Genomic DNA, 72089 nt, shown 5'->3' on the forward strand with positions numbered 1-72089 from the left:
CCATTGGACTGCATACATCAAAATGTATCACTTCCAACAAGTTACTATCTTGTTTCATCTTAATGAAAACAAGGCCTTGCTCATGTGGTATGATTTGCATGTCACTAGTGATTCAAAATCAAGTGAGTATAAAGATCCATCAGCATGGAGCCACTTCATGCAATTTATACCAACATGACTCAAGCGGCAGTGCCACAAGTAAGTGGTACTATCATCATTACCTCGTATCTTTTGGCACCAATATCATGAACATGTGTGACACTACGATCGAGATTCAATAAACCATTGAAGGTGATCATTCAAGTAAATAGAGTAACCATTATTCTCTTTAAATGAATAATCGTATTGCAATAAACATGATCCAATCATGTTCATGCTTAACACAAGCACCAAATAACAATTATTTCGGTTTAACACCAATCCCGATGGTAGAGGGAGCGTGCGACGTTTTGATCATATCAATCTTGGAAACACTTCCAACACGTATCGTCACCTCGCCTTTAGCTAGTCTCCGTTTACGCCGTAGCTATCATTTCATGTTACTAATCACTTAGCAACCGAACCGGTATCCAATACCCTCATGCTACTAGGAGTACCAGTAAAGTACACATCATGTATATCAAATATACATCTTTCGACTTTTGCCAGCCTTCTTATCTACCAAGTATCTAGAGTGCTCCGCCTTAGTGACTGTTCCCCTCATTACAGAAGCACTTAGTCTCGGGTTTGGGTTTAATCTTGGGTCTCTTCATTAGTGCAACAACTGTTTTGCCGTTTCACGAAGTATCCCTTCTAGCCCTTGCCTTTCTTGAAACTTAGTGGTTTTACAAACCATCAACTATTGATGCTCCTTCTTGATTTCTACTTTCGCAGTGTCAAACATCGCGAATCGCTCAAGGATCATTGTATCTATCCTTGATATGTTATAGTTCATCACGAAGCTCTCACAGCTTGGTGGCAGTGACTTTGGAGAACCATCACTATCTCATCTGGAAGATTAACTCCCACTTGATTCAAGCGATTGTCGTACTCAGACAATCTGAGCACATGCTCAACGATTGAGCTTTTCTCATTTACTTTGTGGACAAAGAATCTTGTCGGAGGTCTCGTACCTCTTAACAAGGGCACAAGCATGAAATCACAATTTCATCTCTTTAGAACATCACTTATGTTCCGTGACGTTTTAAAACGTTTTCGACGCCTTGCTTCTAAGCCATTAAGTACTTTGTACTGAACTATCGTGTAGTCATCAGAAACGTGTATGTCGGATGTTCACAGCATCCACAGACGACGCTCGAGGTGCAGCACACCGAGTGGTGCATTAAGGACATAAGCCTTCTACGCAGCAACGAGGACAATCCTCGGTTTTACAGACTCAGTCTGCAAAGTTTGCTACTATCAACTTTCAACTAAATTTTCTCTAGGAACATATAAAAACAGTAGAGCTATAGCGCAAGCTACATCGTAATTCGCAAAGACCATTAGACTATGTTCATGACAATTAGTTCAATTAATCATATTACTTAAGAACTCCCACTCAAAAAGTACACCTCTCTAGTCATTTGAGTGGTACATGATCCAAATCCACTATCTCAAGTCCGATCATCACGAGTCGAGAATAGTTTCAGTGGTAAGCATCTCTATGCTAATCATATCAACTATACGATTCATGCTCGACCTTTCGGTCTCATGTGTTCCGAGGCCATGTCTGCACATGCTAGGCTCGTCAAGCTTAACCCGAGTGTTCCGCGTGTAAAACTGTTTTGCACCCGTTGTATGTGAACGTTGAGTCTATCACACCCGATCATCACGTGGTGTCTTGAAACGAAGAACTGTCGCAACGGTGCACAGTCGGGGAGAACACAATTTTGTCTTGAAATTTTAGTGAGAGATCACCTCATAATGCTACCGTCGTTCTAAGCAAAATAAGGTGCATAAAAGGATTAACATCACATGCAATTCATAAGTGACATGATATGGCCATCATCATGTGCTTCTTGATCTCCATCACCAAAGCACCGGCACGATCTTCTTGTCACCGGCGTCACACCATGATCTCCATCAACGTGTCGCCATCGGGGTTGTCGTGCTACTCATGCTATTACTACTAAAGCTACATCCTAGCAAAATAGTAAACGCATCTGCAAGCACAAATGTTAGTTTAAAGACAACCCTATGGCTCCTGCCGGTTGCCGTACCATCGACGTGCAAGTCGATAGTAACTATTACAACATGATCATCTCATACATCCAATATATCACATCACATCGTTGGCCATATCACATCACAAGCATACCCTGCAAAAACAAGTTAGACGTCCTCTAATTTTGTTGTTGCATGTTTTACGTGGTGACCATGGGTATCTAGTAGGATCGCATCTTACTTAAGCAAACACCACAACGGAGATCTATGAGTTGCTATTTAACCTCATCCAAGGACCTCCTTGGTCAATTCCGATTCAACTAAAGTTGGAGAAACCGACACCCGCCAATCATCTTTGAGCAACGGAGTTACTCGTAGCGATGAAACCAGTCTCTCGCAAGCGTACGAGTAATGTCAGTCCGAGCCGCTTCGATCCAACAATACCGCAGAATCAAGAAAAGACTAAGGAGGGCAGCAAAACGCACATCACCGCCCACAAAAACTTTTGTGTTCTACTCGAGAAGACATCTACGCATGAACCTAGCTCATGATGCCACTGTTGGGGAACGTCGCATGGGAAACAAAAAATTTCCTACGCGCACGAAGACCTATCATGGTGATGTCCATCTACGAGAGGGGATGGTTGATCTACGTACCCTTGTAGACCGTACAACAGAAGCGTTAGTGAACGTGGTTGATGTAGTGGAACGTCCTCACATCCCTCGATCCGCCCCGCGAACCGTCCCGCGATCAGTCCCACGATCTAGTGCCGAACGGACGGCACCTCCGCGTTCAGCACACGTAGAGCTCGACGATGATCTCGGCCTTCTTGATCCAGCAAGAGAGACGGAGAGGTAGAAGAGTTCTCCGGAAGCGTGACGGCACTCCGGAGGTTGGTGATGATCTCGTCTCAGCAGGGCTCCGCCCGGAGCTCCGCAGAAACGCGATCTAGAGGTAAAACCGTGGAGATATGTGGTCGGGCTGCCATGGCAAAGTTATCTCAAATCAGCCCTAAAACCTCCATATATATAGGGGGAGGAGAGGGGAGCCTTGCCTTGGGGTCCAAGGACTCCCAAGGGGGTCGGCCGAACCTAAGGGGGAACCCTCCCCTTCCAAACTGAGTCCAACTAGGTTTGGAAGGAGGAGTCCTTCCCCCTTTTCCCACCTCCTTTTTTTCTTTCTCTTTGATTTTTCTTCCTATGGCGCATAGGGCTCTCTTGGGCTGTCCCACCAGCCCACTAAGGGCTGGTGCGCCACCCCCAATGCCTATGGGCTTCCCCGGGGTGGGTTCCCCCCCCCCCCCGGTGAACTCCCGGAACCCATTCGTCATTCCCGGTAAATCCGAAAACCTTCCGGCAATCAAATGAGGTCATCCTATATATCAATCTTCGTTTATGGACCATTCCGGAAACCCTCGTAACGTCCTGATCTCATCCGGGACTCCGAACAACATTCGGTAACCAACCATATAACTCAAATACGCATAAAACAACGTCGAACCTTAAGTGTGCAGACCCTGCGGGTTCGAGAACTATGTAGACATGGCCCGAGAGACTCCTCGGTCAATATCCAATAGCGGGACCTGGATGCCGATATTGGATCCTACATATTCTACGAAGATCTTATCGTTTGAACCTCAGTGCCAAGGATTCATATAATCCCGTATGTCATTCCCTTTGTCCTTCGGTATGTTACTTGCCCGAGATTCGATCGTCAGTATCCGCATACCTATTTCAATCTCGTTTACGGGCAAGTCTCTTTACTCGTTCCGTAATACAAGATCCCGCAACTTACACTAAGTCAAATTGCTTGCAAGGCTTGTGTGTGATGTTGTATTACCGAGTGGGCCCCGAGATACCTCTCCGTCACACGGAGTGACAAATCCCAGTGTTGATCCATACTAACTCAACGAACACCTTCGGAGATACCTGTAGAGCATCTTTATAGTCACCCAGTTACGTTGCAACGTTTGATACACGCAAAGCATTCCTCCGGTGTCCGTGAGTTATATGATCTCATGGTCATAGGAACAAATACTTGACACGCAGAAAACAGTAGCAACAAAATGACACGATCAACATGCTACGTCTATTAGTTTGGGTCTAGTCCATCACATGATTCTCCTAATGATGTGATCCCATTATCAAGTGACAACACTTGCCTATGGCCAGGAAACCTTGACCATCTTTGATCAACGAGCTAGTCAACTAGAGGCTTACTAGGGACAATGGTTTGTCTATGTATCCACACAAGTATTGTGTTTCCAACCAATACAATTATAGCATGGATAATAAACGATTATCATGAACTAAGAAATATAATAATAACTAATTTATTATTGCCTCTAGGGCATATTTCCAACAGGCCCCAGGGTGCCCACAAGCTCCCACCACGCCACCAGGGGAGGCAGCGGTGGGCAAGCTTGTGGCCACCCTGGTCGCCCCCTGACCTAGATCTTGCGCCTATATATTCCCAAATATTCCGCAAAAAATCAGGGGAGCCTCGAAAATACTTCTCCGCCGCCGCAAGCTTCTGTTTCCGCGAGATCTCATCTGGAGACCCTTCCCGGCACCCTGCCGGAGGGGACTTTGGAGGTGGAGGGCTTCGTCATCATCATCATCGCCCTCCAATGACTCGTGAGTAGTTCACTTCTGACCTACGGGTCCATAGTTAGTAGCTAGATGGCTTCTTCTCTCTCTTGGATCTTCAATACAAAGTTCTCCACGATCTTCATGGAGATCTATCCGATGTAATCTTCTTTGGCGGTGTGTTTGTCGAGATACGATGAATTGTGGACTTGTGATCAGATTATCTATGATATATATTCGAGTCTTTGCTGATTTCTTATATGCATGATTTGATATCCTTGTAAGTCTCTCCGAGTCTTGGGTTTTGTTTGGCCAACTAGATCTATGATTCTTGCAATGGGAGAAGTGCTTGGTTTTGGGTTCTGCCATGTGGTGACCTTTCCCAGTGACAGTAGGGGCAGCAAGGCACACATCAAGCAGTTGCCATCAAGGGTAAAAAGATGGGTGTTTTATCATTGGTTTGAGATTATCCCTCTACATCATGTCATCTTGCTTAAGGCGTTACTCTATTCTTATGGACTTAATACACTAGATGCATGCTGGATAGTGGTCGACGTGTGGAGTAATAGTAGTAGATGCAGAAAGTATCAGTATATTTGTTTCGGACGTGATGCCTATAGAAATAATCATTGCATAGATATCATCACGACTCTGCATAGTTATGTCAATTGCTCGACAGTAATTTGTTCACCCACCGTCTACTTGCTTTCATGAGAGAAGCCACTAGTAAACACTACGGCCCCCGGGTCTATTCACATCCATCGTTTACATCTCCGCTTTTACTTTGCTTTGTTACTTTGTTGCTTTCAGTTCTCACTTGGCAAACAATCTATAAGGGATTGACAACCCCTTCATAGCGTTGGGTGCAAGCTTTTGTGTTTGTGCAGGATCTTGAAATACTCTTCCGCCGGATTGATACCTTGGTTCTCAAACTGAGGGAAATACTTACCATCGTTGTGCTACATCACCCTTTCCGCTTCGAGGGAACACCAACGCAAGGCTCCAAGGCCACGGGGGAAATCCTTTGCATACTTGCCTAGGAAGTCCCTTAAGGCGTAGCTGTAGCTGAAGGATTCCTGGTGCCATCGACACAACTACTTCCTGGCGCCGTTGCAAGGGATACACAATAGAACAATCAGAAGTATTTTCGGCACCTTTGTCGGGGATCTTTTTGAGGTAGCAGAAGTATTTCTGGCACCGTTGCCAGGGAGGAGGATCATCAAGAATATTCTCCCGACAACGTGCCTATTTCTGGCGTTGTTGCCAGGGAGGAGAAATCAAGATCTATCCAAGTAGGTCTCGCAAACTCTTCTCTTGCATTTACTTTTGTTGTCAATTGCCTCTCGTTTTCCTCTCTCCCACTTCACATTTGCCGTTTTCATTTTCCTTTCTCCTTTGCCTTTTTCGTTCGCCCTTTTCTCTCGCTTGCTTTCTGTTCGCTTGTGTGCCATGTGCCCTCAATATGCTTGCATCTTCGCTTGCTGAAAATCTAGTGATATGGATCCTCATCCACTTGCTAGTCTCTTTAAGAGACCCACTCGTGTGGAACAAATTGCTAGTGAGTTGAGGGCAATTGACTATTTCTTTGGAGTTTTGCGTAAGATGCGTGAATTTGAAAATTGTGAGGAAGAAATTCATGAAGTGATTCACGAGGGCTCTTTGGCTGAAAAGCATGATTGCAATGGCTTCACTATAAATTCTATTAGTGACAATCATGCTAAAAATATGCAAAACCCTAAGCTTGGGGATGCTAGCTTTGCTTTGTCCACTACTTGTTGCAATAATCATGATTGGGGTGATGATATTTCTTATGATCTTGAAAATTTGTTCAAACCTCATGACGAATATGATATTTGCAATAATATTGAAAGTGGGTTTGGAGACATCATGACTTTAGTTGATGATAATCCCACTATTTTTGAAGAGCGTCAACTTTGCATGCATGTGGATCATGAAAAGAATATCCTATGGCATAGCTATATTGTTGAATTTGAATATGATCCCACATGTAATTGCTATGAGAGAGGAAAATATTGTGGTAGAAACTCTCATGTTACCAAATTACCTCTCGTTAGGTTGAGATTGCTATTGTCTCTTTCTTCTTCCTTGCATATGGCAGCTATTGGTTGTCTTGACAATTTGTTTTCCTATAAAATGCCTATGCATAGGAAGTATGTTAGACTTAGATGTGATTTTCACATGCTTTAGGATGCTCTCGTTGTGCTTCAATTCTTGTCTTTTGGGAGAGCATCATTGAATGCCTAGCTAAGGGCGTTAAACAAAAGCGCTTGTTGGGAGGCAACCCAATGAATCTATCCTTTTTCTTTATGTTTTGTGTTTTCCACACTTTCATAATTCTGTTATGATTGTGTTTTTTGTGTTTCTTTTTGCGTTTGTGCCAAGCAAAACCGTTATGATTAGTCTTGAGGATGATCGTTTGGTCACGCTGGAAAAGACAGAAACTTTCTGCTCACGAAAAGAATTTTCATTTTTTTATGTAAGAGCTTTTGAGTTGATTCTTTTTTATGCTGATTGATATGAAAATTCTTCAGATTGTCGTAATTTTTCCGAATTTTTGAAGTAACAGAGGTATACGAAACATACAGATTGCTACAGACTGGTCTGCTGTTAACAGATTCTGTTTTTGTTATGTTGGTTGCTTATTTTGATGAAACTATGAATAGTATTGGGGGGTATTAGCCATGGAAGATTGAAAGTACAGTAACCCAACATCAACACAAGTAGAATTTGAGTTTTCTACAGTACCTAAGGAAGTGGTGGTTTGCTTTCTTGTACTAATGTTATCACGAGTTTCTGTTTAAGTTTCGTGTTGTGAAGTTTTCAAGTTTTGGGTGAAGTTTTTATGGACAAAGAGATAAAAGAGTGGCAAGAGCTCAAGCTTGGGGATGCCCAAGGCACCCCAAGAGATTCAAGGATGCCGTAAAAGCCTAAGCTTGGGGATGCCCCGGGAAGGCATCCCCTCTCTCGTCTTCAATCCATCGGTAACGTTACTTGGGGCTATATTTCTATTCACCACATGTTATGTGTTTTTGCTTGGAGCGTCTTGTATCGTAGGAGTCTTTTATTTTTGTGTCACAATCATCCTTGCTGCACACCTAGAGAGAGAGACATGCACACACCGTGATTTTGTCGAGCTTCACTTATATCTTTTGGTAGACAATTCAGCTCACATGTGCTTCACTTATATCTTTTGAGCTAGATACTTTTGCTCTATGTGCTTCACTTATATCTTTTAGAGCACAGCGGTGCATGGCTTGGTAGTTGATCTATGCTTTGAAAGTAGTCTCAAAAGGGGTAGTTATCCAAAGGGATACGAAAACTTCCACCTTCATGTGCATTGAATAGTTAGAGAAGTTTGATTCATCTCAATAAGTTTTGAGTTGTGGTTATGGTAATATTGAAGTCATGCTAGTAAGGTGTTGTGGATCTAGAAATACTCGTGTTGAAGTTAGTGATTCCCGTAGCATGCACGTATAGTGAACCGCTATGTGATGAAATCTGAGCATGATTAGTATATTGATTGTCATCCTTTGCGTGGCGGTCGGGATCGCGCGATGGTTTATACCTACCAACCCTTCCCCTAGGAGTATGCGTTGAATGCTTTGTTTCGATTGCTAATAAAACTTTTGCAACAAGTATATGAGTTCTTCATGACTAATGTTGAGTCCATGGTTTAGATGCACTTTCACCTTCCACCATCACTATCTTCTTAGTGCCGTGCAACTTTCGCCAGTGCACAAAACCTACCATTAGCCTCCCTCAAAACAGCCACCATACCTACCTACTATGGCTTTTTCAAAGTCATTCCGAGATATATTGCCACGCAACTACCACCATGATATGTGCCACCAGGTCTACATTGCCTTTGCATGATCATAAGATAGCTAGCATGATGTTTCCATTGATGTCTATGCCATGCTAGATCGTTGCCACGGTACACTACCGAAGGCATTCCATATAGAGTCATAATTGCTCTAAGTTTTGAGTTGAAAGTGTGATCATCATTATTGGAACATTGTCCCATGTGAGGAAATAAAAGAGGCCAAAGAATCCCATAAAAAAAGAGGCCAAAGAGCCCACCAAAATAAAAAAAATGAGAGAAAAAGAGAGAAGGGACAATGCTACCACTTTTTCCACACTTGTGCATATTGAGCACCATGATCTTCATGATTGAGAGTCTCTCGTTTTGTCACCACCATATAGCTAGTGGGAAATTCTCATTATATAACTTGGCTTTTATATTCCAATGATAGGCTTCCTCAAAATTGCCTTAGGTCTTCGTGAGCAAGCAAGTTGGATGCACACCCACTAGTTTTCTTTAAGAGCTTTCACATACTTGTAGCTCTAGTGCATCATTTGTATGGCAATCCCTACTCATTCACATTGATATCTATTGATGAGCATCTCCACAGCTCATTGATATGCCTAGTTAATGTGACTATCTTCTCCTTTTTGTCTTGCAACCCCCACCACATTCCACACCATCTATAGTGTTATAACCATGGCTCACGCTCATGTATTGCGTGAGAGTTGAAAATGTTTGAGAAAGTAAAGGTGTGAAACAATTACTTGGCCAATACCGGGGTTGTGCATGATTTAAATTCGTTGTGCAATGATGATAGAGCATAGCCAGACTATATGCTTTTGTAGGGATAACTTTCTTTTGGCCTTGTTATTTTGAAAGTTCATGATTACTTTGCTAGTTTGCTTGAATTATTATTGTTTCCACATCAATAGGAAACTATTGTTTTGAATCTAATGGATCTGAACATTCACGCCACATAAGAGGAATTACAAAGGACACCTATGCTAGGTAGCATAAAAGCATCAAAGATTCATTCTTATCACTTCCCTACTCGAGGACGAGGAGGAGTTAAGCTTGGGGATGCTTGATACGTCTCAAACGTATCTATAATTTTTGATGGTTTCACGTTGTTATCTTGCCTTCTTTGTATGTCTTATGTACCTTTTTATATATTTTTGGGACTAACTTATTAATTTGGTGCCAAGTGCCAGTTCCTGTTTTTTCCGTGTTTTTGACTCTTTTTAGATCTGATTTTGGAACGGAGTCCAAACGGAATAAAAACCCCGATATGATTTTTTCCCGAACGAAAGAAGACCAGGGAGCCTTTGGGCCAAGCCAGGTGGGCCCCAGGGAGCCCACAAGATCCCACCACACCACCAGGGGGGAGGCGGCGGTGGGCAAGCTTGTGGCCACCCTGGCCGCCCCCTGACCTAGATCTTGCGCCTATATATTCCCAAATATTCCGCAAAAAATCAGGGGAGCCTCGAAAATACTTCTCCGCCGCCGCAAGCTTCTGTTTCCGCGAGATCTCATCTGGAGACCCTTCCCGGCACCCTGCCGGAGGGGACTTTGGAGGTGGAGGGCTTCTTCATCATCATCATCGCCCTCCAATGACTCGTGAGTAGTTCACTTCTGACCTACGGGTCCGTAGTTAGTAGCTAGATGGCTTCTTCTCTCTCTTGGATCTTCAATACAAAGTTCTCCACGATCTTCATGGAGATCTATCCGATGTAATCTTCTTTGGCGGTGTGTTTGTCGAGATACGATGAATTGTGGACTTGTGATCAGATTATCTATGATATATATTCGAGTCTTTGCTGATTTCTTATATGCATGATTTGATATCCTTGTAAGTCTCTCCGAGTCTTGGGTTTTGTTTGGCCAACTAGATCTATGATTCTTGCAATGGGAGAAGTGCTTGGTTTTGGGTTCTGCCATGTGGTGACCTTTCCCAGTGACAGTAGGGGCAGCAAGGCACACATCAAGCAGTTGCCATCAAGGGTAAAAAGATGGGGTTTTTATCATTGGTTTGAGATTATCCCTCTACATCATGTCATCTTGCTTAAGGCGTTACTATGTTCTTATGGACTTAATACACTAGATGCATGCTGGATAGCGGTCGACGTGTGGAGTAATAGTAGTAGATGCAGAAAGTATCGGTCTACTTGTTTCGGACGTGATGCCTATAGAAATAATCATTGCATAGATACCGTCACGACTCTGCACAGTTCTGTCAATTGCTCGACAGTAATTTGTTCACCCACCGTCTACTTGCTTTCATGAGAGAAGCCACTAGTAAACACTACGGTCCCCGGGTCTATTCACATCCATCGTTTACATCTCCGCTTTTACTTTGCTTTGTTACTTTGTTGCTTTCAGTTCTCACTTGGCAAACAATCTATAAGGGATTGACAACCCCTTCATAGCGTTGGGTGCAAGCTTTTGTGTTTGTGCAGGATCTTGAGATACTCTTCCGCCGGATTGATACCTTGGTTCTCAAACTGAGGGAAATACTTACCATCGTTGTGCTACATCACCCTTTCCGCTTCGAGAGAACACCAACGCAAGGCTCCAAGGCCACGGGGAAAATCCTTTGCATACTTGCCTAGGAAGTCCCTTAAGGCGTAGCCGTAGCTAAAGATTCCTGATGTCGTCGACACAACTACTTCCTAACGGCGTTGCAAGGGATACACAACAGAACAATCAGAAGTATTTCCATCACCTTTGCCGGGGATCTTTTTGAGGTAGCAGCTCGCTTCGAGGTTCGGGTTGTGGAGTTGCCCGAGGCAGCATTTGCGAACTCGGTCACCCGAGAGGATCGAAATAAGGCCATGTACACCTTTAGATCCTCAGTGGCTATCGAGGTCAAAAACATGCAAAAAGATTTCCTTGATGGCTTCAAACTGTCTACCGATCCGTTGCATGTGGTTAATCCCACAACTTCGGATTCGGGGACCAACTCCGAAAAGGAAACTGCTAGTAATGATAGAAATAATTTGCCTGAAGGGATGAGTGGGGCAAATACCTTTGCCTCGGTTCCTCCTCCCGTAGTCTATGAAGGACCGACACCAACCGCATACTATTAACCTCGATCCTCGTCCTAAGCGTGTTAAGAATGATTTTGCTAACTGGATTTTTCGTATCAAGGCTCATTTGAATCACAATTCAACACAACTTTGGAGAATCATTGAGCAAGGCTACTGCCCACATGATCCAAGAAACCTCATTCCAAGAGAAGAGGTCAACAATCATCTCAATCACCCCACCCTGTTCATCCTTCAAGCAGTAGTACCCATTGAAGATCTTGATCATTTGCGTCCCTTCACTCGTGCCAAAGATTGTTGGGAGCACATCATTTCCATGTACAAGGAAAGCTCAAGTATTCAACGGTCTAAGTATGAAATGATACTTGATGAGGCCGATGAATTTGTTATGATTGGGGATGAGGACCCTCATGAGCTCTACCGAAGAGTGACACCGCTTGTCGTTGCTCTTGGAGATCATGGAAGCAAGGATGTGGATGACAACTGGGTCAAGTGTAAGTTTCTCAAGGTTATCATGCCTTTCAACAAGTCCACGCCCTCCGTCATCCGTCAAAGGCCGGACTTTCACTCCATGTCCTCAAGCGGTGTGTTGGATGAGTTCATTGCCATGAACATATTGAACAAGACTACTGACAATGCTTTAGATCGTGTCCAATGGTCAAGGAAAGACTCCTTCCACCTTGCTTTGAAGGCTAAGGCTGCTGTGGAGGAAGATGATGAAGAAGAAGAGGAAATGTGCCCCGAATACACCAAGTATGCTTATCACAAGCACATGGCTCTTGCGTCAAGGCAGTTTTGGGGTAACAAGAGAAACTCAAAGCCCAATTTATCCAAGAACAACTCAAGTGAGTCCAAATGCAAGAAACACGTGAGTCTTGCTATAACTGTGGCAATGTGAGTCACTTTGTGGCACTCTGTCCTTATGAGAAGAGGGAATACAATGGTGGCAAGCTTATTCGCAAAGACAAGGCCAAGCCCTTCCCCAACAAGAACAACTTCTCCAAGAAGATTCCCCAAAAGGTATTGGTGTTCCAATAAGAGTATCTCTTCAATGAGGACGATGATGATGATGCAAGTGGTGAAGTAATGGGAATGGCCACGGTGGACATTACATCCTCTTCCCCAAGCAAGGTGTCCCTCTTCAACGCTCCCAACGAAAACCGCATTGCCAAGTGCCTTATGGCCAAGGCATCCAACAAGGTAACCTCCAACATCAAAACTATCATTTCCACTACCCCTTCTCCTATGGTTAGTGGAGATGAATGAGAGGAGGTAAATGATGATTTTTTTTCCTTTGATAGACTCATCAGAAAAGTCAAGGGTAAAATCAAGAAGCATTTTGTTGCTCTCTTGGAGAAACTAGGAGAGGCTAATGACCTCATTGAATCTCATGAAGAAACTATCCCTACGTTACAAGGACATAGTCGTGACTATGTCGATGAGATAGCGGATATTTCCATTGCTCTTGAGGAAGAGCAAGGGTTTCGTTTGGCTCTTGAGAAGTCACACAACAATGACCTTGCTAAATTACAAAAGATCATGATCATGCTCTTGTTCTTACTAGTGTGCTTCAGTCCGAAAAGGTTGCACTTGGGGTTGACCATGTCAGACTCAAGGAAGAGCTTGCCATACTTGACAATGCTCATAAGGCTTTGAAGAGTGCTCATGCTTCTTTGAAAGAGTCTCATGCTCAACTCCAAGTAAAATTCACTAAGGAAATATCCACAACATCTCTGTTTGTTTTAATTAATTAATAATGCCCATGCTACTAACCCATGCTGTGAGCGTGTACATCTTGTGGAAGAGAATGCCAAATAAAAAGATCAACTTGAGAAAGGTCTTGTGACATGCATTCAAGGCGAAAAGAATCGCAATGACCTTTTGAGCAATCAAAAGGAAGTGGTTGCAAAGGAAGGAGTTGGGTTTGGACGCAAGGCCAAGAAGAACAGGAATATCAGGACCAAACAACCTCCCCCACTTAAGCAAACCTTTGTGAAGGCTGGGGAGGGTACTCACGAAAAGAAGAAGGGCAAAGCTAAGGGTGGTAATGCCAAGAAGGGCAAAACCCTCCTTCCCAACAACGTCGACGACTTTAATCCATCTTATGTCTTATGTCGTGCTAGTGATGGAAATGTCTTTGCTAAATTTTTTGGTTCCCCTTATGAGTACATTGAATGGTCTATTTGGGTTCCTAAGACCCTTGTTACTAACCTGAGAGGACCCATTAAAGAACAGGTACCTAAATCCAAGCATTGATCTTATGCAGGAGTTTGCTTACGGTGGAGTGTCATGGTTGCTTGATAGCGGAGCGACAAATCATATGACCGAAATCAAGGACTTGGTGGTGGACGTTCATCCCGACCCATTCGTGGCCACCCAAGTTTTCTTAGGTGATGATGCGATTTAAAAGGTATTGGGTCTTGGCAAGGTGGTAATTTCTTCGGAACTTGTCATTGAAAAGGTCATGCTTGTTGAGACCCTTGCATACAACTTACTTTCCGTTCATCAACTTGCACTCATGGGTTTTAGTACGTTCTTTGGTATTGGTTTTGTGTCCCTTTTGTGGAGCAAGACTCTTAACGTAGCTTTTGTTGGGCATGTCGAGAACGGTCTCTATGTGGTTAACTTTTTGGAGCGACCCACTAAGACCGCGACTTGCCTAATGGCTAAAGTTGATGTGGGATGACTTTGGCATCGTCGGCTAGCCCATGTCGATATGAGATCTTTGCAAAGTCTCCAAAAATGGGATCACGTTCTTGGACTAAAAAATGTGAGTTTTGCCGAAGATCGTGCTTGCAGTGCGAGACAGCTCACCGCCCCACGACTACCATATACTCGAAGAGGCCTTTGGAGATCCTCCACATGGATCTCTTTGGTCTTCCATCTTGTGATAGTCTTCGGGGGAGAAAGTATTGCTTGGTGATAGTGGATGATTACTGAAAGGTATCCATGGGTGTACTTCTTCAGGAGGAAGAGTGAGATCCAACAAACTGTCATCGACTTTGCCAATGAAGTTCAATGTGAACATGAGGCAAAGATATTGACTATTAGAAGTGACAATGGCCCCGAGTTCAAGAATGACACCTTAAATGAATTTCTGAGTGATGAGGGAATCAAGCATCAATACTCCGCACCATATACCCCTCAAAAAATGGTGTAGCAGAAAGGAAGAACCGGACGTTGATGGACGTGGCATGAACCATGATGGCGGAGTTTAAATATCCGTATAACTTTTGGACCGAAGCCATCAACACTGCATGTCATGCATCTAATCGGCTATACCTCCACAAAGGCTTGAATAAGAATCCTTATGAAATTCTTATCGGTAACAACCCCAACCTCAAGTACTTCTGGGTGTTTGGTTGGAAGTGTTTCATTCTTAACAAAGGTGCTCGTTTTTTCTAAATTTGAACCTAGAGCCGAGGAGGGCATATTTGTTGGTTATGCCACAAACTCTCGTGCTTACCGTGTCCTCAACAAGTCCAATGGACTCATTGAGGAGGCGCGGAACATGGACTTTGATGAGAATAATGGCTCTCAAGTGGAGCAAAGTGGTCTTTGTGATGTAGGTGATGAAATTCCTCCCCAAGCCATAAGAAGAATGGGCGTTGGACACTTCCTACCCATTGAGGAACCCCTTATGACAAAAAGAGAAGGACAATGTTCCACTCCAGTGGAACCATCACCGACGCAAGACCCACACGCTTCCGAAAAACAAAGTGAAGGCCCTCAACCTTGTGATCAAGATCAAGGAGAAGATCAACCACATGATGGTGCTTCACCAAGTGATGTCCTTGATCAAGCTCACACCTCCGAGCAAGCTCAAGATCAAAAGCATGCTCAAGATCAAGACCATGTTCAAGATTAAGAGCAAGCTCACAAAGGCGGTAAAGGTTACAAAAAGGGCCCTCCTCAACTTACCCCTCAGGAGATTGGAGAAAGACGTGCCGCCAGGGATGCTACCAAACTCATAAAAAATCACATGTGTTAGAGAATGTCTACGACATCTTGATGAGAGGGGTAACCAGTCGCTATCAATTAACAAACTTTAGTGCCTATCATGCGTTTGTTTCTTGCATTGAACCCCTAAAGGTACAATAAGCGCTTGAAGACATGGACCGGGTTGAAGCCATGCATGATGAACTCAACAACTTCGAGCGTGACAAAGTGTGGCGTTTGGTGCCAAGACCGAAGGAGAACCACAATGTCATTGGAATCAAGTGGAACTTTAAGAACAAGTAATATGCAAACGGTGTCGTTATTCATAACAAGGAAAGATTGGTAGCACAAGGCGACTCCCAAGTCGAGGGCATCGACTACGGTGAAACCTTAGCTCCTGTTGCTCGCCTTGAATCTATTCGCATGTTGCTTGCATTTGCTTCACATCATAACTTCAAATTATATCAAATGGATGTGAAGAGTGCATTTCTTAATGGCCTCTTAAGGAGTTGGTATATGTCAAACAACCCCCGGGGTTCGAGGATACGAGCAATTCAAGAGGAATTGACGGGATTCTTTGTTGAACATGTCATACCATGAGACGGGGAATATCATCAGGATTTCCTTACCGATTTTGGTGGATAGATATTAGCTAGTTAGGGATCACAAGAGATGTTATATATTGTATATATGCATGATCGTGTACTATATGTAGTAGCGTCGAGTTGTTCGACCAGGCAAGCAGAAAGAGAGGTCACTTCTCTCTATATATGTTTTATGACGATGTTGTGTAATTAATGGTTCCTTCATTTGCTTACTAGTTAGCATCGAGTTCTCTATATGTAGTAGTTATCGTCGACCAAGCACGGAGAAAGAAAGGTCACTTCTCTCTATGTGTAGTAGCTAGCTAACATAATATGAAACCCCTAATAAAACCCTCCAAAACCCCAACCCCCTCCCTCTTTGAAAAAAAAAACAAAAGCCGAGCGCTTGCGAGCTGCTGACGCGTGGCTGCCTTTTAGTCCCGGTTGGTGTTACCAACCGGGTCTAAAGGTCTTCCTGCCTGGGCGTCACGCAACGGCCACGTGGAGCTCCTTTGGGCCCGGTTCGTAAGCCAACCGGAACTAAAGGTTTGGGCCGATTGTTTTGTCTTTGGAACCGGGACTGATGGCCCTTTTCCTACTAGTGAGTTATCCTTATTATATTTTTTAGTCATATTGCTATGCTAATGTAGCAATAATAGTTATTTTCCTTTCTGTAACGAAGTGTCAAGAATTATCTTAGTGTAATTAGATTGCAAAGTGATTGCTTGACTAGCTGTTTCGGCAGTGTTTCTGTCCTTCAGAAACTTTTTGCTCTGCTGAAATGTTACACACTATGCAATCATGAGTCTTCTGTATGTGCTATTTTATTCGGAATAATACGCAAAGTTTAAGTCCCTGTTCAAAACAAATCCTGGCTGAATGCACTGCTGAAACAGAATTGTGTTTTACTCGTTCTAGAGCTATAGATGCTTTTTTTTAATATTCTTACTGGATCATAAGGCCCAAATTATGTAGGCATATATTCTAGCTATCTGAATGCTAACACAACCTACAACGTTTCCACTGCCAGATGGGATTTGGTACTCTCAAAGGGCACCAAAATACGCAATCTGGAAGTGACAAAGATGCTGCTGAAGAAAGCAACCAACAATTCCCAAGTGAGAATGATATCATAACAGATATATAACCAGGAAAAATCTACTATAGGCACTTCCAACATATTTTGTTCCTACAAGCCAGCACCACTGTTTTATTTCTCTGAAGTTTCAGAAACACCAAACAAATAGCGTCGTCTCCTGGTGTTCCAAATATGAAGTGGCAAAGAAGAGCGCATCACTTGCACTTTCCTGGAACTGGGTGACTATTCTAGAGGAAACCCTACACACTGTATTGTATGAACTGCTATAAGAAGGTAAACTGCTAATCCTTGTTAGGCCATCACTCTGCTGTAAAATTGTGGAGGCGTTGACAGTACTGTCCAGGGGAAGAATTCATTCTTGTCTGATCCTATCCGTCTCTTCTATTCAGCATCAAGATCTGGAAACAGCAGTCGGTCATGCCCTGGAGCGGAGTGATACAGGTCAGAGGTCAGAAACAGTAAGCAAGATAACCCGAGTCACATGCTCTGGTGGTGGTGCAAAGAGGAACACTGATACATTATCATATAAAACTATTTTCCCCAAAACACAATATATGCGAAGATGACGTAAATAGAAGTCTATTTCAGAAACAGCTTGGCATTAAGATTGTCTAAGTAGAACATCAGCATATAGTATGAATGAAAGGAACAGCGGATTTTACATTTGATAATATAATACTCCCTCCGTTCCTAAATATAAGTCTTTTAAGCGATTTCATTAAGGGTCTACATACGGAGCAAAATGATTGAATCTATACTCTAAAATATGTCTATATACATCCGTATGTAGTCCATTAGTGAAATCTCTACGAAGACTTATATTTAGGAACGGAGGGAGTAGGATTCTGCAAGTTCATATTTTCTCGGGGTACAGGAACAAAACCGGGTGTCATTTCATACGTAAGTGTTTTTACCCGTCGGTTGCTTTTGTACCAGTATAAAGTAGGAGTATAAGCTACTGGCTAGCTGGGTACCTTTGACTATCAGCACACTTTAAACTACTACAGTTCCAGCAGGCAGCAGCTAAACGGAACATTTGCTGTCACTGAGAGCACATGCTTTGAACCGAACACAACACATATCAAAGTATCAGACGGGATGATTGAACATGGGAAAACTGAATTACTTAATATTGGTCGCGGGTAGATTCATTATACATTGAGGACCAAGAGCCAATAAACCAACTAAATTGAAAAACAGATGTGAGTGATCAACCCTCTAAACTAGCGTAATTAACTTATCAAATACTACTAGTTTAAGAGAGTACTTATGTAGCATCAGGTTAGTACAGGAATTAGCGCACAACATTATGCAAACACATTATAAACCCCATGTATTTTTTGCATCAAGCGTTTGAAATATCAGATGGACAATTGGATTCTTGATCCTAATTTACAAGTTTCTTCCTAATTTCTTCAGTTACATGGACTTGTCATGTGACCAGTGTGGCGTTTGTATCTAAAGAGAAAAGCGCATAGTTCCATCTTCAAACAGCAGAACAGACGTGCAGAGTACTACTGTACTAAAATGGGAGTAGAGTTCTCACCTGGTGTGCCAACTCTGAACACCACGATGTCAACGGGGTCGTCTCTATGGGGCAGGTCGGTGAGCAGAATGGTGGGCTGCGCAAGGTTGCCTGCCCGAATGCAGAGGGTGATGTCCTGGAAGTTGAGGCCGTCGCCCAGCCGCTGCGCCAGTTCATTGCCCAGCCCCATCAGACTCCTGCCATGGAGCGTGAGAGCTTCCCCGCCCCGCTCATCTGTGCTTCCGTTATCATCTGCCACGACGCAATTGACTTGCACAGTCTCTTCAGAGCCTTGGTGCCATGGCTGCCCATGGAAATTGCAGAAAAGTGCTTAGGTGACACAAATCAAGGCATAGATGAGATGACACAGCATGATCGGTCCTCTAATGAACCAATTCACAAATATTAATAACTGAATCATGAAGGGAACTATTTCAGCACCAAAGATCGGTTTGAAGTATTTACAGGGAAATAGAAATAATCTGATATTTAGCAATGTCAAGTAGTACAGCAGTAGCTATCATCAGAGGATCCAATTACCATCAGAGTAATAAGTAAGCAGGGATCGTCGTCCTCTAAAGTACCCAATACGCGACACGAATTGAAAGCTTATGGTGCAAGACCTGTGCTGCAGTAATCAGCAATAACTACTGGTCTATTCAAGCAAGAATCGGCCTGGCCACACATGCATTGTTCCATTTGAGCAAACAATCCCAAAATGTGGCCATAGCAGCGGTGCAAACAGCTCAACAGCACTTGTTGCAGCACTGTCAGAAATAATCCATAGCCTAAGGCTTAAGCATTCCGATTTATTCAGAACCGCACTCCAGAATTGTGCAAGGGAGAAGGGTGCGGGTGAAGATCTTACGATGTCGGGGCCTCCCGGTCGCAGCTGGTACGGCGGCCTCTCCACCCTCAGGGGGATGACCTGAACCTCCCACTCCATCATCGAGGTGACGCGGGAGCGGTTGATGGCCTCGACGGTGACGCCCCTGTGCCAGCGGCGGTACCGACCGTTGGCCCGGAGCGCGCTGAGGCTGGCCGACGTGCCGTGGAGGAGCACGACGCTGCCGCTCTTCCCGGGGGTGGACCACCACATGACGTGGGAGTCGTCCGGGTCGTCGAAGGCGCACTGGGCGGCGCTGCAGCCGACGTGGCCGGGGGGCGCATCGTCGCGCGTGACGGCGAGGTGGTGGCCGTAGGCGCCGCGGAGCAGGACGAAGTAGTTGGTGTCGGTCTCCAGGACCTGCGCGACCCACGCCGTGTTGGCCATCCCGCGGCGGTGGTCGACGGAGACGCCCCGCCCCGTCTCGTCGGCGCAGAGGTAACCGCCGCGGCCGCGGTTGCGGAGGCGCACGTACTGCCCGTCCTGGAACGGCGCCACGCCCATCTCCGCCCAGATTGACTTGCCCGAGGCCACCGCACCCACCGAACCGGACTTGCCGCGGCCCATGGCCCCCGCCGAACCGGACTTCCCGCGGGCCGCCGAGCTGGACCTGCCGGGGGCCACCATCGCGCCCGCCGAACCGGGCTTGCCGGGGCCCGCCGCCGCCTCCTCGGAAGACGACGGAGGCGACGGCGACGACGGGGGCGACATGGCTAGAGGAAGCGGATCATGCGCGGGGAGCGGGGGAGAGGGGCAAAGAGGGAGGAGGAATGTTTGTTGCCGCGGCGGTTATCGTCACTGTAGCGCCAAGCCGAGGCGGAGGGCGTTTTAAATAAAGCTCCCCGCACGCGGAGGGGCGGGCGGGCGGCGAACCCAACGCGCAGGCGCGGGATGTTCCACCCGCTGACGCGTGGGCCCCGCCGGCTGGCCGTGCCGCGCGCGCCACGTGGTCCCCGCCCTGGCTTACCGCGGAAGAAGTTGACCCCGTCGACCACCCCAGGCCGCCGCCTCCTGGTCGCGTCGCGACGGCGAGGATGGTTCTCCTCGTTTTTCCCGGCCGCCGTCCTGACCATGGCTCCGGCCGCGCCGCCAGGCCTCTCCGGCCGCGTGGGGGAGGAGGGCGAGGGGGTGGTGGTGGGGTGGGGTGGGGTGGGTAGTTGTTGAGCGCAGCAGGGTGGTTGCCTGATTGGGGCAGAGGGACGGCGACCGGAGGACTAGCGCTAGTGTACGTCGCTTGAACAGCGCAGCGGTGTAAACGTTGCAGGTGTGGGTGGTGCGGCGACCGCGGTGGGCCTGCTGTCTGGGGGCGAGAGTGACAGACACCGGACTGGTTTGGACTCGGGAATGTAGAATCCAGCGACCGGGACCGGGGGTGGGTTTAATTGCGGGCGTTGTAGGCCGAACCCAAGCTACTTTTGCTGGGTCAAAAGCCCACGCTACCTGATCCGCAGACCGCAGTGTGCTCTAGGAGTTGGAAGCTTCTCATTGAGGTCGACCCTCGAACCTCTGTTATCTTGTACACATGCGTGCATCAATTATATCGCGCATATATGCACAGATTTTGTCAAAGGAATATGGATAAGCCCATTTCATACGTCAAGCCACTCATATGTACTCTCTCCGTTCCATAATATAAGTCTTTTTAGGGATTTCACTAAAGGACTACATGCTGATGTATATAGACATACTTTAAAATATAGATTCATTTATTTTGCTTCGTATATAGTCTTTTAGTAAAATCGCTTAAAAGACTTATATTTAGGAACGGAGGGAGTACACATATTACATGTTTTGTCATGTGCCCAGAGTCAGTGGCGGAGCTTCAAAGAAAAAGTTAGGCTCGCCAGCTCAAGAAAAGCACAACTATCTACTCCATCCGTTTCTAAATATAAGTTTTTCTAAAGTTTTCATTAATGGATTATATACGGATGTATATAGACATAATTTAGAGTGTACATTCAATCATTTTGTTCCGTATGTAGATATCTATTAAAATCATTTAAAAGACTTATATTTAAAAACGGAGGGAGTAGTCTGCAAGTACCTTCTTCCGTAGCAAGCAGGAGCAAAAGTGCAATACGCCGTCTGCTCATGGAGTGAAGAAGCTCTGGCCTGCTCGTAAGCTTACGCTGATCCTGCCAGCCCTGAAGGATTTGGATCGACCGTGAAGCCTGAACAACGCCTTAGTTTTATTTAAGGGTAAACCAAACTATATTGATTCATGTTTTAATTTACAGGGATAACAAATGGATCATGGGGTATTTCCGGGCACAAGTGACGCTTTGATTCTAAAGTAGTACTCCCTCTGTCCCGAAATTAATATCGCGACGACAACTTTGCGAAAAGCCCCTCCAGCTTCTCCCGACCAAACCCGCGCTCCTCGTCCTCCTCCTCCGACAGATGCCTGCTCCCCGCCGCCGCTCCCCATCGCTACAGCTTGCCTGCTCCCCGCCACCGCAGCTGCCCTACTCCCCACCGCAGCTGCCGCTCGCCCGCCGCAGCTCTGCCTGCCGCAGCTCCCCTGCTCCCCCGGTCCCCCGCCGCTCCGCCGTCGCAATTGCGACTCGCCTGCCTCCCCAAGCTTCCCCCTTCCTCATAAAAAATAATGATTTCCCCACCTACCGCCGCCCTCTGCTCCGGCTGCGTCGGAAACGGCGTTGGCGAGAGTATCAGCGTCGTGCTCTCGTGGTAGGTGAAGCTCGTTCCCGTCCCGCCGACAGTGACAATGTTCAGCGTCACAAAGTCCGTCGACCAGGGCGCCGTGGACGTCCTCACCAGATGGCAACAAGTCGCCCTAGCTCTCCCCGAAGACCTCTTCATGAGGGTGCTCGCGCAGAAACAAGAGGCCAACTTCGAGTCCATGTACCTCGGGACGTCGGGAGTAGGGCTGATGCATCCATTGTCTGCTGGTAGGAGCATTTCACACATTTCACATGTTGCATTCCTTCTTCTTCAGGTTCAGGCTGATGCATGTATCTGTATTTCATTCGTATACCTGCATGTTGCATGCTTCAGTGTCACGTGCAGGGCATCCTTGAGAATCAACCTGAGTACCTGCAGTTCAAGGAACAACTTGTGAGGGTCAACGTGAGGTGCATGGCATCCTTGCCATCCGTCCAAGGCCTGGTGTCTGGGAGTATGTGAGGGCCAACGTGAGCGAGCTCGCCGTCGAGGAGTTGATTGTCCCTGAGTACCTGTAGTTCAAGGAACAACTTGTTGAAGCAAGGTAAAAAAAGAGAGCAAAATTCAGTACCAGAGAATTGAGATAAGGAACTGATGATTTTGTTCTCTTGCTCTGTTGATGTTATCAACTGTTGCGTGACAATATTTTGATGATTTGACAGCAACAAGGACTTTGTGCTCGAGCTGGACTTTGAGCCATTCAACGCATCCTTCCCTCGCCCTTCCCTGTCCAAGTCCATCGGCAACGGCGTGCAGTTCCTCAACAGGCACCTGTCATCGAAGCTCTTCCATGACAAGGACTTTTTTTCTTCAGAGGATACATCACAACAACAGCTTAGTGCTCGAGATGTCATTTTTCTTAGTGATTCTGAAGAAGAGAATGCACTAGTGGCCTTGGTTTATTAAGCAACAATGTGATGATTTTGAGATGAATAATTGGCACCTATTCCCAACCGGAGGAAGGCTACCACTTCTGGATTTGTAAGCTTAGAATTTTTTTGAGATGAAAGCTCTTAGTATTTGAGATGAAAGCACTCACGATTTGTAAGCTTAGATTTTTTTTTGTTGATCCCAACTCTATGCTTGGGATTGTAAAATTTATGCACAAAGGGAATAAAGATTTGTGAACTTTATTTGGTTTATCCCAACTCTAGACAATACCGCATTAATCTTTGTATACTGAAACCTGAAACAATAAAGGGGATATTCAGAGTAATACAGAGTAATACAATTGGAACAAACTTAGAGTCTGTTTGCATATTCCTTCTCTGGCATCAGAGTCTGTTTGCATATTTCTTCTTTGGCTTCTCCCCGCTTGAGACATGTGAATTCACATGAAGGCCATAATTTTGTTTTGAAAAAGCAAGCGAACTTCCTGGATTCTGCATTATTTCCTCTCTTGGCTCATTATATCTTCTTCCCACATCATTCCTGCAAGAGCTTGAGGCAACATCCCCATGTACATGACCCTTCCAATACACAAGATCATTGATCTCCAATACATATGGAAATGGTGGATAAACTCAAGATAAACTCAAACAAATTAGTCCAAACAATTAAAATGAATTCCGATACACAAGATGGAAATGTTGGATAACCAGTATCATCATTGATCTCAAATGATTCCAATTGCACAAAGAGTACAAGGAGTACACAAGGAGTACAATTCAGATAAATTCAATTCTTTCTTTTCCTTTCTACATACAACTACTTCTTTCCTTCCTTTCCTTTTCCTATTGCATTTCTTCTAGAATGGCCCTGGTATCAGCAACTAGCTGACTGTCGCAATATACACTTATTATTTCTCTGCCGTCATTCTGAAGACGTTCCTTGTGTAAGTGGGGCAACTTATATTGGTTTCCTCCTTGATCTTTCATAATTTCAAACATAACTGCTTGCAATGTCATGAAGCTGTTATACAACTTGCGAGGATCATAATTCTCAAACTCCTCTTCCACACCCTGTATTAGTTCCTGGATGTTTGTAGGTGACCTACAATCGGTTAGAGACTGGAGAGAATTGTGGAAGCAGAGGTCCAAACAGTTCAAATCCGGGTTGTTTGGAGGTTGTTGCATCAACTTAATGTCGAGATCAGTTTCTTCCACAGCTTCTAGAAAAGCTTCATAGTTGGGAAGGACGTGAGGCTTTGCATTATCTTGTTGGATGAATATTGTTGCTCCCTCATCATCGTCAGGCCATTTTTCTTGAATTGTTGGTATAACCTTACTGATCAGATATTCTCTGCACACAGGTCTCGTTACTTTCACTGGTTTCAACACTCTCGTTCCCCTTGCTCTATTGTGACTCGTTCGCACTACCTCAGACTCTTCGATGAATGCCCAAATACCAATCTTCTCGTCGAATGTTAGCTCTCCATCATAATTGTATTGAGGTCTGGCCACAACCGTTAGGAACATTACCTTCCCAATGCTGTTAATGTTTGTCACGGTGCGCTCAGGTGGAGGCTCTCTTGGAAGTACATAGTAGCTGTTCTTTAGTCTTGTCATGTCAAACCACTTTTCATCTATATGGACCATATTAGTCATTGGCTTGAATATAGCTTGGGAAGTTGAGATCCAATTGTCACCGAGCATGGACATACAAAACTTCAATCTTGCAATCTTGTTCTCTAGTTTGAGGTAACTCTTGACTGTGTTTGTGATGCGGTTGAGCTCATTTAACTGGAATCTCCGATGTAGGGTTGAGCGGGCCACACCGAGAGACCGTGCCAGAGATCGAATTGTCCTTCTTCTATTCAATGGGATTGTTGAGGTCCTTGCAAGATCCAACTCTTTTCTCTTTCGACCAACTCTTCCTTTCTTCTTGTTGGAGACATCTACTTCTTGGCCCGCGACAATCTTATTTTTAGCGTCCGACCAGATCCTCTCAACAGATCGTACATGTATGTTCAACAAGATTGAGACTAGTAGCTTGTCGTTTGGTTGAACAGATCCATCTCTGAGCTCGATTACTAGCAGATCAAAGTAAACAACATGCCTCTCCTTATTTGACAATTATTTTATTTTCTGTTTACCTAGTACACCTTCTTGACCTTTTTCACCTTCTTGAAGTATCCAATTCATAACTTCATCCTCTTCCTCTTCATCTTCTTGAGGCATCCAATTCATAGCTTCTTCATCTTCCTCTTGAGGCATCATGTTCAAATCTATACCTCCATCCTCTCCATGTTGAGCTTCTTCCTCTTCCTCTTGAGGCATCATGTTCAAATCTATACCTTCATCCTCTTCCTCTTGAGGTACCATGTTCAAATCCATACTCCTGCAATCAATTAAAAAAGAAGGAGAAGAAGATTAGAAAGGGGGACACAAAGTGCAGCAGGTACAAGTTCTTAATTACAGTTGAATCCAAAAGTGAATGATGAACAAAAAGAACACGAGTTTTGCCTTTTTGACAGCAAAAGAACATGAGTTTTTCTTTTCTTCTTTGACAGGAAAAGAACATGGGTTTTTCTTTTCTTCTTTGACAGCAAAAGAAGAGGAGTTGATTTGACAGCAAAAGAACAGGAGTATATATAATTTTTTCTTCAGAAAAGAATATTTGCGCCGTTCAAAGTAGATAGCAAGATAGCCGAAAAGAATACAACTACCAATGTACTGTACTAGATAGAGAGAAAATTCTGCCGTCATTATTTGATTCCCATTCCCGTGTCTCATTTTGGTACATTTGTGTGGCCTTTTAGCATCTCGATCAAACATCGGATTGTCCCTGCGATTTTCTTATATGCAGGCGCGCGTTCTTGTGACTAAATGCATTGTCCCAGCTTTCGGCGTCGCAGGAGGTAAAAAATATTCAGACAAAGTGCAGTTGGAGTACTGCCTTCTGAAATGCATTTCATGTGCAAAAGATAGTATATGGACGCACAATTTCTTGTTTCCTAATAATCTGACAATATTGCAAAATGCAGATTGTTGAACTGGTAGATCGATATGACGAAGAGTGTGTTACCACCAGCGACAAGATAGGTTTCATCCAGGACTCCAAGGTCGACAAGGCGTGCACCAGAAAGATCACGGTGAGATTCAGAGACACATATTCCCATTCAGAAATGTGTCTGTACTCTGTAGTACATTGCTGGTTACACTACACAAAAACTTCAGAACAGAGATGACAACATGGCATCTTTGTTTTCATTAGCAATACATTTTCAAACAGCAGCAGTTTCAGGTACCAGTTCCAGGTGAGCATTTTCATTTGCAATAGTTCTAGGTAAACAACAACAACAGTTTCACGTACCTTCTTCAGGTGCAGAGCGGCACTAGCTCTAGCAGAGGAGCTGCAACTCCAGCAGAGGAGCAGCAACAACTCAGACACATGAGACTGTGGGGAGGAGCAGCAGCAGCTCCGGTGGGCGGCGGGGGAGCAGAGGGAGAGCGGCAACTCCAGCAAAGGAGCAACAGCAGCTCAGACACAGGAGACCGTGGGGAGGAGCAGCAGCAGCTCCGGCGGGCGGCGGGGGAGCAGAGGGAGAGCGGAAACTCCAGCAGAGTAGCAGCAGCAGCTCAGACACAAGAGACCGTGGGGAGGAGCAGCAGCAGCTCCGGCGGGCGGCGGGGGAGCAAAGGGAGAGTGGCAACTCCAGCAGAGGAGCAGCAGCATCATAGGTTCCGGCTTGGGGAGGATGCACGGGAGCCGGAGGAGGAAGTGGAGGAAGGTTCCGATGCCGGCAGGAGCTCGAGGACGACGCCGGCAGCTAACCTCAACGGGAAGGGATCCGACGGCGCAAATCTAGGCTGTGGCGACAGAGGAGGTAATTGGCAGCGGCGGCGGCAACAAATCAGGTGGCGGCGGCGGCAACAGATCCGACGGCGTAGGCGACGGGGAGGTAAATCGCTGGTTATCGCCGGCCGGTGATGCGCAGGCGAGGCTGGGTGAAGAAGACATGGCGGAGGTGCTTGTTTGAGAGAGTTTTGTAAATGCGAGTTTTTTTTTGCAAAATGACCAATGAACTAGAGGCTCAACATTAATTTCGGGATGGAGGGAGTACAAAATTTAACTAAATTATGAGCATCAATGTTGAGCTGGCGACCTTTGAAAATAAAACAATGGCTTAGCAGACTAGCCTACAAAGCATGTTTATGTATTAAAAAGTTAAGCAATTTCTGGGCGAGCCATGGCCCAGGCCTGCCCCAACAAAGACCCGCACCAGCCTAGGATTGCTCATAGGCTGAAGATCCAACACATCGACACGTCGATCTTTCATATAGTGACACATCAAACTTCGGCATGCAACCAATGGGATCGTCACCTTGAGGATGAGACGACAACATAGGGGCACCAACGACCTGTGGTGGAGGAACTCTGGCCGGTGGCCATCACCACTCCCATGAATCAGCACGACCGCCACACTGGTGAGCGGTAGATGAGATGATGCAGGACATCGTAGCTTCATCATCGTGGCCTTGGCCTAAATGAGAAGAAATTCGTCAAGGTGAGTTTTCTATTAAGTTCAATGCCCGAAAAGGGTGAAAAAGTAAATCAAAACAAGCGTTTTCAAGCTCTCTTCTTCGTCAAGGGACACACATATTACATATACTAGCAGAACGCATGTGCATTGTCATGAGCTTTAATTTATTTATTTTTAGTTACGCCTCCTAATACAGTTCATGTCAAATTTGCACCTATAGATTTCTCTGACTGCGCATGAAATGTGTATAATATTTTACATGTATAGAAAAGGTAGCCCATAATAATTAAAAATAATTGGAATCCACTTCACCTGCAATGTAACTCGACGATCTATACATAGAGGAAATTATCCAGATGATCACACATTACAAACTCTACTTGATGCCCTTAAGACACTCTCATACAAGGCGAGGAATGTTGTCTTTAGCTTTATTTGCATGATACTTTAGTAGGTATAATACAAATCTCAACTCATAACTATCATGCACAAGCAATGTATATAATTAGTATGAAGATATAATAGAGTTAATGTGTACCTATAGAATTCTCATACACATCTGTAGTCAACCATTTTTATCAATACATTACTCAATATCTTATTTCTCAACCAACTATCTCTCCAACTTCAATCGATGTTCACCACATTAATTAGTGACAGGTCCTACTCCCGAACCCCCTTCCACCTCCATCAACACAACTTTCAATCTCAAACAAGTAATGATGCACTCATGCTATATTTCACACCAAAGCTATCTCTATCTTTCCTATTGTTTTCTCGTTGTAATATGTCACTAGTGAAAAATAGGCCATTAGTTCCGGGTTCAGAGGGCCTTTAGTCCCGGCTCTCCAATCAGGAATAAACAAGCGGGACAAAAACTTCCAACATGCAGTTATGAGAATGCCAATGATATAAAGATGTGAGACCTCTATGAATGAAGAACCGACAAAAACTTCCAACATCGAAAACATCATAGAAGATGCATATAGACTCCGTTTTCGATGAACTCGAGCTTGTCATGAAGATGACCATAAGCTCTAAAACTCACAAAGAGAAACACCAAATAAGAACCAAGAAGTATGATGCAATGATGCAAATTGTTTGAGCTCTCAACGAACGATACGATCAAGCTACTCACTTGAGAGCCCCCCTTGACAGTACGACAACCTATCCTAAAATAGAAAACCTATCAAGGGCAAACCTATACCTTGCACCTAGTCCTCTTGAGCTAGGTAATGATGATCTTTGCTTCCTTAAGATGGACCACCTTTCTTGATTGCGTTGGTTTGATGAAGACCAATTGAGTGCTCCCCCATACTCACTATGGTGAGACACTCTTCAGCACATCTTCACAAGTCCATTGCCACCACAATGGACGACAAGCTTCAAGCATGATATCTTCGTGATGCTCCATTTGAACTTGCACACCACAATCTTGATGACGATCATCACTTGATGTCATCCTTTATAGGTTGAATGATATCTCCCTCTTGAAGCAAACCCATGGAAACGCACCTAACCCCACATAGAACTCTCACGAAGACATGTGTTAGTACACAAAAGCGTTATGAACAATGCGATCCTTATCCGTACATCTTGTACGCTTTGTGTGTTGATCATCTTGATTTACTCTCTGCTTAGTCTTGATCAACCTTGTGTCTTTATGACCAATCTTTGGATAATGCTTTGAATACCACCTTGGTCATCATATAAACTCCTTGAAACCAAAAAATGGACTTTAAGAAGTGCCTATGGACAAATCCTTCGAATATGACTTAAGGCAACCATTAGTCCATAGGGATTGTCATCAATTACCAAAACCACATATGGAGAAATATGCTCTAACAATCTCCCCTATTTTGGTAATTGATGACAACCAGTACAAGAGAGTTTATATAAGGAAATAAGCATAACCAAGTGCACACATCCAAAACAATAATGGATGCGTGCAAGATGTAAATGCTTAAGCAAAAAAGCAAAACCCTTTAAGCATGCCCAAACTAAACTCTCTAAAATTCTCCCCCATTGGCATGCATTGCCAAAATGGACAAAAAGTTTAGAAAGCCAATATAGTAGGTGGTCCTCCAAAGAGTGTCTACTTCTCAACAATAGTGCAAAGAAATACACAAATACAATGATAAACGTTGGAGGAAAATGAACTATATTGAGGACCCAAAGATTGCAAGAAGGATCGTATGTTACAAAGACATACAAAAGAGAGAAGCAAGCAATCAAAGGATACCAATAGGAACAAGCAATCATATGGTCCTACGAACCACATGAAAAAAAGATATTATGATAAGGGCAAAGGAGTGTTTTATCCAAACTAGAGAAGCTCCCCATGATTTGTGCAATAATAAGATTTTTTTGTATTTGATACAAGTGCGCAAAATAGGATCTTTGCTCCCCCAAAATTAATAAAAACAGAGAACAAGTGCAAGGAAATAGATGAGACAATAATCATATCACTTGCACAAACCATATGGTTGAGCAACATGTAACAGAGGCAATATAATAATAGGATCAACCAAGTTGATGTGTGTGAGTCATGGCAAGGCACTTGAGAAGACTAAGATAAGGATGAGCATTACTCATCAACATAGTCTTTAAGTAATGAGAAACAAAGTGCAAGACATATCCTTCCCACACACACTACTAGCAAATGAGTTCACAAGCTTACTAAGAAGCAAATTGAGAACCACACTTGTGACAACCCATGGTTAAGAAAGAAAATAATAACCTTGTCAAGAGAAGGGATACCAACCAAAATGTCAAAACCCTCGTTAAGACAAGCATGAGGAAACACCAAACAAGAACCAAGAAATACGATGCAAGGATGCAAATGGTTTGAGCTCTCAACGAACCATACAATCAATCTACTCACTTGAGAGCACCCCTTGATAGTACGACAAACTATCCTAAAATAGAAAACCTATCAAGGGCAAACCTATACCTTGAACCTAGTCCTCTTGAGCTAGATGATGATGATCTTTGCTTCCTCAAGATGGACCACCTTTCTTGATTGTGTTGGTTTGGTGAAGACCAGTTGATTGCTCCCCCATACTCACTATGGGTGAGCCACTCTTCGACACATCTTCACGAGTCCGTTGCCACCACAATGGACAACAAGCTTCAAGCATGATACCTTCGTGATGCTCCACTTGAACTTGCACACCACAATCTTGATGACGATCACCACTTGATGTCATCCTTCATAGGTTGAATGAGATCTTCCTCTTGACGTAAACCCATGGAAACACACCTAACCCCACATAGAACTCTCACGAAGACATGGGTTAGTACACAAAAGCGTTATGGACAATGCTTACCATACCATGGGATCACTTGATCCTTCTCGGTACATCTTGTATGCTTTGTGTGTTGACCATCTTGATTTACTCTCTGCTTAGTCTTGATCAACCTTGTGTCTTTATGACCAATCTTTGGATAATACTTTGAATACCACCTTGGTCATCATATAAACTCCTTGAAACCAACAAATGGACTTCAAGAAGGTCCTATGGACAAATCATTCGAATATGACTTAAGACAACCATTAGTCCATAGGGATTGTCATCAATTACCAAAACCACATATGGAGAAATATTCTCTAACACTTCTCCTCCCAAGTTAGATGTGATCCATAAGTGTAGTCTGTCGTGTCAATTAATTTCCGCATTCCACTCGAAGAAACGAAATAAGTTGTAAATTATAAATTAACAAATTTAGTATGGATGAACAACAACTATTTTTAAATATATAATGCAAATTACTTGACAAATATGGTTGACAAACTCACATGGAGGTAAAACAAGAAGCATATCGACATCCACCCAAATGTTGATGTTACCTTAAACATGATCTTTAGGACGAAGATCGAATGTTGTTTCCATATCCTCCTGAAACCTATATGCCTTGCAAAGAGCTTCCCAATTTTAGCACCATAATTTTGTCTTATTAACGGCATCCATTACTTCGACCAGAAATGTGTGACCATGTTTAGTCCTCAGGTTAGCTCTCCCCGTCTCCATAGTCTCGTGGTCTTCGAAATCGAGCCTCTCCAAGATATACCTTCTTACACGACAGGGAGGAACAAGTCGAATTGTATAAAGAAAAAATTACACATTGAAGCAAAGAAACAAAAGTCATGCTTAATTACAAAAAAGCACTTGTCATCCTTGCGTACCATACAAACATCGAAGGTCTTGTCAAGTTGGATGGTGAAGAACCTGTTGTCTCGCTGGTGAGTCCTCTCGCACACACCCCGATAGTCGCCGCGGAGTTCACACTCCCAATAATCATCATCATACATTTCCTGTGTTCATGGATGAATTGCAATGAAGTCAACAAGATGCAAACAGGCTTTTACACATAGAAACGTAGTGAAAATACGCAGTGTAGTTGCTGGAAGAACATTGACAAGCAGTTCTGGCCTGGATGTTACACTAGGAAAACAAACTCCAAAGAGCAATAAAAAGATAAGCAACTAAAGTAGACATGTCATAGTTTAAAATGTTCCATGGTGCAAAAACATATGATGCATGTATCAATTAAAAATGAACTCACAAGTTGCAACTTACTGTTAACAGCAAACTTTTATAATTAACATGGCATCTTTAGAGCAAGTTTAGGTCATGCTAAATTAGCCTTACAAGGCAACAAAAGGCATGGAATGAGTGTACTGGTAAAGCATGAAAAAACATGTTTACTCATTGATAACCCACAAGTATAGGGGATCACAACAGTTTTCGAGGGTAGAGTATTCAACCCAAATTTATTGATTTGACTCAAGAGGAAGCCAAAGAATATTCTCAAGTATTAGTAGTTGAGTTGTCAATTCAACCACACCTGAAAGATTTAGTATCTGCAGCAAAGTATAAGTAGCAAAGTAGGGTGATAGCAGCAGTAGCAACAGTAACCAGTAGCAACAGAGTAACAACAGTAGCAGTAGCAGCAGTGACAACACTAGCAGCAAAGTAACGTAACAAGGACCAGTGGTAAAAGACCTGTAGGCATTGGATCAGTGATGGGTGATTATGCCGGATGTGATTCATCAAGCAACAATTATAACACAGAGATATAAGTAACTAGCTCCAGTTCGTCAATCTAATGTAGGCATGTATTTCGTATGTAGTCATACGTGCTTAGGGAAAAGAACTTGCATGACATATATTGTCCATCCCTCCCATGGCAGCGGGGTCCTAATGGAAACTAAGTGATATTAAGGTTCTCCTTTTAATAAAGAACCAGACCAACGCATTAACACTTGGTGAATACATGAACTCCTCATACTATGATCATCTCCGGGAGTGGTTCCGGCTATTGTCACTCCGGGGTTGCCGGGTCATAACACATAGTAGGTGACTACAACTTGCAAGATAGGATCTAAAACACACATATATTGGCGACAACATAATAGGTTAAGATCTGAAATCATGGCACTCGGGCCCTAGTGACAAGCATTAAGCATGTCAAAGTAGTAGCAACATCAATCTCAGAACATAGTGGATACTAGGGATCAATCCCCATCAAAACTAACTCGATTACATGATAGATCACATCCAACCCATCACTGTCCAGCAAGCCTACGATGAGATTACTCACGAACGGTGAAGAGCATCATGGAATTGGTGATGAAGGAAGGTTGATGATAACAATGGCGATGATTTCCCCTATCCGGAGCCTAGAACGGACTCCAGATCTGCCCTCCAGATGAAGAACAGGAGGTGGCGGCGCCTCCGTATCGTAAAACGCGATGAACTCTTCTCCTTGATTTTTTTTCTGAGCGAGACGGACTAAATAGAGCTGAGATTGGAGGCGGTGGAGCGTTGTGGGCCCCACAAGCTTGCGAGGCACGGCCAGGGGGGCCCGTGCCTGGTGGGCTTGTGGGCTCCACGCTCCACTTCTTCCGCTGATTCTTGCGCCAGTATTTTTTATATATTCCAGAAAAATTCTTCGAAAATGTTCAGGTCATTCCGAGAACTTTTATTTCTGCACAAAAACAACACCATGGCAATTCTGCTGAAAACATCGTTAGTCCGGGTTAGTTCCATTCAAATCATGCAAATTAGAGTCCAAAACAAGGGCAAAAGAGTTTGGAAAAGTGGATACAACGTATCAACTCCCCCAAGCTTAAAATCTTGCTTGTCCTCAAGCAATTCAGTTGACAAACTGAAAGAGACAAAAGAAAAACTTTTACGAACTCTGTTTGATCTTGTTGTTGCAACTATGTCTAACTCATAACCAGAATTTCAGCAAGATCACAAGCTAACCACATAAGCAAACGACATCTAGGTCTCACGGTAAACTCATATCAATGGCATAATCAACTAGCGAGCAAGTAATAATAAATCTCAAACGTCAACACTTCAATCAGAACAATGATGATGCAGTACGAGCAGATGGTATCTCGCTAGCTCTTTCTGAGACCGCAAAACATAAATGCAGAGCACCTTCAAAGATCAAGGGCTGACTAAACATTGTAATTCATGGCAAAGAAGATCCAGTCACAGACATACTCATCACAGTTAAAAGCAAAGCATAAAAATGAGAGAGGTGCTCTCTAATTGGTGCTTTTATAAGAAGAGGATGACTCAACGGGAACATAAATAGACATGCCCTTCACAAAGGGAAGCATTGATTTGCAGAGGTGCCAGAGCTCAAGCTTTGAAAACAGAGATAATAATTTTGGGTGGCATGCTTTCATTGTCAACGCAATGACTAAGAGTTCTCACCATCTTCCAAGCAACACATGCTATAGGCGGTTCCCAAATAGAAAAGTAAAGTTTTGACTCCCCCACCACCGATCAATCACACTCCACGACTATCCGAATCCTCGGGTGTCGTCCATACCAACATCAATCCAGGGGGAGTTTTGTTTGCAATTATCTTTTCGATTTGAGCATGGAACTGGGAATTCCAATTACCGGCCCCTTTCTCGTGAATGATAGTGAATTAACACATATCGAGGATCACACACCTAGCATGGAAGATACTGATAGCCCCATGTCACCACATGAGCAGTCCGGGCATGCAAAACAGATTATTTCTTGAAGGTTTAGAGAGTGGCACATGCAAATTTACTTGGAACGGCAGGTAGATACCACATATAGGTAGGTATGGTGGACTCATATGGAACAACTTTGGGTTTATGGAAGTGGATGCACAAGCAGTATTCCCGCTTAGTACAAGTGAAGGCTAGCAAAAGACTAGGAAGCGACCAACTAGAGAGCGACAACAGTCATCAAAATGCATTGAGATTAACTAACATTGAGTGCAAGCATGAGTAGGACATAAATCACCATGAACATGAATATCATAGAGGCTATGTTGATTTTGTTTCAACTACATGCGTGAACATGCGCCAAGTCAAGCCACTTGAATCATTCAAAGGAGGATACCATCCTATCATACTACATCATAGTCATCTCAAAATTCATGTCGACATCCAAGACGAACCATTATAAGCTTCGAGCTAATTAAGCATGACATCAGAAACTATGATCTCTATGTTGTCATTGCAAACATGTTTCTCTCACAACAAAGCTGAATCGGGAACGATGAGCTAGTAATATTTACAAAAACAAAATAGATCGAGTCCATACCAGCTTTTCCAGGCTCAGTCACTTCATCATATATCGTCATTATTGCCTTTCACTTGCAGGACCGAACGATGTGAACAATAATAAGAGTGCTCGCGCATTGGACTAAGCTGGAATCTGCAAGCAACACAAAGGAGAAGACAAAGTAATATGGCTCTATGACAGCTAAACAGATATGCATGCGAGAGCCACTAAACATTGTAACCATGGTCTTGTACCTTGACCCAAAGAAAAAGAAAACTATTCACACGGGAAAGCTCCCAACAAGCAAAAGAAGAACGAGAAAATATTTTTGGGTGTTCTCAATTAGACAGACACAAGAAAACGAGAAAAAGAAATAAGCTAGCATGGATGATACAGTGGCAAAGTGTGAACACCGACGAACAAAGTGAAAGCATAAGCAAGAATGTAAAGTCGGTGAGAAACACGTGCTCCCCCAAGCTTAGGCTTTTGGCCTAAGTTGGTCTATTCCCAAGGATGGTCCGGGCGATACCCAAAATCATAATAGGGGTTATACGGGAGCGCTGCAGCCACTGCCTGAATAGCTGCCTCACGGAGACGAGCAGTCTTTGCCTCCCTCTCATACTCCTCTGCCTCTCCTCTGGTTATGTAATATCTCCGTTTTACGTGAAAGTCAAAGAAGGTAGGAGCAGGAAGGGTAATATGGAAAACACGCTGCCGGTTAAATATCAAACGGTATAGGAGGGATTCATCATCCCTCTCAAGGAACTGATAGCGTGTCAAAGCGGTGCGATCAAGGTAAGCTGTATGAAGCGGGGGATCTCCTTCGCGGATGGGTACTCCAAGAAAATTTGCTATGCGAGTGGCATGGATCCCACCAAAGAAATCCCCTGCATTAGCATTATTATTCAGCCTCCTTGCTATAATAGCTCCCATGATGAAACTTCTATCACCCATTACTGCACTCTTAAGAATACTAAGGTCGGGTGCGCAGAGGTGACAATGCTCAATCTTGCCATTAATGCATCTGCCTACGAAGAGGGCAAAATAATGCAAGGTAGGAAAATGAATGCTCCCCATGGTAGCCTGCGTAATATCTCTAGTTTCTCCAACAGTTATACGAGAGAAAAAAATCTCTAACCGAAGATTTAGGAGGATCATTGAGACTACCCCAAATAGGTATCTTGCAAATTCTATTGAAATCCTCTAAATCCATGGTATACGATTTGTCATAGAGATCAAACAGTACAGATGTATCACGGCCAACTGAAAATTTGAATCTACGAACAAAAGAGGCAATGAGGGCAACATATTGTTCACATTTATCGGAGATCAATTATTCGAGTCCGACGTTGTGAACAAGTGTATCAAACTCGTCTTTGAAACCTGCCTCAATCATGAATTCATCAGAAGGCCATTCACATGGTTGTACCTGTGCGTTCCTCGGTTGGTAAGGGTCGGGTTCCCGAATCGCAAGACGGGGACCTCTCTTGCTTGAGGAACCACCATGATAGTTTCTCCTGAACATCTTCCTTTTTTGAAATTTTCAGTGACCCAAAGGAAAAGTGAACAAGGCTCAACTAAACTCGTAGCAACTACTCCCACAAGTGCCTAGAGGCCATATTACCCATCATAACTACTTGGGACCAGCTAAAATCAGCATGCAAAGCTCAAGAACATGGTCACCAAGGCAACAAAAATACGCGAAGTATAAGGCACTAGAGCAAAAACTAATTGGACCAATGAAGGAGTCACTTACCAAGGAGTAATTTCCCTAAAACAGTTCGGAGAATGGTGCTTTGAGCAAGGAGATTGAAAATCCCAGCAAGAAGAGCAAGAACACGGGTTTGAGCTGCGAAACAATTTTTTCTGGAGGTAGGAGAAGCAGATGGGAGCTAGAATGAGGGGATGGGGTGCACCTGGCCCCCACAAGCCAGGTAGGCATGGCCAGGGGGGTGCCCGCACCTCCAGGGCTTGTGGCCCACTGGTGCAGCCCCCAGACTAGCTCTTCGTCCCAATATTTTTCAAAAATTCCAGAAAAAATCATACTTGATTTTCAGGACATTCGGAGAACTTTTATTTTCGGGGTACTTTTCCACGGGACGCTAAAACATAAAGCAGGGAAAACTAAACTAAATCTATCATTTTTCTTCTAAGCAACCTAAGGTGAAAGCTTGGAACATAGGTTTGTGACTCCTCGATTCATCCATCTCATGGTCATGGCAAGAAATCCGTCAATGAGGTTGATCAAGTCTCCATGACAAACTTTTTCGAATCGCAAAAGAGAACGGAGAATTTTCGAATAGTCACTAGGTTACCTCAATGGGGATGTGTATCTCCCCAACAAGCAAATCATACTTCATCTTAACAGGAGGAATAGGGCATTCAAAGCTCCCAATAAGAATCGATGAAGTTTTTTCGATAGCATTGATGCAATGTACTCGATATTGTTTCTTCGGAAAGTGCACTGTATGCTCATTACCGTTGACAGGGAAAGTGACATTGCCTTTGTTGCAATCTTTAACAGCCCCTGCAGTGTTTAAAAAGGGTCTTCCAAGGATTACCATCATGGCAGCGTCCTCAGGAATATCCAGAATAACAAAGTTTGTTAAGATAGTGACGTTGGCAACCACAACAGGCACATCCTCGCAAATGCCGATAGGGAAAGCAGTTGATTTGTCGGCCATTTGCAGAGAGATTTCAGTGGGTGTCAACTTATCCAGTTCAAGCCTACGATAAAGATAAAGAGGCATAACACTAACACCGGCTCCAAGATCGCATGAAGCTGTTCTAACGTAGTTGCCTTTAATGGAGCAAGGTATAGTGGGCTCATAACCCACAAGTGTAGGGGATCGCAACAGTTTCCGAGGGTAGAGTATTCAACCCAAATTTATTGATTCGACACAAGGGGAAGCGAAAGAATATTCTCAAGTATTAGCAGTTGAGTTTGTCAATTTCAGCCACACCTGAAAGATTAGTGTCTGCAAGCAAAGTATTAGTAACAAAGTGGTATGATAGCAACAGTGCCAGAAAAGGGTCTGTTGACGGCTGACTATTCTTAACTTGTTGTATCAAAGGCGCCCAAAAATAGCACGTTGACGGGAGACTATTCTTGAGCATAATGCTTCCCCGGCTACGGCTCCACAAAAGTCTTGCAACAGGTAATGACAAAGTAGCAAGTAACAACAATAGTGACATCTGTAGCAAGGAACAACAGTAGTGACAGCAGTAGCAACAGCAGTAGCAACAGCAGTAGCAACAGGAGTAGCAAGAAAGTAACGTAGCAAGGACCAGTAGTAAAAGACTCGTAGGCATTGGATCGGTGATGGATGATTATGCTAGATGTGATTCATCATGTAACAACTATAACACGGAGAGATATGTAACTAGCTCCCGTTCGTCAATTTAATGTAGGCATGTATTCCGTATGTAGTCATACGTGCTTAGGGAAAAGAACTTGCATGACATCTATTGTCCATCCCTCCCATGGAAGCGGGGTCCTAATGGAAACTACGGGATATTAAGGTTCCCCTTTTAATAAAGAATCGGACCAACGCATTAACACTTGGTGAATACATGAACTCCTCATACTATGGTCATCTCCGGGAGTGGTTCCGGCTATTGTCACTCTGGGTTGCCGGGTCATAACACATAGTAGGTGACTACAACTTGCAATATAGGATCTAAAACACACATATATTGGCGACAACATAATAGGTTCAGTTCTGAAATCATGGCTTTTGGGCCCTAGTGAGAAGCATTAAGCATGGCAAAGTACTAGAAACATCAATCTCAGAACATAGTGCACACTAGGGATGAATCCCCATCAAAACTAACTCGATTACATGATAGATCTAATCCAACTCATCACCGTCCAGCAAGCCTACGATGAAATTACCCACGAACGATGAAGAGCATCATGGAATTGTCGATGGAGGAAGGTTGATGATGACGATGTCGACGATTTCCCCTCTTCGGAGCCCAGAACGGACTCCAGATCTGCCCTCCAGATGAAGAACAGGAGATGGCGGCGCCTCCGTATCGTAAAACGCGATGAATCCTTCTCTCTGATTTTCTTCCTGGCAAAACTGAATATATAGAGCTGAGATTGGAGGCGGTGGAGCCTCGTGGGCCCCACAAGCCCTCATGGCGCGACCAGGGGGTGGCCGCGGCCCGTGGGCTTGTGGCCCACTGGCTCACCCCCTCCGGTGGATCTTTGCATAGCTATTTTTCATTAATTCCAGAAAAATTCTCCGTAAATTTTCAGGACATTTCGAGAACTTTTATTTCTACACAAAAACAACACCATGGCAATTCTGCTGAAAACAACGCCAGTCCGGGTTAGTTCCATTCAAATCATGCAAATTAGAGTCCAAAACAACGACAAAAGAGTTCGGAAAAGTAGATACGACGGAGACGTATCAACTCCCCCAAGCTTAAAGCCTTGCTTGTCCTCAAGCAATTCAGTTGACAAACTGAAAGAGACAAAGGAAAAACTTTGACGAACTGTGTTCGATATTATTGTTGCAACTATGTCTAACTCATATCCGGAGTTTCAGCAAGATCACAAGCAAACCACATAAGCAAATGACATCTAGGTCTCACAGTAAACTCATATCAATGGCATAATCAACTAGCGAGCAAATAATAATAAGCCTCAAATGTCAACACTTCAATCAAAGCAACATGAAGCTGTGTGAATAGATGGTATCTCGCTAGCTCTTTCTGAGACCGCAAAACATAAATGCGGAGCACCTTCAAGGGCTGACTAAACATTGTAATTCATGGCAATGAAGATCCAGTCACAGTCATACTCAACACAGTTAAAAGCAAAGCATAAAAATGACAGAGGTGCTCTCTAATTGGTGCTTTTGTTAGAGGAGGACGACTCAATAGGAACATAAATAGACAGTCCCTTCGCAGAGGGAAGCATTGATTTGCAGAGGTGCCAGAGCTCAAGCTTTGAAAACAGAGATAATAATTTTGGGTGGCATGCTTTCATTGTCAACGCAATGACTAAGAGTTCTCAACATCTTCCACGCTACACATGCTATAGGCGGTTCCTAAACAGAAAAGTAAAGTTTTGACTCCCCCACCACCAATCAATCACACTCCACGGCTAACCGAATCCTCGGGTACCGTCCATACCAACATCAATCCTGGGGGAGTTTTTTTTGCAATTATCTTTCCGATTTGATCATGGAACTGGGAATTCCAATTACCGCCCCCTTTCTCATGAATGATAGTGAATAAACACATATTGAGGATAACACGCCTAGCATGGAAGATACTAATAGCCCCCCGTCACCACATGAGCGGTTCGGGCATGCAAAACAGATTATTTCTTGAAGATTTAGAGAGTGGCACATGCAAATTTACTTGGAACGACAGGTAGATACCGCACATAGGTAGGTATGGTGGACTCATATGGAACAACTTTGGGTTTATGGAAGTGGATGCACACGCAGTATTCCCGCTTAGTACAAGTGAAGGCTAGCAAAAGACTAGGAAGCGACCAACTAGAGAGCGATAACAGTCATCAAAATGCATTGAGATTAACTAACACTGAGTGCAAGAATGAGTAGGACATAAATCACCATGAACATCATAGAGGCTATGTTGATTTTGTTTCAACTACATGCGCGAACATGTGCCAAGTCAAGCCACTTGAAACATTCAAAGGAGGATACCATCCTATCATACTACATCATAGTCATCTCAACATTCATGTTGGCGACCAAGACAAACCATTATAAGCTCCTAGCTAAGTAAACATGGCATCAGAAACTATGATCTCTAAGTTGTCATTGCAAACATGTTTCTCTCACAACAAAGCTGAACTAGGAACACTTAGCTAGTCATATTTACAAAAACAAAATAGATCGTGTTCATACTAGCTTTTCCACGCTCAGTCACTTCATCATATATCGTCATTATTGCCTTTCACTTGCACGACCGAATGATGTGAACAATAATAAAAGTGCTCGTGCATTGGACTATGCTGGAATCTACAGGCAAACAGAAAGGAGAAGACAAAGTAATATGGCTCTTTGAAAGCTAAACAGGTATGCATGCAAGAGCCACTAAACATTGTAACCATGGTCTTCTACCTGGACCCAAAGAAAAATAAAAATGTTTACACGGGAAAGCTCCCAACAAGCAAAAGAAGAAAAAGAAAATATTTTTGGGTTTTCTCAAACTAGACAGACACACGAAAAGAAAATGAGAAAAAGAAAATAAACTAGCATGGATGATACAGTGGCAAAGTGTGAACACCGGCTAACAAAGTGAAAGCATAAGCAAGAATGTAAAGTCGGTGAGAACACGTACTCCCCCAAGGTTAGGATTTTGGCCTAAGTTGGTCTACTCCCAAGGATGGTCCTGGCGAAACCCAAAATCATAATGGGGGTTATACGGGAGCACTACAACCACTTCCTGAATAGCTGCCTCATGGAGACGAGCAACCTTTGACTCCCTCTCATACTCCTCTGCCTCTCCTCTGGTTATGTAATATCTCCATTTTACCTGAAAGTCAAAGAAGGCAGGAGCAGGAAGGGTAATATGGAAAACACCCTGCCGGTTAAATATCAAACGGTATAGGAGGGATTCAACATCTCCCTCAAGGAACTGGTAGCGTGTCAAAGCGACACGGTCAAGGAAAGCTGTATGGAGCGGGGGATCTCCTTCGCGGATGGGTACTCCAAGAAAATTTGCTACGCGAGTGGCATAGATCCCACCAAAGAAATCCCCTTCATTAGCATTCTTATTCAGCCTCCTTTCTATTATAGCTCCCATGTTGAAGCTTTTGTCACCCGTTACTGCGCTCTTAAGGATACTAAGGTGGGGTGCGCAGAGGTGACAATGCTCAATCTTGCCATTAATGCATCTGCGTATGAAGAGGGAAAAGTAATGCAAGGCAGGAAAATGAGTACTCCCCATGGTAGCTCGCGTAATGTCTCTAGTTTCTCCAACAGTAATACCAGAGCAAAAATCTCTAACCGAAGATTTAGGAGGATCATTGAGGCTACCCCAAATAGGTATTTTGCAAAATCTATTGAAATCCTCTAAATCCATGGTATATGATTTATCATAGAGATCAAACAGTACCGATGTATCACGGCCAGCTGAAAATTTGAATCTACGAACAAAAGAGGCAGTGAGAGCAACATACTGTTCACATTTATCGGAGACGAATTCTTCGAGTCCGACGTTGTGAAAAAGTGCATCAAACTCATCTTTGAAACCTGCCTCAATCATAAATTCATCAGAAGGCCATTCACATGGTTGTACCTGCGCGTCTGTAACATCCCAATTTTCCTCAATTCGGATGTTAATAGATCATTCTTATGCATCTCATATTTTTTTATGCACTATTTTGTTCTTCTGAGAATTTTATTCATTTTGCAACTTCGAGCAATTTATTTGAGTGGAGATAATATGACTTCTCTCGTGTGAAATAAAAACTTTATGATGTTTAAAATGTCATTTGGAGTTATCGTTTTGGTTACGCAAATTTTATAATGCCCGAAATTATTTTTAGTTAAGTTTTTAAATGCTATTTGTGTGGCCTATTGCATTAAAACTATTTTTAAAATTTGCGTTAGGTGGAACTAGGTTTCCTTTAGTATTTATTAGGATATTTATTTTATACTTATATATATATATACCTATATTATATTTTAATATATGTATCTATATATATCTATAATTATATATTACTATATGCGTTTGTTTTTAATATACATATGTATGTATTTTTGTATACGTATATCATTACTATTTTCTCTGGTTGTTTTTCTTTAAGAAAAATATATATATATACTATTTTAGTGTAAACGTATATATTAGTATATGTCTTTTCTGTTTTTCTAAATAGTTTACTATACGTTTTCTGGTATTTATCCTAGCTAGAAAATATTTTTTTTTATTTTTAGTTTTGCGGATGTTTTGCATCTTGTAAATAAAAAACAAAGAAATCCACCAGGGGCCAGCATCGAGGCAAGCCAGCCCCAGGTGCTGTGCAACGCCCAGGCTCTTGCCCCATCGAGCCAGGTTGGCAGCGTTGACCATGCAGCCCCAGGCTCCTGCCATGCTAGCCAGCCAGCCCCACATCGCCTCAAGCCCCACGTGCCCAACACTGCTTCCCAGCACGAGCCACAGCTCCACCAGGCCAGCTATCCCAGACCGAGCCGGTTTCACCCAGGGACTCCTGTCCCGAGCCGGTATAGCCTCACAGCATCGCCTCGTTTTCTCCAGGAACCGAGCAGGACTCTTATTCCTTGCGAGTAGAATAAGTCCATGAGCACCGAGACCCCTGCTCTAGATTCGCCCCGCCTCCGTCTCGCACGCACAGCGCCACCGCCTCGCACACGCAGTAGCCTCGAGCACCGCGGAGCAACGCCGCGCACGTCCGAGTTCGTCCGTGTTCGTCGGAGTTCGCGGAGCCGCCGTCACCGGAGTCCGTTCGACCGCCACCGGAGCACCATCGGGGGAGCCACACCGAGACGGTTCCGTTTTTCCCCGCTGTTCGTGGTGAGAACGCACGCACGAGCGATCCATCAAGTCCTGATGAACAGCTTCAGGACGAAATTCAATCTGTTTTTAATCTGTTTTAGCTCTGTCAGATTCTCGGTATAATTTTGAAACACGTTTATCTTTTTACTCGTAACTCCGATTCAGGAAATTCTTTTTCCTGTGATCTCGTATTAATGAGTAGAACATGTTAGAACCAGCAGTTTTCAGTTTTACATTTTTTTTTGTTAAAACAGATTATTTTAAACCTACCGGAGGCCATATTTTGCAAACCGTAAATCTGATTTAGTTGATTCTTTTTGCTTGTCATCGTATCAGCACGTAGATGATTTTATACCTGCTGCCATGCTATTTATGCTTTGGTTTTAAAACAAGTTGTTTTATTGCCGATGGTTTTATTTGGTGTTATGTGATTGTGGTGATTGATTGGTGTGATTGTTTGCAACGTGTAGATTGTGCGGAGTGCGACGCAAACTATTGTCAGGAGTGTGACTTTCTCAACCAGAATCAAGGCAAGTTACATGTTGATCATCCTTTACCTATTATTTTCTATGCATGTAGTATTATATCACCCTATGAGAATTATGCATGTGTAGGAAGATTATTATTGCTATGCTATTGAGCTATATCCCCTCGTCATTGAAAGATCGTGCTAGATATATTTTGCTATGCTATGTAGACGGGGATTGGTTCCTGTATTTGAGATTATATGAGGATTACTACAAAATAAATTGAGTAGTAATTCAGTATATAATACACCTCTGGGCGGATATGGTATTGCTGGGTGGTTTCAAGAACATCATGGTTTCTACCCTCTGAATGTAAGTGGAATGCCGTCCAGGTTCAAAAAGATCAAACAGACTTACTGACTAGTAGCTTCCTTGTGCGACCACTGGCCAATATGGGCTCTGGCTTAGTTGATCCGTCGTGGAAACCTTACCCGGATGTGCCAGCTGATGTAGCTATGGTAGGTGGGATGGGCCTCCTGTGGGACTAGGTGACTGCTTCTGAAAGACTTCGTCTCAATCTTCGGGTTGGGTCCAGTGGGTACAACGTACTAACCTCTGGAGAGTGTATAAACTAATCATGATTAGCCGTGTCCCCGGTTATGGACAATTTTGAGCAGCTAGGCCATTACAGTTGTTGGATGATCTTGACAGATGACACACTTAATATAACTTGATGGGAAACTTAATGATGGTAATAGGTTGGAGTTGGGGATGCCAATTCAACCATATATAAGTTATTGTAGCAAACAAATTAAAACTTGACTACTAGGTAGCTATGAGGATAAAATCAGCTTTCTGCAAAATAACCATCAGCCTTTCTTTTGTTATACTATGCATATACATGTAGGTATGTTATATTATCTTTTCTTGTGTAACTTGCCAATACATTCAAAGTATTGACCTATATGGCTGCAACGTATCATGTTGCAGGATATTCAGACGAGGAGTAAGGTACCGTTAGGGTCGCGAGTCTTCACTCAACATCGCCAGTGGGCTATGATGGGACTCATCGTTATTATTCTGCTACTTTTCCGCTGTTTATTAGAATAAAGCTAGCTAAGTGCTATGCAGATTGTTATATTTTATAAATTCTGGATCATACGTTATTATAAATGATGCACTTGCTATTCTGGTTTTCATCTATACTGTGTGTGCTAGCGAGTCGATCCAGGGACTAGCACAGTAAAGCACAGAGACTCAAATCCTTCGAGGTTTGGTCGTTACAGATGGCATCAGAGCAATGCGTTGACTGTAGGTCGTGACCCTAGAAAATGGATTAGAAAAGCCATAGGAGTCTAAATTTATTCTATACACTTTGTCTACATCTTACTCTTTCATTAGACAACCACTCTAGTATCTTGACCAGCTTAAGTAGGAACTAGTGTTGAGACCACCACCTATCTTGTTTTATTTGCGCTATTAACGTGTTAGTGTATCTGTTTATGCCCGCTTGTGGCATGACGATACTAGGTTGCTTGCTTGATTGTTATCTTGCTTGTTTATTAAATTAGGATCTTGTTGGAATTATTCGACTATATATATAGATATGTTTGATTATTGTTATGCTTGTTTGTGTTATTTGTTATGATGTTTTGTTGCCTCATATATATTACCTTGATCATAATATGCATATGGGTAGAATATCTATATTCCTTTAGACCTATTCTATCTATTTTCTTATCTATTCTTGCCCACCAGATGCGGCCGAGACGTGAGCCTAGGGACGGGAATGCAGGAGCAGGCAACAATGATGGCAATGGCAATGATGCACCGCAATATGTGCGGCAGATACTTGAGGGACAAGGCCAGTTGATCCAGTTGCTTGCCCAGAGTTTGGCCAACAATAACAACAACAACCCACCGCCTCCGCCACCTATGGATATGCTCACTAGGTTCTTGAGGTTGAATCCTCAGAGGTTCTCCAGCAGCCCTGAACCTATTATGGCGGATGATTGGCTTCGATCTATTGGTAGGAACCTGCAGACCGTTGGATGCACAGATGCAGAGAGGGTGAGGTTTGCCTCACATCTATTGGAGGGTCCTGCCGCAGCTTGGTGGGACAACTACTTGGTCACCTATCCCATTGATACTATCACATGGGCGCAGTTTGAGGCAGCTTTCCGCGCCGCACATGTGTCTGCTGGCGCTATGAGTCTAAAGAAGAAGGAGTTTCGCAGCTTGCGTTAGGGAGGTCGCTCAGTTAATGAGTATGTGGAGGAGTTCAACAAACTTGCACGTTATGCTCCTAATGATGTTAACACTGATGCAGCTAGACAAGAGAAGTTCTTGGAGGGCCTGAATGATGATTTGGGAGTTCAGTTGACTGTGGCCACTTTTGGTAATTATCAGGAGCTTGTTTATAAGGCTATTGTGCTTGAGGGAAAGCATCAGGCAATAGAGAACCGCAAGAGGAAGTATAGCAACAACAAGTTTAATGCAGGACCGCAGCAGAAGCCACGCACTTCATATCATAATCATGGAGGTAATGGACATCATCACCATGGAGGTAATGGGCATCATCATCATGGAGGTAATGTCCACAATCATAATGGCCACCATCATCATAATGGACACAAGGGCAACAATGGCAATGGTAATGGAGGTAATAATAACCAGAACCGCCAGAATGTGCCAGTGCAGAGAGACCTTAAACAGGTCCAGTGCTTCAAGTGCAGAAAGATGGGCCACTATTCCAATGCATGCCCAGAGAGCAATAATGGTAATGGGAATTCTGGATCCATCAAGCCAAACCCCTTTCAAAAGGGTCATGTCAACCACGTTAATGTGGAGGAGGTCTATAATGAGCCAGAGGCAGTGATTGGTAAGTTTTTGATCAATTCAGTACCCGCTCTTGTTCTTTTTGATACTGGTGCATCGCATTCATTTATTTCGAGGGTATTCGTTGATAAACATGGATTGCCAACCAAAACCCTTAGTATGCCTATTAGAGTGAGTTCCCGAGGAGCTGAGATGATAGCAGGTGTTGGTTGTCATCAGTTAAACTTGTCTATTGGGAAGCATGAGTTCCCTACAGATTTGATCATATTGAAGTCACAAGGTCTGGATATTATTTTGGGTATGGACTGGTTACAATTATGTGAAGGAGTTATCGATTGTGCTAGTCGATCTATTTCTCTCAGTGCACCAGGAGGGAAAAGAATCAAATATGTATGTAAGTACCAGCATAAGAGGATGCAGGTGAACTCTCTTAAGGGGGGTAGCCTGGAAGAGGTGCCAGTTGTGAAGGACTATCCAGATGTGTTTCCGGAGGAGTTGCCAGGTATGCCACCAGATAGAGATATTGAGTTCCTCATTGATTTGATTCCTGGTACCAGACCTATTGCAAAGAGACCATACAGAATGCCTCCTCAAGAGTTGGAGGAATTGAAGAAGCAATTGAGGGAGTTACAGGCACAAGGATTTATTCACCCAAGTTCATCACCTTGGGGAGCCCCTGTTTTGTTTGTTGAGAAGAAGGATGGAACCTTGAGGATGTGTATTGATTATCGTTCTCTGAATGAGGTAACCATTAAGAATAAGTATCCTTTGCCTATGATAAATGATCTATTTGACCAGTTGGAGGGAGCTACTGTGTTTTCTAAGATTGATCTTCGTTCTGGTTATCATCAATTAAAGATTCGTGAGCAAGATATTCCAAAGACTGCTTTCACTACGAGGTATGGGCTGTATGAGTATACTGTTATGTCATTTGGATTGACTAATGCCCCAGCATACTTCATGAATATGATAAACAAGGTGTTTATGGAGTTCTTGGATAAATTTGTGGTTGTTTTCATTGATGATATATTGGTGTTCTCCAAGAATAAGCAAGAGCATGAAGTGCATTTGCGTTTGGTGTTGGAGAAACTGAGGGAGCACCAGTTGTATGCCAAGTTCAGCAAATGTGAGTTTTGGCTCGATGAGGTAGCATTCCTTGGCCATGTTATATCAGGTAATGGAGTTGCAGTTGATCCATCCAAGGTTGCTGCTGTTACAGAGTGGGAGACACCCACGTCAGTTGGTGAGATTCGCAGCTTTTTGGGCTTAGCAGGTTATTACAGGAGGTTTATTGAGAATTTCTCAAAGATTGCAAAGCCTATGACTGAATTGTTGAAGAAGGGGAATAAGTTTGTTTGGACTGATGATTGTGAAGCTAGCTTTCAGGAGTTGAAGCAGCGTTTAGTCACAGCACCAGTTTTAACTCTGCCAGACATACACAAAGACTTTCAGGTATATTGTGATGCTTCTCGTCAGGGACTTGGGAGTGTTTTGATGCAGGAAGGTAAAGTTGTTTCTTATGCTTCACGTCAGCTTAAGAATCATGAGCATAATTATCCTACACATGATTTGGAGTTAGCCTCAGTTGTGCATGCATTGAAAACTTGGAGGCATTATCTCGTTGGTAATCATTGTGATATATTTACTGATCATAAGAGCCTGAAGTACATATTTACTCAGAGGGAGTTGAACCTTAGACAGAGGAGATGGTTGGAGCTTATTAAGGATTATGATTTGAATGTACAGTATCATCCTGGTAAGGCTAATGTTGTTGCTGATGCATTGAGTCATAGGAGCCATGCTAATGCAATTGATATTGAGGATATGCCCCCGGAGTTATGTGAGCAGTTCAGAAATCTGAGATTGGATATGGTCCCTAGAGGCTATTTGCCTACACTTGAGGTAAGGCCTACTTTGCTTGACAGAATTAGAGAAGCTCAAAAGGATGATAAGTATATTGCTGAGATAAAGGAGAATATGCTAAAAGGGAAAGCAAAGGATTTCCATGAGGATGAACATGGAACCATATGGTTTGAGAAGCGTATTTGTGTACCTCAGGATGCAGATATAAGGAAATTGATTCTTCAGGAGGCGCATGATTCACCTTATTCTATTCACCCAGGTAATACTAAGATGTATTTGGATTTGAGGGAGAGATTTTGGTGGCCTAGCCTGAAGAGGGAAATTGCTGAGTATATTGCAGTATGTGATGTGTGCCAGAGAGTTAAAGCAGAACATCAGAAACCAGCAGGTTTGTTACAACCATTGCCTATACCTGATTGGAAGTGGGATCAGATTGGTATGGATTTCATCACTGGATTACCCAGGACTCGATCAGGTTATGATTCTATTTGGGTAGTTGTTGATCGTTTGACTAAAGTCGCTCACTTCATCCCGGTAAAGACTACCTATACCAGTGCTAAGCTAGCTAAGATTTATATGTCCAGAATTGTCTGTCTGCATGGAGTTCCAAAGAAGGTAGTGTCTGATAGAGGTACTCAGTTCACTTCTAAATTTTGGCGTCAGTTGCATGAATCATTGGGTACTAGACTGGAGTTGAGTACAACATTCCATCCACAGACAGATGGGCAGACTGAGAGAGTGAATCAGATATTGGAGGATATGTTGAGAGCTTGTGCTTTGGACTACGGGTCCAGTTGGGATGATAATTTACCATATGCACAGTTCTCATATAATAACAGTTATCAAGCTAGTCTGCAGATGGCATCGTTTGAGTTTCTGTATGGCAGGAAGTGCAGGACGCCATTGATGTGGGATGAGGTTGGAGAGCGTTAGTTCTTTGGACCAGACTTGATTAGAGATGCTGAGGAGAAATTCAGGTTGGTTCGTGACAGGTTGAAAATAGCACAGTCAAGACAGAAGAGTTATGCACATGCAAAGCGCAAGGAGGTAACATATGAGGTAGGAGACCGTGCATACCTTAGAGTTTCACCACTTCGTGGAATTAAGAGGTTTGGGATCAAAGGTAAGTTAGCACCACGGTTTGTGGGGCCTTACAGGATCTTGGAGCGTCGAGGAGAAGTAGCTTATCAGCTGGAGTTGCCAGAAGCTTTGTCAGGAGTTCATAACGTGTTTCACGTATCCCAGCTAAAGAAGTGTCATGCCGAGATGGCAGATGTTCCTTTGAGAGATACAGTGCCACTTGAGGCAATTCAGTTGGAGACTGACTTGACATATGAGGAGAAGCCTGTTAAGATTCTCGAGACAACAGAGAGAATTACTCGCACCAAGGCAATAAGGTTATGCAAAGTTCAGTGGGATCATCATACCGAAGAAGAGGCTACTTGGGAACGAGAGGAGGATCTCAAGCAGGATCACCCACACCTATTTGCTGGCCAACCCGAATCTCGAGGGCGAGATTCATCTTAAGAGGGGTAGGTTTGTAACATCCCAATTTTCCTAAATTCGGTTGTTAATAGATCATTCATATGCATCTCATATTTTTTTATGCACTATTTTGTTCTTCTGAGAATTTTATTCATTTTGCAACTTCGAGCAATTTATTTGAGTGGAGATAATATGACTTCTCCCGTGTGAAATAAAAAGTTTATGATGTTTAAAATGTCATTTGGAGTTATCGTCTTGGTTACGCAAATTTTATAATGCCCGGAATTATTTTTAGTTAAGTTTTTAAATGCTATTTGTGTGGCCTATTGCATTAAAACTATTTTTAAAATTTGCGTTAGGTGGAACTAGGTTTCCTTTAGTATTTATTAGGATATTTATTTTATACTTATATATATATACCTATATTATATTTAATATATGTATCTATATATATCTATAATTATATATTACTATATGCGTTTGTTTTTAATATACATATGTATGTATTTTTGTATACGTATATCATTACTATTTTCTCTGGTTGTTTTTCTTTAAAAAAATATATATACTATTTTAGTGTAAACGTATATATTAGTATGTGTCTTTTCTGTTTTTCTAAATAGTTTACTATACGTTTTCTGGTATTTATCCTAGCTAGAAAATATATTTTTTTATTTTTAGTTTTGCGGATGTTTTGCATCTTGTAAAAAAAAAAAAGAAATCCACCAGGGGCCAGCATCGAGGCAAGCCAGCCCCAGGTGCTGTGCAACGCCCAGGCTCTTGCCCCATCGAGCCAGGTTGGCAGCGTTGACCATGCAGCCCCAGGCTCCTGCCATGCTAGCCAGCCAGCCCCACATCGCCTCAAGCCCCACGTGCCCAACACTGCTTCCCAGCACGAGCCACAGCTCCACCAGGCCAGCTATCCCAGACCGAGCCGGTTTCACCCAGGGACTCCTGTCCCGAGCCGGTATAGCCTCACAGCATCGCCTCGTTTTCTCCAGGAACCGAGCAGGACTCTTATTCCTTGCGAGTAGAATAAGTCCATGAGCACCGAGACCCCTGCTCTAGATTCGCCCCGCCTCCGTCTCGCACGCACAGCGCCACCGCCTCGCACACGCAGTAGCCTCGAGCACCGCGGAGCAACGCCGCGCACGTCCGAGTTCGTCCGTGTTCGTCGGAGTTCGCGGAGCCGCCGTCACCGGAGTCCGTTCGACCGCCACCGGAGCACCATCGGGGGAGCCACACCGAGACGGTTCCGTTTTTCCCCGCTGTTCGTGGTGAGAACGCACGCACGAGCGATCCATCAAGTCCTGATGAACAGCTTCAGGACGAAATTCAATCTGTTTTTAATCTGTTTTAGCTCTGTCAGATTCTCGGTATAATTTTGAAACGCGTTTATCTTTTTACTCGTAACTCCGATTCAGGAAATTCTTTTTCCTGTGATCTCGTATTAATGAGTAGAACATGTTAGAAGCAGCAGTTTTCAGTTTTACGATTTTTTTTTGTTAAAACAGATTATTTTAAACCTACCGGAGGCCATATTTTGCAAATTTTGCAAACCATAAATCTGATTTAGTTGATTCTTTTTGCGTTGTCATCGTATCAGCACGTAGATGATTTTATACCTGCTACCATGCTATTTATGCTTTGGTTTTAAAACAAGTTGATTTATTGCCGATGGTTTTATTTGGTGTTATGTGATTGTGGTGATTGATTGGTGTGATTGTTTGCAACGTGTAGATTGTGCGGAGTGCGACGCAAAATATTGCCAGGAGTGTGACTTTCTGAACCAGAATCAAGGCAAGTTACATGTTGATCATCCTTTACCTATTATTTTCTATGCATGTAGTATTATATCACCCTATGAGAATTATGCATGTATAGGAAGATTATTATTGCTATGCTATTGAGCTATATCCCCTCGTCATTGAAAGATCGTGCTAGATATATTTTGCTATGCTATGTAGACGGGGATTGGTTCCTGTATTCATTGAGATTATATGAGGACTACTACAAAATAAATTGAGTAGTAATTCAGGATATAATACACCTCTGGGCGGATATGGTATTGCTGGGTGGTTTCAAGAACATCATGGTTTCTACCCTCTGAATGTAAGTGGAATGCCGTCCAGGTTCAAAAAGATCAAACAGACTTAGTGACTAGTAGCTTCCTTGTGCGACCACTGGCCAATATGGGCTCTGGCTTAGTTGATCAGTCGTGGAAACCTTACCCGGATGTGCCAGCTGATGTAGCTATGGTAGGTGGGATGGGCCTCCTGTGGGACTAGGTGACTGCTTCTGAAAGACTTCGTCTCAATCTTCGGGTTGGGTCCAGTGGGTACAGCGTACTAACCTCTGGAGAGTGTATAAACTAATCATGATTAGCCGTGTCCCCGGTTATGGACAATTTTGAGCAGCTAGGCCATTACAGTTGTTGGATGATCTTGACAGATGACACACTTAATATAACTTGATGGGAAACTTAATGATGGTAATAGGTTGGAGTTGGGGATGCCAATTCAACCATATATAAGTTATTGTAGCAAACAAATTAAAACTTGACTACTAGGTAGCTATGAGGATAAAATCAGCTTTCTGCAAAATAACCATCAGCCTTTCTTTTGTTATACTATGCATATACATGTAGGTCTGTTATATTATCTTTTCTTGTGTAACTTGCCAATACATTCAAAGTATTGACCTATATGGCTGCAACGTATCATGTTGCAGGATATTCAGACGAGGAGTAAGGTACCGTTAGGGTCGCGAGTCTTCACTCAACATCGCCAGTGGGCTATGATGGGACTCATCGTTATTATTCTGCTACTTTTCCGCTGTTTATTAGAATAAAGCTAGCTAAGTGCTATGTAGATTGTTATATTTTATAAATTCTGGATCATACGTTATTATAAATGATGCACTTGCTATTCTGGTTTTCATCTATACTGTGTGTGCTAGCGAGTCGATCTAGGGACTAGCACAGTAAAGCACAAAGACTCAAATCCTTCGAGGTTTGGTCGTTACAGCGTCCCTTGGTTGGTAAGGATCAGGCTCCCGAATTGCAAGACGGGGACCTCTCTTGCTTGAGGAACCACCATGAAAGTTTCTCCTGAACATCTTCTTTTTCTGAAATTTTCAGTGACCCAAAGGAAAAGTGAACAAGGCTCAACTAAACTAGTAGCAACTACTCCCACAAGTGCCTAGAGGCCATATTACGCATAAAAACAACTTGGGACCAGCTAAAATTAGCATGCAAAGCTCAAGAACAGGGTCACCAAGGCAACAAAAATACGCGGAGTATAAGGCACTAGAGCAAAAACTAATTGGACCAATGGAGGAGTCACTTACCAAGGAGTAATTTCCCCAAAATAGTTCGGAGAATGGTGCTTTGATGAAGGAGATAGGAAATCCCAGCAAGAGGAGCAAGAACACGGGTTTGAGCTGCAAAACGATTTTTTCTGGAGGTAGGAGAACCGGATGAGAGCAAGAATGAGTGGAGGGGGTGCGTGTGGGCCCCACAAGCCTGGTTGGCGCGGCCAGTGGGGGGTGCCCGCGCCGTTAGGGCTTGTGGCCCACTGGTACAACCCCCAGACAAGCTATTTGTCTCGGAATATTTCAAAAAATCCAGAAAAAATCATACTTGATTTTCAGGACGTTCGGAGAACTTTTATTTTCGGGGTACTTTTCTACCGGACGCTAAACAGAAAACATGGAAAACTAAACTAAATCTATCATTTTCCTTCTAAGCAACCTAAAGTGAAAGCTTGGAACAGAGGTTTGTGACTTCTTGATTCATCCATCTCATGGTCATCGAAAGAAATCTGTCAATGGGGTTGATCAAATCCGCTCGAAAAAACTTTTTTGAATCGCAAAAGAAGACGGAGAATTTTCGAACAGTCACTAGGTCACCTCAATGGGGATGTGTATCCCCAACAAGCAAATCATACTTCATCTTGACACGAGGAATAGGGCATTCAAAGCTCCCAACAAGAATCAATGAAGTTTTTTCGATAGCATTGATGCAATGTACTCGATATTGTTTCTTCGGAAAGTGCACCGTATGCTCATTACTGTTGACATGGAAAGTGACATTGCCTTTGTTGCAATCTATAACAGCCCCTGCGGTGTTTAAAAAGGGTCTTCCGAGGATGACCGCCATGGCATCGTCCTCAAGAATATCCAAGATAACAAAGTCTGTTAAGATGGTGACGTTAGCAACCACAACAGGCACATTAGTGCTAACTCCTTGAGAATCTTGTTCAATTCTCTTTGGATGACCCTCAGGATACAAAGGTTCCTGGGTCATTCTACCGCCTCTAGTAATGACTCTAACGGAATTGTCATTCAACTCTTTGAGCAAGTCATTTTGAGCTTTAAGTACTTGTTCTACTTGAGTGGTAACCATAGAGGCATGTTTACTCAGAAGCTTAAGATCATTGACATTTCTGTCCACACAAGCACTTAAATGACTAAGCATACGAGCATTCTGTTCCAATTGTCTGCTAACATAATCATTGAAACTCCGTTGTTTGGCAATAAAGTTATCAAATTCATCCATGCATAGGCTAGCAGGTTTATCAAAAGGAATATCACTCTCATCAAACCTACGTAGAGAATTTACTTCTACTACATGTATGGGTTATCAAGACCATGGATCTCTTCGATAGGTGGTAGATTTTTGACCTCTTCAGATTTATTGCCTTTCTCTCGCATAGATTTATTGGCTCCTTGCATATCTTCAGGACTGAGGAATATAATACCTCTTTTCTTCGGAGTTGGCTTAGGAGGTGGTTCTGGAATAGTCCAAGCATTCTCATTACACAAGATGTTATTCAATAGGATCTCAACTTGTTCTACAGTTCATTCCCTAAAAACACAACCGACACAACTATCTAGGTGGTCTTTAGAAGCATCGGTAAGTCCATTATAGAAGATATCAAGTATTTCATTCTTCTCAAGAGGGTGATCAGGCAAAGCATTCAGTAGCTGGATGAGCCTCCCTCAAGCTTGAGGGAGACTCTCTTCTTCAGCTTGAGCAAAGTTGTATATTTCCTGCAAGGCAGCTTGCTTCTTATGGGCAGGGAAATATTTTTCAGAGAAGTAGTAGACCATGTCCTGGGGGCTACGCACACAACCAGGAGCAAGAGAAGTGAACCAGGTTTAGCATCATCCTTTAGCGAGAAAGGAAACATCTTGAGGATATAGTAGTGGTAGATCTTTTCCTCATTAGTGAATAGGATGGCTATATCGTGTAGTTTGGTAAGATGGGCTAGAACCATTTCAGACTCATAACCGTGAAAATGATCAGATTCGACCAGAGTGATTAACTCAGGGTCGACAGATAATTCATAATCCTTATCGGTCACAAAGATAGGCGAAGTAGCAAACTTCGGGTCGTATTTCATCCTAGCGTTCAGATATTTTTCTTTCCACTTGAGTAGTAATTTCTCAACATCCTAGCTATCCTTACATGCAAGAAAATCCTTAGCTATCTCTCCCTCCATAACATAGCGCGTATCAGGCATATCAGGCAATTCAGGCATAGGAGAGCTAGTTCTAGCATGCAAAATAGCAGTTCTACTTCAATAGTATCAGCAGTTTCACAAGTATCATCACATCTAGTAGCAACTCTAGCAATTTGTGCATCAAGGAATGCACCTAGTGGCAAAGCAGTATCAAGCATAGCATCATCAGACATAGTATCAAGCATAGCATCATCAGGCATAGTATCAAGCATAGCATCATCATAAGCATCATGGGCAGCAGAAGTAGCATCATCAAGCACATGCGACATATCAAGATTTCTAGAGGAGGTGATGTCGCAAACTTACTCATAACTGAAGGTGAATCAAGTGCAGAGCTAGATGGCAGTTCCTTACCTGTCCTCGTAGTGGAAGGCAAGATTTGAGTTCTTGGATCTATCAGATTCCTCATAGTGACCAGCAGACGTCAATCCCATGTGACTCAGAGAATATAGCTGTGCTCCCCGGCAACGGCGCTAGAAAATTGTCTTGATAACCCACAAGTGTAGGGGATCGCAACAGTTTTCGAGGGTAGAGTATTCAACCCATATTTATTGATTCGACACAAGGGGAAGGGAAATAAATTCTCAAGTATTAGCAGCTGAGTTTGTCAATTTCAACCACACCTGAAAGATTAGTGTCTGCAAGCAAAGTATTAGTAGCAAAGTGGTATGATAGCAACGGTGTCAGAAAAGGGTCTGTTGACGGCAGACTATTCCTAACTTGTTGTATCAATGGCGCCATAAAATAGCATGTTGACGGGGGACTATTCTTGAGAATAATGCTTCCCCGGCTACGGATCCACAAAAGTCTTGCAACAGGTAACAACAAAGTAGCAAGTAACAGCAATAGTGACAACAGTAGCAAGGAATACCAGTAGTGACAACAGTAGCAACAACAGTAGCGACAAAGTAACATAACAAGGACCAGTAGTAAAAGACTCGTAGGCATTGGATGATTATGCTGGATGTGATTCATCATGTAACATCTATAACACAGAGAGATATGTAACTAGCTCCCGTTCGTCAATCTAATGTAGGCATGTATTCCGTATGTAGTCATACATGCTTAGGGAAAAGAACTTGCATGGCATCTATTGTCCATCCCTCCAGTGACAGCGGGGTCCTAATGGAAACTATGAGATATTAAGGTTCTCCTTTTAATAAAGAACCGGACCAACGCATTAACACTTGGTGAATACATGAACTCCTCATACTATGGTCATCTCTGGGAGTGGTTCCGGCTATTGTCACTCCGGGGTTGCCGGGTCATAACACATAGTAGGTGACTACAACTTGCAAGATAGGATCTAAAACACACATATATTGGCGAGAACATAATAGGTTCAGATCTGAAATCATGGAACTCGGGCCCTAGTGACAAGCATTAAGCATGGCAAAGTAGTAGCAACATCAATCTCAGAACATAATGGATACTAGGGATCAATCCCCGTCAAAACTAACTCGATTACATGATAGATCTCATCCAACCCATCATCATCCAGCAAGCCTACGATGACATTACTCACGAACGGTGAAGAGCATCATGGAATTGGCGATGAAGGAAGGTTGATGATGACGATGGCGACAATTTTCACTATCCGGAGCCCAGAACGGACTCCAGATCTGCCCTCCACATGAAGAACACGAGGTGGCGGCGCCTCCGTATCGTAAAACGTGATGAACTCTTCTCCTTGATTTTTTTGGGCGAGACGGACTAAATAGAGCTGAGATTGGAGGCGGTGGAGCGTTGTGGGCCCCACAAGCCCGCCACGCGCGGCCAGGGGGGCTCCTGGTGGGCTTGTGGGCTCCATGCTCCACTTCCTCCGCTGATTCTTGCGCCAGTATTTTTTATATATTCCAGAAAAATTCTGTGTAAATTTTCAGGTCATTCCGAGAACTTTTATTTCTGCGCAAAAACAACACCATGGCAATTATGCTGAAAACAGCGTTAGTCCGGGTTAGTTCCATTCAAATCATGCAAATTAGAGTCCAAAACAAGGGCAAAATAGTTTGGAAAAGTAGATACGACGGAGACCTATCACTCATCATGTTAATAAAAGTTATAGATTAGTGGGAAACATTGTGGAAACATGGCAAGTTTTAATTTTGTCAGTTTTAGAATTAGCAGATTTTTGTTTAGAATGTATTCCAAATATTGAAATTGTTGTAAATATGCCCTAGAGGCAATAATAAATTAGTTATTATTATATTTCCTTGTTCATGATAATCGTATATTATCCATGCTAGAATTGTATTGATTGGAAACTCATTTACATGTGTGGATACATAGACAAAACACTATCACTAGTGAGCCTCTAATGGACTAGCTCGTTGATCAAAGATGGTCAATGTTTCCTAAACCATAGACATGAGATGTTGTTTGATAACGATATCACATCATTAGGAGAATGAAGTGATGGACAAGACCCAAATTGAACATAACATATGATCGTGTCGATTTGTTGCTACTATTTTCTGCATGTCAAGTACCTATTTCTATGACCATGAGATCATGCAACTGACGTGCACCGGAGGAATGCCTTGTGTGTATCAACCGTCACAACGTAACTGAGTGACTATAAAGGTGCTCTACAAGTATCCCCGAAGGTGTCTGTTGGGTTGGCGTGAATCGAGAATGGGATTTGTCACTCTATATGACAGAGATGTATCTCTAGGGCCCACTCGGTAATACAACATCACAAGAAGCCTTGCAAGCAATGTGACTAAGGAGTTAGTCACATGATTTTGTATTACGGAACGAGTAAATAGAGTTGCCGGTAATGAGATTGAACTAGGTATAGAGATACCGACGATCGAATCTCGAGCAAGTAACATACCTATGGACAAAGGGAATAGTGTACGGGATGAACTGAATCCTTGACATAGAGGTTCGAACTATAAAGATCTTCGTAGAATATGTAGGAGCCAATATGGGCATCCAAGTCCCGCTATTTGTTATTGATCGGAGAGTGTCTCGGTCATGTCTGCATAGTTCTCGAACCCGTAGAGTCTGCACACTTAAGGTTCAGTGACGTTTTGGTATAGTTGAGTTATGTATGTTGGTGACCGAAGGTTGTTTGGAGTCCTGGATGAGATCCCAGATGTCACGAGGAGTTCCGGAATGGACCGGAGACGAAGATTGATATATAGGAAAAGGGTATTTGGGCTCCGGAAAAGTTTCGAGCATTTTCGGTAGTGTACCGGGAGTGACAAATGGGTTCCAGGGGTTCAACGGGAGGGGCCAACCACCCCGGGGGGCCACATAGGCCTAAGAGGTGGCGCACCAGCTCCTAGTGGGATGGGCGGCCAGCCTCATGGGCCTATGCAGCCGAAATAGTGGAGAATGGGAGGAGTTTGACTAGGAGGAGGAGTCCTCCTAGCGCCTCCACCAAACCCACTTGGAAGAGGACTCATCCTCCTCTTGGGCGCGACCGGCCAACCCTAAGGGAAACCCTAGGGCGCCACCCCTTCCCCCTCCCTCCTATATATACTAGAGGGGAGAGAGTGCAACCAACACACAATCCAAGGCGCATCCCCTCTCCCTCCCTCTAGTTCATTATTCCTCTAGATTAGGTTTGGCAGTGCACGACGAAGCCCTGCCAGATCAGATCCACCACCATCGCTGCCACATCGTTAGGCTGTCGGATAACTCAGCTACCTCTCCGCTCCCTCTTGCTGGATCAAGAAGGCGGAGATCTTCATTGAGATGTACGTGTGCTGAACGCGGAGGTGCCATCTGTTTGGCACTAGATCGGGATGGATTGTGATGGGATTGCGGGACATATCATGATGAGATCGCGGGACGGATCGTGATAAGATTGTGGGACGGACTGCGATTTGCATCGCGAAGATGTTCAACTACATCAACCACGTTATATACGCTTCTACTTAGCGATCTACAAGGGTATATGGATCCGATCTCTCCTCTCGTAGATGGTTATCACCATGGATAGATATTATGTGTGCGTAGGAAAATTTTAGTTTCCGATGCAACATTCCCCAACAATGGCATCATGAGCTACTTCTATGCATAGATGACATGTCGAGTAGAACACAGAGGAGTTTGTGGGCGTTGATATTCAGATTGCTTCCCTCCTTAGTCATTTCTTGATTCGTCGGTATTATTGGATGAAGCGGCCCCGACCAACCTTACTCGTATGCTTACGAGAGACCGGTTCCATCGACTAACATGCAACTTGTTGCATAAAGATGGTTGGCGGGTGTCTGTTTCTCCTACTCTAGTTGAATCCGATTTGACAGAGGCGGTCCTTGGAGAAGGTTAAATAGCAACCTTTATATCACCGTTGTGGTTTTGTGTAGGTAAGCATTGTTCTTGCTAGATACCCATAGCAGTCACGTAAAACATGCAACATCAAATTAGAGGACGTCTAATTTGTTTTTGCAGGGTAATATGTGATATGATATGGCCACGAACATGATGTTATATATTTGATGTATGAGATGATCATGTTGTAATAGTTAAATATCGACTTGCATGTCGATGCTACGGCAACCAACAGGAGCCATAGGGTTGTCTTTTATTTATTTTGGTGCTTGGTGATGCTTTACTTTACGCTGGTTCAGTAGCTTTAGTAGTAACAACATAGTTGGCGTGACAACCTCGATGGTAGCACAATGATGGAGATCATGGTGTTGTGTCAGTGACGATGGAGATCATGTCGGTGCTTTGGAGATGGAGATCAAAAGCACAAGATCATGGCCATATCATGTCACTTGTGATTTGCATGTGATGTTAATCCTTTTGATGCATCTTGTTTTGCTTAGGACGACGGTAACATTATAAGGTGATCCCTCACTAAAATTTCAAGATAAAATTGTGTTCTCCTCGAGTGTGCACCGTTGCGAAAGTTCATCGTTTCGAGACACCACGTGATGATCGGGTGTGATAGACTCTACGTTCACATACAACGGGTGTAAGACAGTTTTGCACATGCGTAACACTTAGGTTAAACTTGACAAGCCTAGCATGTACAAACATGGCCTCGGAACACAGGAGAGCGAAAGGTCGAACATGAGTCATATAGTAGATATGATCAACATGGAGATGTTCACCATAAAGCCACATATTCTCACGTGATGATCAACCATGGGTTGGTGGATTTGGATCATGTACCACTCGAATAACCATAGGGATGTCAATTTGAGTGGGATTTCTTAAATAATATGATCAATTGAACTCATTATCATGAACATAGTCAAAATTTCTTTGCGAATTGTGTACTAGATGATTAGCTTGCACTGTAGCTGCTCTGTATTTTGATATGTTCCCACAGAAAACAAAGGTGAAAGATGATAGTAGCAATTACGCGGACTGGGTCTGTAAACTGAGGATTTTCCTCATTGCTGCACACAAGGCTTATCTCCTTAATGGACCGCTCGGTGTGCTACCCCAACCATCGTTTGTGGATGTTGCGAACATCTGACATACATGTTTTTGATGACTATGTGATAGTTCAGTGCGTCATGCTTTATGGCTTAGAGTTGTGGCACCCAAGATGTTTTGAACGTCACGGAACACATGAGATGTTCGAAGAGTTGAAATTAGGATTTTAGGCTCGTGCCCGTGTTGAGAGGTATGAGACTGATGAATGTGACCTGCGTTGGGTTTTCCGTGACGAGGAACGGGTTATCGCAGCACAATGCGGGTAAGTATTTCCCTTAGTTATAAAACCAAGGTTTATAAAACTAATAGGAATACCAATTCTCAACCGTCTTCAGCGACTCGAGACAAAGAAACAAACAACTTTCACCCAATACAGGCAAGAGGGTTGCAATCCCCTTGATCTGGTTATTTGCAAGCAAATGAGGTGTGTAGATAATTGTTGATAATTGTAAATTGCAAAATAAAATAAAACACAAATAATGGCAGCAAGGTAGTAGTAGCGTTTGTAAATATATAAGTGAATAGACCCGTGGGCCGTAGTGTTCCCTAATGGCATATCTCATGGCAAAGGCATATGGTGGGTAAACAAATTACTGTTGGGCAATTGATAGAACAACGAATAATTATGCCATTTTCACGGCAATGATCATGTGTCTATAGGCATCACGTCCATAAGCAAATAGGCCGACTCCTGCCTGCACCTATTACTATTACTCCACTTCAAGAGCGCTTCTATGCTTGCCTCTCTACGTATTAAGTAAAAAGAGAGTAATTCTTGGAGAACAATGACATGATGTGGACAAAGTAAACTCAATTAATACGAATAAACCCCATCGTTTTATCCTTAGTAGCAGCAACACAAAGACGCATCTTGTCCCCTTCTGTCACTGGGATATAGAAATTCGCCAGGTTGAACCTACTACAACACACCACTCCACTGAAGAAACATTAATCTAGTTGGCCAAACTATCTCAATAGATCGGAGAGCATTACGAAGCTATGATCATCAGCAATTAAGAATCATAATAATCAGAGGTGACTCAATTAATTTTCATGAATAATCTGAACATAAACCCACAATTCATTGGATGCCAACAAAAACACCATACATAGTGATTACATCGGATAGATCAAATCGAAGATGCTATGAACATGGTATTGAAGATCATAAGAGAGAGATTGCCATCTAGGTACTACCTACGGACCCGTAGGTCTATGGTGAACTACTCACACATCATGGTGAGGGCAACAAGGTTGATGTAGATGCCCTCCGTGATTGATCTCCCCTCCGACAGATCGCCGGAATAGATGTTTAGATGGCCTCCCGCCAGAACAAAGACTTGCGGCGGCGTAAAAAGTGTTTTGGGAGTGCTCTTAGGGTTTTAAGAATATTTGTGAATTTATAGGCCAAAGAGGGACGTCGGTAGGCATCTAGGGGGGCACAAGCCATCACGGCACGGCCAAGCCCTGGGTCGCGCCCTGTTGTCTTGTGCCTCCCTCGTGCAGCCTCTTATCCACTTGCGATGCTTGCACGTCTTCATATAGTCCAGAAAAAATCATATTAAAGTTTCGTGGCATTTGGACTTCGTTTGGTAGGGTAAACCTGCAAAGCAAAAAACACGCTAGAAAATAGGAACTGGCACTGGGCACTGGGTCAATATGTTAGTTCTCAAAATTATTATAAATTGGTATATAAATGCCCAAAATGTATCCTAGAATGACAATATATCAGCATGGAACAATCAAAAATTATAGATACGTTGGAGACATATCAGCATCCCCTAGCTTAATTCCTACTCGTCTTGCAGTAGGTAAATGATAAAAATAGAATTTTTGATGTGACATGCTATCCATAATGTAATCTCTTGTATTTATGATCATTGAGAAATGATGAATTAACAAACAACAACATAATAATATTTATTAAATATAAGAAACATAATTATTGATTTTCAAAGTAAACGATCCCAAAAGAATGTTTACCCCCTATTGTTCTTTATTGTATTAGCAAGGCATGACTCCGTCTTCACCATATAAATAAAAATGTTAAGCACCATGGCTTCAAGTCAAGCAATTGGATTGTACTTTTTCTATATGCATCAACTTTTTATTCTTCACCCAATACATGAGCTTGAACCATTAGACATAGCAAATAGGTCGAATAGAATATGGTGGTAGATATCAAAGGGATAAAAAGTGGAGAAGATATCTCACATCAACTAGGCGTACCAACAAGCTATGGAGATGCCCAACGATAGATATCAATGTGAGGAGTAGGGATTGCCATGCAAATGATGCACTAGAGCTACAAGTGTATGAAAGCTCAGCTGAAGCTAAGTGGGGTGTGCATCCAACTTGCTTGCTCATGAAGACCTAGGGCGTTTGAGGAAGCTCATCATTGGAATATACAAGCTAAGTTATTTTGATAAGATAATTCCCACTAGCATATGGAGGTGACAACATATGAGACTCTTGCTATGAGGATCGTGCCACTTTGACGCACAAGTGTGGTAAATGATAGTAGCATTGTCCCTTCTCTCATTCTTTATATGGTGGGATTTTCTCTTTTTTCTTTCTTTTTGCCTCCCCCATATTTTTATTTTATTTTATGGTGGGATCATTTGGTCGCCCCCATTTTATTTATTTTTTGTCCGGAGTCTCATCCCGACTTGTGGGGGAATCATAATCTCCATCATGCTTTCCTCACTGGGACAATGATCATCACACTTATTTACTTACAACTCAATATGGAGAACCGATAGGAAGATATGACACTCTGAGAATACCTCTGGCAGTGTACCAGGATGTGCAATGATCTACCGTGACATGTATGAAAAACATGATGGAAGGTGGCTTTGCCAAAAACACTATGTTAGCTCTATATGATCATGCAAAGCAATATGACGATGAACAAACTAGTCATTGATAACCCACAAGTATAGGGGATCAATTGTGGCCTTTCTCGATAAGTAAGAGTGTCGAACCCAACGAGGAGCTAAAGGTAGGACAAATATTCCCTCGAGTTCGATCGACCACTGATACAACTCTTCGCACACTTTACGTTCGCTTTACCTAGAACAAGTATGAAACTAGAAGTACTTTGTAGGTGTGATAGGATAGGCTTGCAAGAAAAGAAAGAACACATAAACAAAAACTAGGGGCTGGTTAGATAAAGAAACAATTACGTTAGTCTAACGAGTGTGGAAAAGTGGAGGTAGAGTTGCAGAATTGTCCCTAAGCAATTGACTACGTTACTAGACCGATAACAAGTTTTATGTGGGAGAGGCCACTGCTAGCATGTCATCCCTTACTTGGAATTCTATGCTCTTATGATTGGAACTATTAGCAAGCATCCGCAACTACTAGCATTCATTAAGGTAAAACCCAACCATAGCAATAAGATATATTGGTCCCCATTCAATCCCATATGCATCAATTTCTATGCTAGGCTGAAGCTTCTGTCACCCTTGCCCTCCAATACATAGTCCTATCAACATACTACTAACCCTATGGTGTGATCCACACGCGCGCTCATATGATGGGCACCAAAGGACAACAACATAACCACAAGCAAATTAAACCAATCATAGCAATTCATCAATCACCGATAGGACAACGAAAATCTACTCAGACATCATAGGATTGCAACACATCATTGGATAATAATATGAAGAATAAAGCACCATGTTCAAGTAGAGGGTACAGCAGGTTGCGGGAGAGTGGACCGCTGAATATAGATGGGGGAAGGTGATGGAGGTGTTGGTGAAGATGACACAGGTGTTGGTGTAGATCGCCGTCACATGATGATGTCCCGGGCGGCGTTCCGGCGCCACCGGGAGAGAGGGGGAGAGGGCCCCCCTTCTTCTTCTTCTTCCTTGACCTCCTCCTTAGTCGGGAGAAGGGTTTCCCCTCTGGTCCATGGTCTCCATGGCGGCGGAGGGGCGAGAGCCCCTCCGAGATTGGATCTGTGTCTCTGTGTCCCTGTGTTTCTGCGCTCCCAGATTCTGGCTTTCACCGTTTCTTAAATTCCCGGAGATCCGTAACTCCGATTGGGCTGAAATTATAACACGATTTTCTTCTAGATATTATCTTTCTTGCGGCGAAAGAAGGGCCGCAACGGCCTTAGAGATTGGTCACAAGCCTGCCAGGCGCGACCCCATCCCCAGGCCGCGGCTAGGGGGCTTGTGACCCCCTCGGGCATCGTTTCAGGTTGATTATTCTTCCCAAAAATCATAAATATTCCAAAAAAAATCCCCGTAGGTTTTTTTATTGCATTTGGACTTTGTTTGGTAAGGGTAATGTGCGAAACAAAAACATGCAACAAACAGGAACTGACACTGGGCACTGGATCAATATGTTAGTCCCGAAAATAGTATAAAAAGTTGCCAAAAGTATATGAAAGTTGTAGAATATTGGCATGAAACAATCAAAATTATAGATACGACGGAGACTTATAAACATCCCCAAGCTTAATTCCTGCTCGTTCTCGAGCAGGTAAACGATAAAAAAGATAATTTTTGATGTGGAATGCTACCTAATATAATCTTGATCATATAATCTAATGATGACATGAATACTAAAACACGAGTGATCTGAAGCAATAGTCTATCATTTGACATAAAGACAATAATATTTCAAGCATACTAACAAAGCAATCATGTGTTCTCAAAATATCATGGCCAAAGAAAGTTATCCATACAAAATCATATAGTCTGGCTATGCTCCATCTTCCCCACACAATGTATTTAAATCATGCATAACCCCAGTTTTAGCCAAGCAATTATTTCATACTTTAGTGTTCTCAAACTTTTTCAACTTTCACGCAATACATGAGCGTGAGCCATGGACATAACACTATAGGTGGAATAGAATATGGAGGTTGTGGAGAAGACAAAAAGGAGGAGATAGTCTCACATCAACTAGGCGTATCAACGGGCTATGGAGATGCCCATCAATAGATATCAATGTGAGTGAGTAGGGATTGCCATGCAACAGATGCACAAGAGCTATAAGTGTATGAAAGCTCAAAAAGAAACTAGTGGATGTGCATCCAACTTGCTTGCTCATGAAGACCTAGGGCAATTTGAGGAAGCCCATCATTGGAATATACAAGCCAAGTTCTATAATGAAAATTTCCCACTAGTATATGAAAGTGGCAACATAGGAGACTCTCTATCATGAAGATCATGGTGCTACTTTGAAGCACAAGTGTGGTAAAGGATAGTAGCATTGTCCCTTCTCTATTTTCTCTCATTTTTTTGGTGGGCTTCTTTGGCCTCTTTTTTTTATTTGGGCTTCATTGGCCTCTTTTATTACTTCCTCACATGGACAATGCTCTAATAATGCTGATCATCACACTTTTATTTACTTACAACTCGATAATTAGAACAAAATATGACTCTATATGAATGCCTCCGGTGGTGTACCGGGATGTGCAATGATCTAGCGTAGCAATGACATCAAAAAACGGACAAGCCATGAAAACATCATGCTAGCTATCTTATGATCATGCAAAGCAATATGACAATGATGGCGCGTGTCATAATAAACGGAACGATGGAAGTTGCATGGCAATATATCTCGGAATGGCTATGGAAATGCCGTAATAGGTAGGTATGGTGGCTGTTTTGAGGAAGGGTATATGGTGGGTGTAATGCACCGGCGAAAGTTGCGCGATACTAGAGAGGCTAGCAATGGTGGAAGGGTGAGAGTGCGTATAATCCATGGACTCAACATTAGTCATAAAGAAATCACATACTTATTGCAAAAGTCTATTAGTCATCGAAACAAGGTACTACACACATTATCCAAGGGGAAGGGTTGGTAGGAGTTAACCATCACGCGATCCCGACTTCCACACAAAGGATGACAATCAATAAATAAATCATGCTCCGACTTCGTCACGTAACGGTTCACCATACGTGCAAGCTACAGGAATCACAAACTTAACACAAGTATTTCTATGAATACACAATTACTCACTAGCATGACTCTAATATCACATCTTCATGTCGCAAAACTATTGAAAGGAATCAAACATATCATATTCAGTGATCTACAAGTTTTATGTAGGATTTTATGACTAACCATGTGAATGACCGACTCCTGTTAACTCTCTAAATAGGTATAAGTGAAGCATGAGAGTTTAATTCTTTCTACAAAAGATATGCCCCGCTCTAACAAATATAAGTGAAGCAAAAGAACATTCTACAAATGGCGGTTTTATATGTGTAGGGAAACAGGCAATCCAAACTTCAAATGATATAAGTGAAGCACATGAAGCATTCTATAAAGCCATACTCAAAAGATATAAGTGAAGTGGAAAGAGAATTCTATAAATCAACCAAGGACTATCTCATACCATCATGGTGCACAAAATAAAAAGGAAAAATAAACACAAAAGATGCTCCAAGCATTTGCACATACCATGTGACGAATAAAAATATAGCTCCGAGTAAAATTACCGATAGATTGTAGACGAAAGAGGGGATGCCTTCCAGGGCATCCCCAAGCTTAGACACTTGAGTCTTCCTTTAATATTACCTTGGGGTGCCTTGGGCATCCCCAAGCTTAGGCTCTTGTCTCTCCTTATTCCTTCATCCATCGTGGTCTCACCCAAAACTTGAAAACTTCAATCACACAAAACTCAACAAAACCTTCGTGAGATCCGTTAGTATAATAAAGTAAATCACCACTTTAAGTAATGTTGTGAACTCATTCCAAATTCATATTAGCAGTATATCTACTGTAATCCAACTTCACCATGGTTCATACCCCCCGATACTACCCATAGATTCATCAAAATAAGAGAACAATGCATAGAAAACAAAATTTGTCAAAAACAGAATAGTCTTTAGTAACCTGAACTTATACCATACTTCTGATACTCCAAAAATTCTGAAACATTATAAAAATTAGGGAAATTTGCATATCAATCAGCAGCAAAAAGAATCAACTCAAAAGCTCTTTCTGGATAGGAATTAAAAATAATTTCGTGAGCACAAAGTTTCTGTCTTTTTCATCATGATTAAACAGCTATCACCCAAACTAATCATAAAGGCTTTACTTGGCACATTATTTTTATAATACAATGGAATTGTACAAGGGGATAATTTTTTTTGCGAGAAACTTCCATGAAAAATTCTACATTGTTTCCATGAGCATGAACACAAGTGTTCAAGGTCGACCCTCACTTCCGCAATGCATCACCTTTCAATCGCTTCTCTTTTTGAAATTTTTTTAAGTTCCCCTCTATATTTTTTTGTTTTTAAACTATATAAAAGCACTCAACATAAATAAATGACTCTCTAAAACTTCCGGGTTGTCTCCCAGGCAGCGCTTTCTTTAAAGCCATTAAGGTAGGCATAAAGTGCTCAAGTAATGGATCCACCCGGATCCCAAGGTATATCAAAGCCAATTTTAATTAACAATGATTTGTAATTTAGTAGTGAGAACAAGGCAACATATATCATGCAATGACGAAGTCTAACTCTCTTCCTATGCATTGGCATGTCATAAAAGAACAATTCATGCACATCAAGTAAAGGCCAATACATAGCATAAGCAGTTTCTTGCAATTTTATCGTATTCGAAACATAGAGAGGTGGAGATGTAGTTCCTCTCTCATAATAATTGCAAGTAGGAGAAGCAAGCACATGCATATTATATTCATCAAAATCATCATGTGTAATAGTAGAAGGCAACCCATCTATGTAATCCCTAATAAGAGCAAACTTCTCCGATATAGTGTAGTTGGGAGAGTTCAAAAAGATAATAGGACTATCATAAGTGGGTGCGATAGCAAAAATTTCATGTTTAACATAAGGAACTATAGCAAGTTCATATTCATAAGCATCATTCATATTGGCATCATGGCCACAAGTATAGCAAGCATCAAGTTCATCAAAAAGGGACATTTCAAACGAATCCAAGGGATCATAGCAATCAACATAGCATTCATCCTTCGGTAAGAACGAAGGGAAATTAAACAATGTATGAGTTGAAGAGATACTCTCATTAGAAGGTGGTCACGGGTAGCTAGTCCGCTCTTCCTCCTTTTCTTCTTCCCTCACCTCGCCATCTTTTTCATCTAATGAGCTCACAATTTCAACATTTTCTTCTTCCATAGTTTCCTGCAAAATATTAGTCTCTTCTTGGGCAGCGTGGAATTTCTCCATAAATCGATAAATATGGGCATTATATTCATAATTAGTATAACAATAACGAAGCATAACTAAATTTTCAGATCGGTAAGCAGCATCATCATTATCATCACACCTTTTAAACAGAGCTTCAATTTCATAAGCACCCATAAAAGCGACAAACTCTTCTATTTGTTCAACATCATAGTAATCATATATACCATTAGCATAAGAAGCCAAGGTTTCATTAACATTAAACTTACAAGAAAAGGGAAGGTATTGAGCCTTCATCCTAGAGCAACAAGTAATATCATATCTCGAGCATAGCTCCCAAGCATACCATTTCAACAAATGAATTTGATCCCATAATAGTTTTCCTTTTTGAGTCAAGCGATAATCCCTAAAGTATTCACGTTGATCCGACGTGTATCCAATTATATAATTTAATGGGGTTTTCTTAGGATTATTAAAGAAGTGCATAATATTTTCCACATAACGAGCATAGAGGTGTTAGGAGGTTCCCCATCTCCATGAGTAGCAAGTACACCTAATTTTTTGGGTATTTCGTGTTCCATATCCATAACTAAAGATAGAGAACAACTTAGAACAACAATTAAATCTACTTAGTGGTAAAGAAAACAAGCACACACAAGAATATTCACCCCATGCCATTGCTCCCCGGAAACGGCGCCAGAAAAAGGTCTTGATAACCCACAAATATAGGGGATCAATTGTAGCCTTTCTCGATAAGTAAGAGTGTCGAACCCAAGGAGGAGCTAAAGGTAGGACAAATATTCCCTCAAGTTCTATCAACCACCGATAAAACTCTACACACACTTTACGTTCGCTTTACCTAGAACAAGTATGAAACTAGAAGTACTTTGCAGGTGTGATAGGATAAGCTTGCAAGAAAAGAAAGAACACGTAAACAAAAACTAGGGGCTGGTTAGATAAAGAAACAATTACGTTAGTCTAACGAGTGTGGAAAAGTGGTGGTAGGAGTTGCGGAATTGTCCCTAAGCAATTTACTACGTTACTAGACCGATAGCAAGTTTTATGTGGGAGAGGCCACTGCTAGCATGTCATCCCTTACTTGGAATTCTGTGCTCTTATGATTGGAACTATTAGCAAGCATCCGCAACTACTAACGTTCATTAAGGTAAAACCCAACCATAGCAATAAGATATATTGGTCCCCCTTCAATCCCATATGCATCAATTTCTATGCTAGGCTGAAGCTTCTGTCACCCTTGCCCTCCAATACATAGTCCTATCAACATACTACTAACCCTATGGTGTGATCCACACGCGCAGTCATATGATGGGCACCAAAGGACAACAACATAACCACAAGCAAATTAAACCAATCATAGCAATTCATCAATCACCGATAGGACAACAAAAATCTACTCAGACATCATAGGATTGCAACACATCATTGGTAATAATATGAAGCATAAAGCACCATGTTCAAGTAGAGGGTACAATGGGTTGCGGGAGAGTGGACCGCTGAATATAGATGGGGGAAGGTGATGGAGGTGTTGGCGAAGATGACGGAGGTGTTGGTGTAGATCGCCGTCACACGATGATGTCCCAGGCGGGGTTCCGGCGCCGTCGGGAGAGAGGGGGAGAGGGCCCCCCTTCTTCTTCTTCCTTGACCTCCTCCCTAGTTGGGAGAAGGGTTTCCCCTCAGGTCCATGGTATCCATGGCGGCGGAGGGGCGAGAGCCCCTCCGAGATTGGATCTCTCTCTCTGTGTCCCTCTGTTTCTGCGCTCCCAGATTCTCGCTTTCACCGTTTCTTAAATTACCGGAGATCCGTAACTCCGATTGGGCTGAAATTTTAACACGATTTTCTTCCGGATATTATCTTTCTTGCAGCGAAAGAAAGTACCCAACCGCTTTAGGTATTGGTCACAAGCCTGCCAGGCGCGGCCCCACCCCCAGGCCACGGCTAGGGGGCTTGTGACCCCCTCGGGCATCGTTTCGTGTTGATTCTTCTTCCCAAAAATCATAGCTATTCCAAAAAAAATCCCCGTAGGTTTCTATTGCGTTTGGACTTCTTTTGGTAAGGATAATCTACAAAACAAAAAACATGCAACAAGCAGGAACTGACACTGGGCACTGGATCAATATGTTAGTCCCAAAAATAGTATAAAAAGTTGCCAAAAGTATATGAAAGTTGTAGAATATTGGCATGAAACAATCAAAATTGTAGACACGATGGAGACGTATCAGTCATGTAAAGTGACGATGGAATTTGCATGGCAATATATCTCGGAATGGCTATGGAAATGCCATAATAGGTAGCTGTAGTGGCTGTTTTGAGGAAGATATAATGAGGCTTATGTGCAATAGAGCGTATCATGCTGCGGGGTGTGGATGCACTGGCGAAAGTTGCACCAATCCTCGAGGTGAGAATGGGCTATGCACGGTACCGAGGAGGCTAGCAAATATGAGAAGGTAAAGATGCATATGTCCAAGGTGTCACATTAGTCATAAAGAACTCACATAGTTATTGCAAAGTTTACTAGTTTTATCACACATCAAAGCA

The 72089-nt window shown here is 42.9% G+C and overlaps 1 protein-coding gene and 1 long non-coding RNA gene across 2 annotated transcripts; both read right to left on the bottom strand.

Annotated features, from left to right (window-relative positions):
* Window positions 1–17267: 17267 nt before the first annotated feature.
* Window positions 17268–20549, bottom strand: LOC123447578. The gene is made up of 3 exons (XM_045124187.1): window positions 19616–20549; window positions 18769–19051; window positions 17268–17644 (listed from the first exon to the last, which is right to left on the bottom strand). The coding sequence occupies exons 1-3, from the start codon at window positions 20342–20344 to the stop codon at window positions 17604–17606; spliced, it is 1053 nt and encodes a 350-aa protein (XP_044980122.1). The 5' UTR covers window positions 20345–20549; the 3' UTR covers window positions 17268–17603.
* Window positions 20550–25405: 4856 nt separating this feature from the next.
* Window positions 25406–26609, bottom strand: LOC123451065. The gene is made up of 2 exons (XR_006632093.1): window positions 26570–26609; window positions 25406–25594 (listed from the first exon to the last, which is right to left on the bottom strand). It is a non-coding gene; the product is annotated as an uncharacterized LOC123451065 (long non-coding RNA).
* Between the last annotated feature and the right edge of the window lie 45480 nt (window positions 26610–72089).

This window comes from Hordeum vulgare, chromosome 4H, assembly GCF_904849725.1.
Source record: "Hordeum vulgare subsp. vulgare chromosome 4H, MorexV3_pseudomolecules_assembly, whole genome shotgun sequence".
Lineage (NCBI taxonomy): Eukaryota > Viridiplantae > Streptophyta > Magnoliopsida > Poales > Poaceae > Hordeum > Hordeum vulgare.

Excerpts from the sequence above, each read along its gene's own strand:
- LOC123447578 (XM_045124187.1), bottom strand. The coding sequence starts at position 20,344 with ATGTCGCCCCCGTCGTCGCCGTCGCCTCCGTCGTCTTCCGAGGAGGCG. Across the intron at positions 19,052-19,615 it reads GACCGGGAGGCCCCGACATC|CCATGGCACCAAGGCTCTGA; the intron begins GTAAGATCTTCA and ends TTCCATGGGCAG. Across the intron at positions 17,645-18,768 it reads GTTCAGAGTTGGCACACCAG|GGCATGACCGACTGCTGTTT; the intron begins GTGAGAACTCTA and ends ACTCCGCTCCAG.